At 42.1% G+C, this 72,089-nt stretch overlaps 1 protein-coding gene across 1 annotated transcript; it reads right to left on the bottom strand.

Moving 5' to 3' along the window:
- Positions 1–57,730: 57,730 nt before the first annotated feature.
- Positions 57,731–63,633, bottom strand: LOC139756937 (uncharacterized). Its single transcript, XM_071676882.1, has 2 exons — positions 62,706–63,633; positions 57,731–60,606 (listed from the first exon to the last, which is right to left on the bottom strand). The coding sequence occupies exons 1-2, from the start codon at positions 63,476–63,478 to the stop codon at positions 58,365–58,367; spliced, it is 3,015 nt and encodes a 1,004-aa protein (XP_071532983.1). The 5' UTR covers positions 63,479–63,633; the 3' UTR covers positions 57,731–58,364.
- Between the last annotated feature and the right edge of the window lie 8,456 nt (positions 63,634–72,089).

The following is a 72,089-nucleotide window of genomic DNA, read 5'->3' as shown; positions in this document are numbered from 1 at the left end:
AGTGTATGTGTGTGTGTGTGTGTGTTTTTACGCACGCACATGCACACACAGAAACATGCACAGATACTTACACAAGGCCATAAGTTGGGGGATGTACGAATGTGTATATAAAATGTTAAGACATGGTATACGTACAAGGTTAAGAGACGGGCTAATACTGGTGTAAAGCTAGCTTCCCATAACACACACACACACACACACACACACACACACACATATTATCTGTTGTCAATGATAACTACAGCCTTACTCATGCTGTTGTTCCCGACGTATGGTTGTGGCATGCATAGCTTCATAGCTGACCGACTGACGTAAACGTTGAGTAAACTGCCATGTTGACCAGGTATCGCTATTCATGAATTATTCAGTCGTGCAGGACTCAGGACACACTCCCTCACTAGTCAAGGGCACACCAACTCCCTAGGGAAGAACTGTATATATTTTGCGTATGACTTCAAATTCTCCGAAGACGAGGAAAAACAAATTTGAAATAAATGATTTTCTTTAACGCATCATATAACCCGGGACACCTTGGACGAACTCAGGAAACTCCAGTATGCGCTCTGACCAGCGCAGGAAATTGTTGAACTCCTCTAACCTTCTATCAAGCTAGCTAAGACGGCACGGCCAACGTAGGCCCTATCATATACATATATTTTCCAAAAGAAGGAATAGAGAACGAGGCCAGGTGAGGATATGCCCTCAGAGGCCCAGTCCTCTGTTCTTAACGCTACCTTGCTAACGCGGGAAATGGCAAATAGTTTGAAAGATGAAAGAAATATATATATATATATATATATATATATATATATATATATATATATATATATATATATATATATATATATATATATCCCTGGGGATAGGGAAGAAAGAATACTTCCCACGTATGCCCTGCGTGTCGTAGAAGGCGACTAAAGGGGAGGGAGCGGGGGGCTGGAAATCCTCCCCTCTTGTTTTTTTTTTTTTATTTTCCAAAAGAAGGAACAGAGAAGGGGGCCAGGCGAGGATATTCCCTCAAAGGCCCAGTCCTCTGTTCTTAACGCTACCTCGCTAACGCGGGAAATGGCGAATGGTTTGAAAGAAAAGAAAGACATATATATATATATATATATATATATATATATATATATATATATATATATATATATATATATATATATATATATATATATGAGAGAGAGAGAGAGAGAGAGAGAGAGAGAGAGAGAGAGAGAGAGAGAGAGAGAGAGAGAGAGAGAGAAAGAGAGAGAGAGAGATCAAACCTCGTTTTTTGCCCCATGACTCCTACATGGCCAAGTTCCCCAGGCAGGATTGCACGTCATGATATGTGTTGTAATGTGTCTGTCATTGTTACAAGACCATATATGCAGTGAGTAACGTATTGTGGTATGTTGAATATAGAGTAGAAATATAGAGTAGGAACAAGAAAGTGTGACTCCCACATGTCTTAGGGAGTGTAGTTTCAGACGAGTGTATGTCTGGCAAATCGGAGTTTAAGATTGGATCGGAGGTGGGTGGGGGACGGTTGTACCGTGCTTGTCAATTAGTGACAGTGAGGATATGTTTTGTCATTGTTATAGTGGTTGAGGGAAGGAGGGTGTCCGGGTTTAGGGTCCTGAAGTGTGAAGCAGGGGTGGACGAACATCTCGTTTGTACTTTTGGTTTGGTGATTGCTGGTGAAGTTATTTGGATGGTTGGATCTAGAGCTGTTTTACAGAAATAGACGTCGGCCGTGTTGAGGCGAGCCTCTACTGAACTGGCTTCTTGTATTTTGTGCAGGTGATGAATGTTTATGTTTGGGAGGTAACCAGTTGTGAGGGGTTGGTTTTGTGTAGCTTGACTCCTGCTCCTGCACTTATTACTCGCTCTTACGACACGCAGGACATACGTGGCAAGAATTCCCCTTCATATTCTCAGATATATATATATATATATATATATATATATATATATATATATATATATATATATATATATATATATATGTATGTTAGGGAGGTGAATGCAAGAGTTTTGGAAAGAGGGGCAAGTATGAAGTCTGTTGGGGATGAGAGAGCTTGGGAAGTGAGTCAGTTGTTGTTCGCTGATGATACAGCGCTGGTGGCTGATTCATGTGAGAAACTGCAGAAGCTGGTGACTGAGTTTGGTAAAGTGTGTGAAAGAAGAAAGTTAAGAGTAAATGTGAATAAGAGCAAGGTTATTAGGTACAGTAGGGTTGAGGGTCAAGTCAATTGGGAGGTGAGTTTGAATGGAGAAAAACTGGAGGAAGTGAAGTGTTTTAGATATCTGGGAGTGGATCTGGCAGCGGATGGAACCATGGAAGCGGAAGTGGATCATAGGGTGGGGGAGGGGGCGAAAATTCTGGGAGCCTTGAAGAATGTGTGGAAGTCGAGAACATTATCTCGGAAAGCAAAAATGGGTATGTTTGAAGGAATAGTGGTTCCAACAATGTTGTATGGTTGCGAGGCGTGGGCTATGGATAGAGTTGTGCGCAGGAGGATGGATGTGCTGGAAATGAGATGTTTGAGGACAATGTGTGGTGTGAGGTGGTTTGATCGAGTAAGTAACGTAAGGGTAGGAGAGATGTGTGGAAAGAAAAAGAGCGTGGTTGAGAGAGCAGAAGAGGGTGTTTTGAAATGGTTTGGGCACATGGAGAGAATGAGTGAGGAAAGATTGACCAAGAGGATATATGTGTCGGAGGTGGAGGGAACGAGGAGAAGAGGGAGACCAAATTGGAGGTGGAAAGATGGAGTGAAAAAGATTTTGTGTGATCGGGGCCTGAACATGCAGGAGGGTGAAAGGAGGGCAAGGAATAGAGTGAATTGGAGCGATGTGGTATACCGGGGTTGACGTGCTGTCAGTGGATTGAATCGGGGCATGTGAAGCGTCTGGGGTAAACCATAGAAAGCTGTGTAGGTATGTATATTTTGCGTGTGTGGACGTATGTATATACATGTGTATGGGGGTGGGTTGGGCCATTTCTTTCGTCTGTTTCCTTGCGCTACCTCGCAAACGCGGGAGACAGCGACAAAGCAAAAAAAAAAGAAAAAAAAAATATATATATATATATAAAGAAATTCACCCAACACTGCTGTACATACAATTGACGATTTGTTTGATTACACTGCCGCACTGGCACAATTTTGTCCAGATGAGGTTTCAATGTAATATGAATTCTATTTCACACAATTCTGTTGATGGACGTGAAATTAACATGAATATTACATGACCATATTGTCCGTAGATGAGATTTCAGTAACACATGCATAAATTTTCTATCTAGTAAATGTTGTGTATGATATAGCCTCACATGCTGCAGTGGTGAACTATGTGTTCTAGCCAACATACTGAAGAAATATATTTCTAGGGAATATGATGTTACGTTACGTTTCCCAACATACTAAGAATAATGAAACACAAACGAAACAAATCTAAAACAACTCCCAGACTGACTCAGCGTGGCAAACGGAAATTGAAATTCCAGTTCATCAGCAGTCATGTAAGATGACGCAACGATGATGAAAAGAATTCATATCAAGTCCCCATGTCCGCTCTAAATATTACATATAAATCAACATCGCAAAGTATTGCTCAAAAACCTGAAACCATGATTGTACTAATTGTTGCAGACATGAGATGAGGTCTGGTGTGGGTGCGCGCCAGACGGTCGGTCATATGTAATCCTCTTTGCCCAAGTTGTGGCACTCAACTATATCGTCTTACGGTAAGAAATCTGGGAAGTTCCCAGGACCTTAATGACCCTCACCACAAGTCACACACGGCAAAACCTCTTATAATGTCGCACCACATGATGTGGAGCACCACATGATGTGGAGCACCACATGATGTGAAGCACCGCATGATGTGGAGCACCACATGATGTGGAGCACCACATGATGTGGAGCACCACATGATGTGAAGCACCACATGATGTGAAGCACCGCATGATGTGGAGCACCACATGATGTGAAGCACCGCATGATGTGGTGCATCAACCATTCATCGCAACCAATACCATCAACCAGCCATGCCCCAGCAACACCATCAACCAGCGACGCCCCAACAACACTGTCAGCCAACCATGCCCCAGCAACACACTGTTCACCACTTCCAGAGTAGAAATAGTTCTTCTTCATACAATACCGTTCCCAGGAAGAAATAACCTTCCCATTGTTCCACTAACAGATTAGAAAATGGGTGAACTGGTGTACGGGAGATGGTGGGCAAAGCTTAGATTACTATCATGGATTACAGAGGTCTGATCCCAGTTACACAAACCCTGTTGAACCTCGGGTGTGTTGTAATGTTGTAATGGTTTGGGTTGTAGGAGATGTTGGAAGTGATGGGGGAAGAAGATTGTTGACTGTGCTTCAAATTACGAGAGGGAGAGAGAGAGAGAGAGCGAGAGAGAGAGAGAGAGAGAGAGAGAGAGAGAGAGAGAGAGAGAGAGAGAGAGAGAGAGAGAGAAACTAGATATCAAATCAATATAAATTTTCATTACAAAATTAAAATAATTTGTGTTAAAAGAAAATACTGCTCATTAATAACATTATTCTAATTAAGACCACTGGAAGCCATGAGAGAATCTCATCAAAATTCTGCCCTTGACCACCGGGTCATAACTACCAGCGCAATGAAACCTCTGAATATAAAGTCTAAATTAGACGTGTCATCAAAGACTGCACACACTGTAAGGGAACAGACGTGTTTCATTATAATATTAGCAAGAGCTCTGTTTGTACCTCTTTCCTAACAATCCTTAGGAAAATCTGTATTGGGAAAATAGCGCTACAAGCAAAATCATTACGACAAATGTTAAGAGAATTCATCAAAAAAAAAAAAAAATATTTTACCTTCGGGTAATCCACATGCAACCATCTCACGAACACGATTTTATACATTTTGTTGTATTTACACATCTGTGAACCTTATTGGCGTACCTCCGACCTGTGTACCTATGTTACCTGCATCCTTCTCTTGTAAAACTATCTTATGTGTACCTCTCTTGTTCGTCTTTTGACAATATTTTTCGTCTCACCTTCAGTTGTAAGAATATCTTTCTTCTAATTTTCCACCATCCATTTCAGTATTTCGATTTTCTTTTCTTCATTTAAACTTCGCTCTTTTTTCAATTGTATTGCTAGATACACTTGAAAAAGTTGACGTGCTTTTACTACACAAAGATGAAATCAATGGAGGCACAGAGTTTCTGTTGTAATTTCGAGCACTTGAAGCCAATACCTCCCGTCAATAAACCGTTTTTGTGGGGCGGTCTATTAATGACCAACACCATCCCAGTCTAACAGACGCTTCAACTGTTTATCTAGTAACATTATCGCCGGCATCTGGTCTATTGCAGCCGCAGCCCTTACCAGGAACAGCAATACTTGCAGGCAGCAACAGTAGCCCAAACACCCCTGTGGTATCAACAACTCAAAAAAATAGAGTTGCTGCAACAGCAAATGCAGCAAGACATATGGTCATAACGAGCTGAGTTGATATCTCTTCATCCGTCAACAGCAGTAGCAGCAAACTGTCACTGACAACAATGGCAAAGGCAGCGATGTACAAACTGACTACAGCAATATGGCACATCTTTCATCGGACACCAGTAGCAGTATCTATCATCTAAGCGTGCCATCTGACAACAGTACCAGTGTTCATCGTGTTAGGACAGTGTCTGACAATGATTGCAGAATCAATTCATAATGTACTATATCAAATAATTCGTTAGTGATTAGTCTTTTTACACCGTTAACTTACCATGTCCTCCACCGCTCAAAGGTTGGGATGCAGTTATACAATAAACTCGACGCTCTCTCGTCAAATATCAACATCATTCCCCATCACCACAACAGCTGCTATCATCACCACCACCACCAACCACAACTACTACTACTTATATCAACCATCATCACTTGGTATCATCAATCAAGCCAATACGAACACTGATACTAACAAGGGTAAACATCAACACTTTCTTTTTCGCCAGAACCATTGTTAACTACATGAAATCCTCCTCACCAGGCCTCCACGACTTGATGACATCACACCACCACTAACAAAAACAACAACACCAACAACAACAGCTACCACAACACCTGAGGCGAGGATGATACAGAGCAGGGAGGATGTGAGGGAGTCGTCAGCCGGCGATGCCGACGTATTGTTTACATTTTGATACTCGTGACCTTTATACCGCACCGAGACACCACTCTGCCGAAATTCTTTAAAAAAAAAAAAAAAAAAACAATTTTACCGTGATACATATATTTTGTGAAAAACTCGCCATAAGGTAATTTCTGTACCATGCATTACAAGAGACTCGACATTGAGTGCTTATGTTTTAAGATACCTTAAGCGATATGTGGGTACTTTGATGTCAAGACGAAGAGTACCTTCTTGGGACGTGTTTGTGGCTGAAAGACGAGAGGTACCTAAACGCATGAGTTGTTATTTGTATTTAATATCTATACTTCATTTTGAAATGATTTCCACCTTCATAGTTATACCTTGTATGGAAAAACTTGTAAACACACGAATGAAATATTGACATACCAAGTGCAATCATTAGCCACACACACACACACACGAACACCAAGCTGCAGACGAATGGGATAAACTTAATGATGATATAGTTGCTTCCCGGTTTACTTCCTGAGTTCGTGTCGTTGGCAAATTTTGAAATTCTCCTAATGAGTCCTGTGTCTGGATCACTGACATAGCGAGCTCAAGTATGGGTCCAAGGACTGAGCCTTGTGGAACTCCGATAGTCACGCTGAGCCAGCCGAATGCTTCCACCTCATAATACCATTCTTTGTTTTCTGTCTGTAAGCCAGTCCTCCACCACGCGGACGGGAGTGGCCCTCTGAGTGGGAGAGAGAGAGGCTCAAGGTGGAGGGTGGGGGGGTAATCTTAGCGACTCGGCAAACACTTAGGCGTGACCTGTATTGTTTACTTAAAGGGAGAGAGATTGTGTGTGTATGTGTGTGTGTGTGTGTGTGTGTGTGTGTGTGTGTGTGTGTGTGTGTAAGAGAGAGAGAGAGAGAGAGAGAGAGAGAGAGAGAGAGAGAGAGAGAGAGAGAGAGAGAGAGAGAATACCTCCCTCACTCACTCTTTCATCGACCTTCTCATCATTCATTTCATTCATCCACCCACCATCCACAACTCATCCAGAGGCAGTGTCCTCATCCACCTACCCACCATTCACCCACTCATCCACCTGCAGTACTCCACCCCTTGACTTCTCGCCATCCACACCCTGTGCCATCCGCCAGATGAAGTTAACGTAGCGACCACAGAAATGAGACTAGCTGTGTGTCGTCTATAAATGTGTGAACAACGAAGATAAGAACATTCAGAGAACATTTCTTAATCAGAGAAATAAAGGAAAAAAATGAACGCTCAAAATCAGAATAAAAAGAAAATTGAGAAATGCACATGTACAAACCCATGAAGGTATACAGAAGAAAAGAATGACAGATATGAGAGGACATGAAAGCAATGGAAATAGAAAACACAGTAATAAAAATAGGAGAGGAAAACGAGATGGGGGAAACCAAAATGAAGAAAAGTAAGATTATACATTGCAGAGGGAGATGAAAGACTGGAAAGAGTGTGTTAGAAGGGAGCGTTGAGGACATCAAAGGCGAAAATAAAGTGCGTGGGTGGGTAATACTGAACTGATCAGAGGGGAGTATAGAGTGTGAAGGTTGGGAAACGAAAAGTGCGTCGGAGGGGAATATGGGGTGAGTTAAAGGTAAATACAGAGTGTGTCGAAAGAGAATATAGTGTGCGTCAGGAGGGAACATAGGGTGCGTCAGAGAGGATTACAAATACACTGAAGGGAAATTATAAGGTGAAGTGGAGGAAAATATAGATTGCGTCGAAGAAATGTGATAAGGAGTTCCCTTATATATATATATATATATATATATCTTTTTCTTTCTTTCATACTATTCGCCATTTCCCGCATTAGCGAGGTAGCGTTAAGAACAGAGGACTGGGCCTTTTAGGGAATATCCTCACCAGGCCCCCTTCTCTGTTCCTTCTTTTGGAAAATAAAAAAGAAAAAAAAATTGAGAGGGGAGGATTTCCAGCCCCCCGCTCCCTTCCCTTTTAGTCGCCTTCTACGACACGCAGGGAATACGTGGGAAGTATTCTTTCTCCCCTATCCCCAGGGATATATATATATATATATATATATATATATATATATATATATATATATATATATATATATATATGAGTGTATGTGTGTGCGTATTCATACATATTCGCCACTTCCCGCGTTAGCGAGGGAGCATTAAGAACAAAGGACTAAGCTTCAGAGGGAATATCCTCACTTGGCCCCCTTCTCTATTGTTTAGAGGAGAGCCTTATAGCAAGAATTGTGAAGTGATGACCTTTGACCCCTGGAGGTTCGAACGATGGTCTGAATCAATAAAATCAAAGAGTTATTCAAGAGGGCGGCTGGTGGCAAGTGTCACATCGACCAGTTCAAGAACAAAAGGAATGACTCATGTGTAACAGTTGGAAGATATATAACAAGAAAAAGATGGGAAAAAATAAGCGAGTCTACTTTTTGTTGGGAGGAAGACATGATATAGAGCAGATGTTGCGGTAAGGTAAGAGAAGAGATCCTGGAGACAGAGAAGACATGTGTTCCATGTCTGGATATAGAAGAATGTTATGACATGAAAGACAAATGGGAGAGGTTGGGGGAAAGGAAGAAAGGAAAACACTGAAGACCAAAATATGGCCAGAAGGGCAGAAGGGAAGGCGAGAAAGAGAAGGAACCAGAAGCTATGGGAGGGAACGGAAGAGAGGGGACGGCGGAATAGGAAGAAGGAAAGGATAGTGGTGTGCAGGTTGGCGCTCCTAACCGTGACCCATCCATGGACCGCCCAAGGTCGAGCATATAAGTTCGAATTTTGGTTGCAACAGACGGTCCACAGTCAACCCAGGTGTTCATCCACCCTTAGTGGTTGGTCGATTGAATGGGTACCAGGGTCACGCTAGTGTATATATATATATATATATATATATATATATATATATATATATATATATATATATATATATATATAGATATCTTTTTTATTATCATTATTATTTTGCTTTGTCGCTGTCTCCCGCGTTAGCGAGGTAGCGCAAGGAAACAGACGAAAGAATGGCCCAACCCACCCACATACACATGTATATACATACACGTCCACACACGCAATATACAAACTTATACATCTCAATGTACACATATATATATACACACATAGACATATACATATATACACATGTACATAATTCATACTGTCTGCCTTTATTTATTCCCATCGCCACCCCGCCAGACATGGAATAACAACCCCCTCCCCCCTCATGTGTGCGAGGTAGAGCTAGGAAAAGACAACAAAGGCTCCATTCGTTCACACTCAGTCTCTAGCTGTCATGTAATAACGCATCGAAACCACAGCTCCCTTTCCACATCCAGGCCCCACAGAACTTTCCATGGTTTACCCCAGATGCTTCACATGCCCTGGTTCAATCCATTGACAGCACGTCAATTGATTGGAAAGGATCACAATCTTACGCGTGATCAAGATATTTCTATGATAATTTTTCCCGTGGACTCATAGGAATATTGTATTGTTGACTGGTTGGTAAGGTTATTTAATGTACGTATGATTCATGGTGAGGTGCCCGAGGATTGGCGGAATGTGTGCATAGTGCCATTGTACAAAGGCAAAGGGGATAAGAGTGAGTGCTCAAATTACAGAGGTATAAGTTTGTTGAGTATTCCTGGTAAATTTTTTGGGAGGGTATTGATTGAGAGGGTGAAGGCATGTACAGAGCATCAGATTGGGGAAGAGCAGTGTGGTTTCAAAAGTGGTAGAGGATGTGTGGATCAGGTGTTTGCTTTGAAGAATGTATGTGAGAAATACCTAGAAAAGCAAATGGATTTGTATGTAGCATTTATGGATCTGGAGAAGGCATATGATAGAGTTGATAGAGATGCTCTGTGGAAGGTACTAAGAATATATGGTGTGGGAGACAAGTTGTTAGAAGCAGTGAAAAGTTTTTATCGAGGATGTAAGGCATGTGTACGTGTAGGAAGAGAAGAAAGTGATTAGTTCTCAGTGAATGTAGGTTTGCGGAGGGGGTGTGTGATGTCTCCATGGTTGTTTAATTTGTTTCTGGATGGGATTGTTAGGGAGGTGAATGCAAGAGTTTTGGAAAGAGGGGCAAGTATGAAGTCTGTTGGGGATGAGAGAGCTTGGGAAGTGAGTCAGCTGTTGTTCGCTGATGATACAGCGCTGGTGACTGGTTCATGTAAGAAACTGCAGAAGCTGGTGACTGAGTTTGGTAAAGTGTGTGAAAGAAGAAAGTTAAGAGTAAATGTGAATAAGAGCAAGGTTATTAGGTACAGTAGGGTTGAGGGTCAAGTCAATTGGGAGGTAAGTTTGAATGGAGAAAAACTGGAGGAAGTAAAGTGTTTTAGATATCTGGGAGTGGATCTGGCAGCGGATGGAACCATGGAAGCGGAAGTGAATCATAGGGTGGGGGAGGAGGCGAAAATCCTGGGAGCCTTGAAGAATGTGTGGAAGTCGAGAACATTATCTCGGAAAGCAAAAATGGGTATGTTTGAAGGAATAGTGGTTCCAACAATGTTGTATGGTTGCGAGGCGTGGGCTATGGATAGAGTTGTGCGCAGGAGGGTGGATGTGCTGGAAATGAGATGTTTGAGGAAAATATGTGGTGTGAGGTGGTTTGATCGAGTAAGTAATGTAAGGGTAAGAGAGATGTGTGGAAATAAAAAGAGCGTGGTTGAGAGAGCAGAAGAGGGTGTTTTGAAATGGTTTGGGCACATGGAGAGAATGAGTGAGGAAAGATTGACCAAGAGGATATATGTGTCGGAGGTGGAGGGAACGAGGAGAATTGGGAGACCAAATTGGAGGTGGAAAGATGGAGTGAAAAAGATTTTGTGTGATCGGGGCCTGAACATGCAGGAGGGTGAAAGGCGGGCAAGGAATAGAGTGAATTGGATCGATGTGGTATACCGGGGTCGACGTGCTGTCAGTGGATTGAATCAGGGCATGTGAAGCGTCTGGGGTAAACCATGGAAAGTTGTGTGGGACCTGGATGTGGAAAGGGAGCTGTGGTTTCAGGCATTATTGCATGACAGCTAGAGACTGAGTGTGAACGAATGGGGCCTTTGTTGTCTTTTCCTAGCGCTACCTCGCACACATGAGGGGGGAGGGGGATGGTATTCCATGTGTGGCGAGGTGGCGATGGGAATGAATAAAGGCAGACAGTGTGAATTGTGAGCATGTGTATATATGTATGTGTCTGTGTGTGTATATATATGTGTATATTGAGATGTATGGGTATGTATATTTGCGTGTGTGGACGTGTATGCATATACATGTGTATGGGAGTTGGTTGGGCCATTTCTTTCGTCTGTTTCCTTGCGCTACCTCGCAAACTCGGGAGACAGCGGCAAAGCAAATAAATAAATATATATATATATATATATATATATATATATATATATATATATATATATATTTTTTTTTTTTTCGCTGTCTCCCGCGTTTGCGAGGTAGTGCAAGGAAACAGACGAAAGAAATGGCCCAACCCACCCCCATACACATGTATATACATACGTCCACACACGCAAATATACATACCTACACAGCTTTCCATGGTTTACCCCAGACGCTTCACACGCCTTGATTCAATCCACTGACAGCACGTCAACCCCGGTATACCACATCGCTCCAATTTACTCTATTCCTTGCCCTCCTTTCACCCTCCTGCATGTTCAGGCCCCGATCACACAAAAACTTTTTCACTCCATCTTTCCACCTCCAATTTGGTCTCCCTCTTCTCCTCGTTCCCTCCACCTCCGACACATATATTCTCTTGGTCAATCTTTCCTCACTCATTCTCTCCATGTGCCCGAACCATTTCAAGACACCCTCTTCTGCTCTCTCAACCACGCTCTTTTTCTTTCCACACATCTCTCTTACCCTTACGTTACTTACTCGATCAAACCACCTCACACCACATATTGTCCTCAAACATCTCATATATATATATATATATATATATATATATATATATATATATATATATATATATATATATATTATCCCTGGGGATAGGGGAGAAAGAATACTTCCCACGTATTCCCTGCGTGTCGTAGAAGGCGACTAAAAGGGGAGGGAGCGGGGGGCTGGAAATCCTCCCCTCTCATTATTTTTTTTTAATTTTCCAAAAGAAGGAACAGAGAATGGGGCCAGGTGAGGATATTGCCTCAAAGGCCCAGTTCTCTGTTCTTAACGCTACCTCGCTAACGCGGGAAATGGCGAGTAGTTTGAAAAAAGAAAAAAAAAAAAAAAAAATATATATATATATATATATATATATATATATATATATATATATATATATATATATATATATATATATATATAGCGTTAATTGGATTACCTTGATAAGGGCCTCAGGTGTCAGTGCCGTCTCAGCCAAAATGTCAGACGACAGTTAAGCTGACGGAAAGGGAGAAATTCATGAAAATAATGAAGGCAGAGCTTAGATAGGGGGTTGACAGGAGACTACCCGTCCCATCCCGGCTGCTGGTGGGCTGACGAGCGGGACAGGAGACTACCCGTCCCATCCCGGCTGCTGGAGGGCTGACATGAGTGGGACAGGAGTCTGCCCGTCCCATCCCGGCTGTTGACCATGATAATAAAGCAGGGGAGCCGCCGTCCCGCTGCCACATAATTACCGCTGGGTAAACACTGACTGGAGCTTCCCAACCTCTCTCCCTTCCCTTCGCCCCTCCCACCCCCCTTCCCTCATTCTCTCACTCCTCCCTTTCCCTTCCCTTCCCCCATTCGTCTCACACCTCCCTCTCCCCCATCTCCATTCCCCTCATCCTTCCCCCTTGGCCAAAACAACATATCCCCCACCACCACCATCTCATCTCTTTAGAGCTTAGAATATCCTCACGTCTTCACTCTCCCCACCACAGCCACATCCCTCCCTCCCTCTCCAACGCCTCCTCCATCTCTCCAACAGACAATAAAAAGATGGGAAACAGTTTGTGTTGGGCAGTAGTGCGGCTGGCAGCGCCCGCTGCTGCTGCTGCTGCTTGTCCTGAACATGATGGAAAACCAATACAGTTTTTACCATATTATGAAATACCCAACAGATGGGCGAGCCTGGCCACAGGCAGGCAGACGCACGGACGGATAGGCTAGAACGCTGAAAGACGGACATACGGACGGACTGACGGACGGACGCATGTATGGTCTGGACTCTCTAACTCTCCAGCTTTTCTTATGGGAACACAAAACACTGGACCCTCGTTACAGACCAAGTGAAAAAGTCATGAAAGAAAATACATTTCTAATGATACTTATACAGAGGAAAATTACGTATTTCCTTTATACACACACACACACACACACACACACACACACACACACACACACGCACGCACACACACACACACACACACACACACACGCACACACACACACACGCACACACACACACACACGCACACACACACACACACACACGCACACACACACACACACGCACACACACACACACACACACACGCACACACACACACACACACACGCACACACACACGCACACACACACACACACACACACACACACACGCACACACACACACACACGCACACACACACACACACACACACACACACACACACACACACACGCACACACACACACACACACACACACACACACGCACACACACACACACACACGCACACACACACACACACACACGCACACAAACATATATATATATATATATATATATATATATATATATATATATATATATATATATATATATATATATATATATATACATATATGCACACACATAAAGTTATCATTAGCTTTCACCTAAGCATCTCCTGATTTTCCTTCGTAAGCAGCAACTGTCTTATTTCTCTTATAGTCGAAGCTACCTTCTCTTCTGGTTCCCATCCTCCTCCCCATGTGCTCCTCCCTCCCTTACTACCTATTCCCCTCTCCTCTCTTTTTGTTTGATATGGTGGTCAGAGGAGAGGAAGGGGATGTGGGGACGGAGAAGGGATACTTTGAGGCGGAAAAGAAGATTCTTTCCCCGTACCAGAAAGTCCCCACCCTCTCCTTCCCCCAAATCCAGTCTGCCCTGAGTTCCCTCTGGCCAGTCTGCCCTGAGTTCCCTCGGCCAGTCTGCCCCTGAGTTCCCTCTGGCCAGTCTGCCCCTGAGTTCCCCCGGCCAGTCTGCCCCTGAAGACGCTTGTGATCGGCCTGCAGTAACTCTTGGCTTGAGATCCATCCTCTATCATCCTTGGCTGTCGTAATGACCTGCTGACCACATAAAGTGAATACACGTTCTGATTGGTTGATTCACGAATGTGTGTGTGTCCTGACTGGCTAATATCTATGCTTGCCTAAATTTTCATTATCACACGTAAGTCATTCAGTTAACCAAATAAGGAGGTCTCATGCTAATTCAGTCTACTAGTCAAATATACGAAATTCAAAAGGAGACAAAAGTAAGCAACACTGTGCTCGGATCCCAGAGTGAAGCAAACGAAGCAGTATCATGGGGCTGCTCGGAGCTCCGAAACACGCTAATGACTAAACTTCATCAATGCTGAGCCAGTTACCGAACCCCAGGTATTCTAGAGTTGCGCCTGGTAATCAAAGTGATCCCGACAGATGATGAAGGTCATTCTGTCTTGCTTAACTTCGCATGATCAGAGAGAACCCGAGAACCCGACAGCAGTTCGTAGGAGTCCTGTAAATATATGTTGATATATAATCATTTTTTCATCCTAGGATCCCTTGTCTGAGACTCCTTTGAGACTACGCATTAATCAGGAGGAAAATAATTTTCTCATTTTGAACAAGGTCCTCGACCCAACTGTACTTCTAACTGTATATTGACGATGATGCAACCTTGGCAAACATGAATTACAAAGGAATACAAATTGCAACAAGCCACTGGCTCTAAACGAGTTTACTTGTGATACTGGGAGGGAACAGAGTCTCATGGACTGAGTGAAGTAAGAGCAGAAAGACATGAACATTTTTCAGAGAGGAAATCCTGTAAATCTTCCATGCATCTAAGAAGGCGTAAAGCATGACAGTCGTGGATTTGATGCGGAGTAATGATCATGTCCGTGTGTCAACGTATCTACGATGGTATCAACGACTCTGATTGATAGATCATTCACAACGTTGACAATTCTGCTGAAGAAAAAATACTTCACCTCAACTGAAATAAACGTTTGCCCACGAGTGTGTATGATTACCTATTCCTGCTGTACGAGCCCCATCGCTTGTCCAATCTCTGCTACCGTACAGCCTTATGAACTTCTCTAAGCTGTCTCATTTACCGCATCTTCGTTCAGTATATTCCATCATCCACTGCTCTCATAGCGCCGCTGTTTGCCTCCTCTCGGCGCCACAAAGGTTCATCATCTGCAAGTGTTGATGATGATGATGGCATCACACTCCCACCACCAGCACAGCTCACGACCCTCACATTACTTGACCTCTCCTTAATCCCTCAGGGAACCAGCCACAATATACCTGGCTGCCTCAAAAGTAACAACCCGTGACGTGAAATAAACTTTTTTTTTTTTGCTATAAATCGTCAGACTCGCTCGCTCTACAGCAGTCACACAGTGAAGGAGTCAGGCACTCAAGCAATCCACTGGCTGTGAGACACCGAGGCGCCCTCAGTGACTAGAGGCAACTACCACGTGACTCCTGCCTGGCTCTTGACCTTTCGGGCAGGGGTCATGTGGCGCCATCACACACTATAGCCATCATTCCGTTCCTCTCCAAAGACCTACAGCTGTGCTCCAGGGTCGTTCCCTCATAGTCCAGAGACTACCATATAAGCAACCTCGTCACTTTCTTGATAAATAACGACTCGTAAACAGTTATGGGGAGAGGAGAGGCGATCGAACACACACACACACACACACACACACACACACACACACACACACACACACACACACACACACACAGCGGTTCGCGGCCTTTGTTAGTCCAGCGGCTGTTTCAAGGAAGTATGATGGTTGATGCCCACCTCAGAGAAGCTCAGGTGGAATCTACACCAAGAATGTCTTTTGGCAAAAGTCCTTATATAGCTAACCTAGAACTCTGTCACCGTGCACCACACCCACCTTCCAACAACCCTCCTCCCAAAAACAGTAAATTGAAATAACATGAAGTGTATTAACAACAGAGGAATAGATAGATGAATAAGTAGATACATCAATGAATAAACAGACAAGTGTACCACCACTTCAGGACAATAAACCAGAGGAAACCATTGTTCATTATCATGATGTATGATGTTCTGATATATTTCTAATACATGGAAAACTATAATGATTTAACATGAAGAAAATCTCTTGTTCAACAGCATTACTATCATGATTACGCAAATTTAGTCAACACTTGGGAAATGATTATGACTTCATTTAACAGGTAGATATTATACATCACCATAATTATCATCATACATCACCATAATTATCATCATACATCACCATAATTATCATCATACATCACCATAATCACATCATACATCACCATAATTATCATCATACATCACCATAATTATTATCATACATCACCATAATTATCATCATACATCACCAGTCCCATCCCAGGCACATGAAGCCACTGGGGTGTTGTTTCGCCAGGTAGGCAACCATTTGTCTGATCCAAAGTTGTAATCTTTCATTCATTACAACGTAACTTGACCAGTATCACGCTGGCACGAGGGACTGCTACTTAGCCTGGCCAACGTCGACCTCTTCAGAATATATTTGATCAATGATTGGTATGAAGCCTCAGTGATGTCATACCATTACTGGTGTGTTCGTAGCGTTGGCTGAACCTCTTCTTCTTCTTCTATAGATTCAATTTATCTGCTCATCACCTCACATGATTTCCAATTTTATTCCTCTACAATGATTGTCAATATCATCACAATCATTATCATCATCATCATCATATTCACAATCATCTTAACGCCATTATAACATCATTATGAGCCTCATGGTCACATCATAACCTCCTCATGATCACATCATCCCCACATCCTTATGATCACATCATCCCCACATCCTCATGATCACATCATCCTCACATCCTCATGATCACATCATCCCCACATCCTCATGATCACATCATCCTCACATCCTTATGATCACATCATCCTCACATCCTCATGATCACATCATCCTCACATCCTCATGATCACATCATCCCCACATCCTCATGATCACATCATCCCCACATCCTCATGATCACATCATCCTCACATCCTCATGATCACATCATCCCCACATCCTCATGATCACATCATCCTCACATCCTCATGATCACATCATCCTCACATCCTTATGATCACATCATCCTCACATCCTCATGATCACATCATCCTCACATCCTCATGATCACATCATCCCCACATCCTCATGATCACATCATCCTCACATCCTCATGATCACATCATCCTCACATCCTCATGATCACATCATCCTCACATCCTCATGATCACATCATCCTCACATCCTCATGATCACATCATCCTCACATCCTCATGATCACATCATCCTCACATCCTCATGATCACATCATCCTCACATCCTCATGATCACATCATCCTCACATCCTCATGATCACATCATCCTCACATCCTCATGATCACATCATCCTCACATCCTCATGATCACATCATCCCACATCCTCATGATCACATCATCCCCACATCCTCATGATCACATCATCCCCACATCCTCATGATCACATCATCCTCACATCCTCATGATCACATCATCCTCACATCCTCATGATCACATCATCCTCACATCCTCATGATCACATCATCCTCACATCCTCATGATCACATCATCCTCACATCCTCATGATCACATCATCCTCACATCCTCATGATCACATCATCCTCACATCCTCATGATCACATCATCCTCACATCCTCATGATCACATCATGACCATCCCGCCACCAGGAGCCTGGAACACCATCATGGCACAAGACGCATGACAACCATTATATAATATTCTTGACACTACAAAGTCCTTCTTCCTTCCAATTACCTGAAGAACGTCACTTGATGATTCTAAAGTGGAAAATTACCGGCTTTGGTGAGAGTTTACACTGAGACAATTGTGCTTTTTGTGGAGATGAAAATTACTATTGTATGAACCGGACAGATTACAGCCCACTAGAACATGGCTCGTCAAGTAAACGAGCACAGGTGACATGGAGAGGCTGACAGACAGACAGACAGACAGACAGACAGACAGACAGACAGAAAAACAAAGATAAAGAGAAACTTCCATACTTACAAGAAGACAAACTGTCATCTTGTAAGTATGGGAAAAACCTTCAAGCATATAAACATGGTAATGATCACAAACTTGTTTACATCGTACATAAGGCCAGAAGTAGGGGCAACTTCTCTGGTTTGGTCACCACACCTAAAGAAGTACAAACAGGTAACATGGAAAGTTCAGAACATAAAAAAAACAGTAACAGAATTAAGAGAATTGAGTTAGAGAAAAGGATAAGAGCCCCAGATTTGTCCAACATAGCAGAAAGAGGAGTAAGGGGTGACCTGATCACATCCCTTAAGCTTTTAAAGCACCTGGATGACGAAGACAGTGACCTGTTCTTCGAAATATGGAGGGATAAAAACTTGAGGAAATACCATGAAATATGACAAGAAACTTGTTAGAAAAAATGTAAAAGTTTCTTATAGTGTTAGGGTAGGAAATTGATTAAATGATTTGAGTTATGATATAGTGAAAATGAACAACATACAGAAGCTGTAGAAACATATCAAGAGATGGGGCACCATGGATGTACAACTCTCTCTCCGGTCAGTACAAATAGATGATCACACACACAGACATACACACACACACACACACACACACACACACACACACACACACACGTATGAATTGCCATCACCGGGTCGTTTGTATGGTTAAACAAGTTTGTATCATACTGAAGACATCAATTATCATCCTCTACGTCTAGTAAAATCAATCTAATCGTCTCGTTTATCATTCTTTCCCTCTTCCCACAGCTCTTCTGATTACAACTCTGTACATTCATCCATATCTCTCCTGATCACAGTTCTCCACACTCTTTGTTCAGCCAAAAAACAAATAATATTTTTCATTTCATTAACATTTGTTACCCAAATGTATTTAGTTTTCTGATAGTCATATGGGTGTTTTTCGGTAGTCTCTCATTACCAATATTCAGTCATTAATGTCTTGAACAATATACATCAATGTCTTGAACAATATAAATCAGTGTCTTGAACAATATTCATCAATCATTAAACCGACAAACACAAATTGATTGTTTACTTGAAAAACAGCCATTTTTATCCTATTACCAAAAGTAATTACTTTCTAGATCAGTAATTGTGATAGTCTAGTCTGGGTTCATGTTTATCTACCTCGACAAGTGTTGTAAGAAGGTCCTCAGCAGAACCATGTCTGTACCCAGCAACAACACAGTATAATCAAACACAGAATCAGCCGGATCTTACCTGACTTACCGTCTCAACAAAAACGATGAATAATCCATTTCTAGGATTTGTTTTTCATGTTTCGAACTGCATTATAAGTACTCGTCATGATCTATGTCTTCCGTTCACTGTTAACCTAAGTAACTTTTTCAACAAAAATAGGATTAGTTAACTAACTTCTTCAACAACAAGACTTAATTGCATTAAGGAGAGAGAAAAAACCTCTGTCTTTCGGTAAAGCCATCGTCACAGAAGAAAGATTTGCTGTATCCTTTACCTCTGTAAAACCTTCCCTAACATTCACCTTATGAAGAGAAAATATTTTGTTTTGACACCGCCGGTATGAACTAAGTTTCCGCTCCAACCACAGCATGGTAGGCCTACACTACCATCCAACCACAGCATGGTAGGCCTGCACTACCATCCAACCACAGCATGGAAGGCTTACACTACCATCCAACCACAGCATGGTAGGCCTACACTACCATCCAACCATATAGCATGGAAGGCTTACGGTACCACCAAGAGCAACACAACACATCCCTTGCTCCTGTTTTTATAAATTTTGTATCAACAAAAGGTATTTTCACTAGCTACGACTTTCGAGGAAAAGTATTTGTGTGTGTGTGTGTGTGTGTGTGTGTGTGTGTAAGAGAGAACATACGTATATTAAGTGTACATTCCTAAATCTAATGAAGAAGAAAATGAGTCGAAGACTTGTTCATGTAGAGAACACAGTAAAGTCCATTCCAGGTTACTGATCAACAAGATATCTGAACATTTAATTCCACTGTATTTTGTTGTATTATCAGGTAGAACGGAATTTTTGTAAACAGATCTGGACGCCTGATCTGGAATTTAAATGAAGTAATTAATATTCATATTCAACAAATGGTGTTGTTAGGCGAATGTCAACAGTTAGATATATCTGCTGTCATCGAGGTCAGTCCGTGAGATTGCCAGTTTGGTAGTCATATATATATATATATATATATATATATATATATATATATATATATATATATATATATATATATATATATATATATATATATATAAAACAGACTAATCTTAACATTGTTTACAGTACATTATCAGAATTTACCTTAAGACAAAACTAAAATCAGTCTCCAGCTTATAAGTTCCACCATGATCATTAACACTAAATTCCCTTCTATTTCTTAATAGAAATGATACACCTCAGTGAAACTATTTCCCAAATAACATAATATCCTGAAGCTCTCATTTCGTCATCATCATCACACACACCCACAAGGTTTCTGCCTAATTTGAAAACTTATTTTTGACACTTTGGTTCTCGTCTGAGGCGCACCGTATGCACGGCACACTGCGCATTGTTTACATCGTTTTGTATCTAAACGCCTGCAAGATCATCCTGAGAGGTAGTGATAAGACTGCTCCCACGTCTGTAGTCTTGATATGAAAGTTGTTAGCAGATGTCTAAACTCCGATACAGTGTAGGTGGGTAAGAAATGATCACATGAATGAAGAATAAGACGTTGAAAACGGGGCAAGCTTACCTAGACTGACTTACATCAACATATCCACAACCGCTCACAGATGGTGTATCAGCTCTAAGTCATGAGAACACACAAAAGATGGACAAAAATATCCACTATCCCGGGCCTCTCCCCTCCCGTCTCCTGGGCCTCTCCCCTCCCTTCCTTCCACTCTCCCGGGCCTCTCCCCTCCCTTTATTTCCTTGATATACCATTCTCTTTATCTTATCATTCCTTTTCTCACGTCACTCACAATTACTTTACGTCTATCTTCATTCACTTACTTTACGTCTGTCTTCATTCACTTAAGTCTTTCGTTTTTATTGTTATCTTTTCGTCATATTTTCTTGGCTGGTCTGTGACGTGACGCTGGGAAGTCGCAATCTCTGATTGTCAGTTGTTTCCCAGGTTCCTCTCTCTCTCTCTCTCTCTCTCTCTCTCTCTCTCTCTCTCTCTCTCTCTCTCTCTCTCTCTCTCTCTCTCTCTCTCCGTCGATAGAGGAGAGAAAATGTCTGGGGTCTAGGTTAGGCTGGATGTGGATAGAATCATCAAGGGCAGAGTAAACAATATATTCTTGTATGTACTTGGGAGGAGGGAACCAGGGCAATCCTTTCATCCCTCCCTCAAAATATTTAGTCTCCCTATCTGACGTCATTCAAGGCCTATGACGTAGTGTATTTGGCTAAGAATATCATATTTTGCAAGGTCATAGCTGCACCACCCTGTGCGTGTGTGTATGTGTGTGTGTGAAAGAGAGAGAGAGAGAGAGAGAGAGAGAGAGAGAGAGAGAGAGAGAGAGAGAGAGTATATAAAACATTCACAACGCACTGTTCTGCGCCCCACGCCCAACAGGACAAATGTCGTATACTTAATATTTCAAGGTGTAATTTTTCGTGCTCGGGAGTGGCTTGCTCTCTGCCCTCACACTGTCTGTATGGATGTACGTAAGTGTTGTATGTATGTATGTATGTATGTATGTAAACTCATATTCCATGTACGTAAAATGAATTAAACTTTCCTTTGTAACTTTAGGTTTAACAGTACTTCAGTTTAATGTAATAATAGTATTTGTAGAAAATTGGTCCTAACTCGAATACTTTTTACAAAAAAATAGACGACATTCAGTGAACTTCGACGCCGTGATCTATCATGAGTTATGACACTGAAAAGTACATATAGATTACCTCAGTTGAACATTAGTACATACAGATTTCCTCAGCTGAACATTAGTACATACAGATTCCCTCAGCTGAACATTAGAACACTTTGTTATTTTCAGTAACATTATCAACATTCATGTCGATTATATATAGTGATTTTTTGGTGACTTCACAATGGTCATGACTCAGCGGTCTTTTCATCTGATCTGATTCATATTTTCGTGGCTCACAACAGAAACATCAGAACAGGAGCGGCTGGTGGCTCACAACAGAAACATCAAAACAGGAACGTCTGGTGGTTCACAACAGAAATATTTCAGAAATCACAGCAAAAACAGTTGTAGAACGACAACAGAAACAGCTGGAGACCTACAACAGAGATCGTTGAAAAACCACAAGAGAAACAGTTAAAGACTCACAACAGAAGAGGTTAAGATTCACAACAGAGAAAGTTAAAGATCCACAACAGAAGAAGTTAAAGACTCACAACGAACACAACATTTCATGGTGGATGTGTTGGTGGTGGTTGATGCTGGGTGCTCTCACCGACCCTGGGAATTGGCTAAGGTCACCACGCCAGATCACATTTATAATCCAGTTCCTTTTAATCTTTTCTCTGCTTATCAGACTCCAATAACGTAGCCTCAACAGTCTTTATTTGGTCTTAAAAACAAATCCCTCTGTTGTCTCTATGATATCTTTGATCTCTTTTTTAACGCTTTATTGGTGAGGGTTTTTGGTTATGAATGTGTATTGTTCATGCTCTCTCTCTCTCTCTCTCTCTCTCTCTCTCTCTCTCTCTCTCTCTCTCTCTCTCTCTCTCTCTCTCTCTCTCTAAGCCTATAAACACATCTAGGCTTCTACAACAACATCAAATCTGCATTTTTCATATTCTTAAGAACCAGGCAACTGTCTTGCAAACCCATCAAACAAACTCTGCAAGAAATATCACAACACCTTAGTGTTAACAACAGGGACCTCCACCTCCCCCAACTCTCCATCTCCCCCATCGACCCTCCAGCTCTACAACAACACCAACACCTCCAAAACAACACCAAGAACCGTCCAGCAAAGTAGCCACTTTCTCCAAACCGCGTTCATATCTCCACCAACCTCTTCGCTATATTTCTCCAAAAACCTCCTGGGCTACATGTCTCCGTGAACCTCCTGATCACAACATGTCTCCATCAACCTCAACCACAAAATCTCTCCAACAAGCTCGACTACATCTCTCTAACAACCTCCTCGACTACATGTCTCTAAAAACCTCCTCGACTACAACATATCTCAAACAACCTCTTGACTACAGCGGCTTTCTAACAACCCCAAGATCTATCTGGGGTAGAGCTGGAGTTCTCAGCCCCGACCCTTGCCACCACATGAGCCGGGCAACAGAGCCACGCTACAGTAATTGTGTCTAATGCCCCACAAGTGGCACTCTCTCTCTCTTTGAAGTCCGCCTGCTTAATCCTCTCTCCCTGCCCCACCACCCCTCCACCACCACCGCGGCAGAGTGCCAGCAGCACTCGTGAATTCCTCGGAACTCCCTGGAGCTCTCCTAAGCCCTCTGTCGTTGTCTTGAGCGCTCAAAAGCTCTTCTGAACTCTCTTGAACTCTCATGGGCTTCCAGTTTCCTACTTTGCTACTCCTGAACTATTTTAGCCACTCTAGAACTCACGTCAAGACACTTTCACCTGCACTCTAATGCTCTTGTGCTCACTCTACACTTCTGTTACGGACTCTGAACCTTCCTGAATATCTTCTAATTCTTTTGAGACAATCTTGAGTACGACTCTGCCACTCTTTTGAGACACTGGCGCTCTATATGAGTACTTTGATATTCACTTGAGTCCCTGGTACTCGCTCTCCTTCTTTGTTAAATTCTTCAAAAGAAAAATTGTCTTCCATTTTAGAACTCTGACAACTTCAGCAGTGAGGCTCAGTGTTGAGACACTGCCACTGTCTCGGACACTCAGCCAATATCTTGGGAGCTGACGCTGTCTTAAAACAAATTTGCAGTGTCTTCAGACACTAACCCTGTCTTAACCATGAAACATTACCCTCAATATGGAACGACTGTCCTACCCTCGAGGTCAACATACCTAGCTGGGGGAAAACAAGTTTTAATTGATATTTGCATCAAATAACAAATTATATACGTGAGCTTAAGTTTTACTTTACCTTATCAAGATATGATGATAAAACATAAATGAAAGTGGTTATTGTGAATAAAGCAAAAAATGTTTGAAAATTGATATGAAAAAAAATGTTTTATCAACATAATACAATAACTGTTCACCATCAGGATCTGATATAAGAGGTATCGACTTTGCAGACAACCGACTTCCTGCTGACAGATGGAGAGTTTCCCTGTATCATTATGATCTGTAAGACATCTATTTCTTATACGTTGGTTATTCCTCTCTCTATCACCATCAGTGGGTGTACAGCACATAGTGACACACCCACCCTCGGCCATATCTGAACAAGAACTGAAGGTAGAGGGACACGTGGTTGTGCACATATAAGAACCCAGTAAAACAAATGAACTTGGAGAAGTAGCAGGTCTACTAGACCCATGGGCAGTGTTCCACATATTAACATCAACGTACACTCTGACATTATCTTAAACCCTGTGGCACTACCATGACACACTGGAACTATCATGATACACTGTCTTCATACACATACAGAGCTTGAACAGTGTGATTCTTGAGAACTCCAGTACTCTCATGTTTGATCTCACTCCCTTGGTTACTTAAGAACTCTCCACTTAAAACTCTTACCTTCATGACTGTTAAGGCACTTCGTAAGCACTTTAGAACCTCCTAATCACTTAATAACCTCTTGCGTCTTTTTGTACACATTTAAGCGTTACGATGCTCTCTAGACATCAGTAATCGTTTGTATATGAGTTCAAGAATATATTCAACTAATAAGGTCCTCATTACTTCAAGCCCTTACATCACGAGGCTATAGTTAGTGACTAAACTCCTGCATGTTGTTGCTCTGTAGTGAATGATACACACACACGAGGGAGCGCGCGCACCCACAAACAACACACAAAGATTCACTCGCGGGCCAGCCGGAGTTCGAATCCTACCACAGCAGTCGGTTCACAGTCACCTCAGCTCTTCATCCTCTCCCATGAGCCTGGCATGAAAACTAAACAACCGAGTTGCATTATGAGGATAGAGGACAAAGTTTTGCCCACCATCGATGAAAGAAGAGTAATGGGTGACTTGATCACAACCTTTAAGTTCTGAACACTTTTTGGAAAGATGTGAAAATAGAAGACGTAGAAGCCGCTCCATGAAAATAAGAAAGTAACTTGCAAAAAAAAAACGTAAAGAAGTACTGCTACAAGAATAGTGAATGCGTGGCATGAACTGGTGAGGAAATTATGAATGCTCACGGCATACGAAAGATTAAATGATGTATGACAACAGAGAAAATCCAAGAGCTAGAACTCCTTCCCTGTATTGTATGAAGAGGTGATTACAGAAAGATAAATCATGAGAGAACTGAGCTACGTTGAGAGTCTGAGGGTTACAAAAGTTGCCCACCTTAAAGGAGAAAAGAGATAGGGGTGACCTGATTATAGCCTTCAGGTGCCTAGAACAAGTGGACGACGGCGTCAGTAAATATGTTCATCATGTGATGTTAAAAGAGAACAGAGGAAGTTCTGATGCAGGAGGTGAAGCAGTACTGATCCAGGCGGAAGTTAGTGGATCAGACTGAGTAATGAGACAGCAAACATCGATAATGTTCCAGTGTTTGAATAGCTACCTTATGGTTCACAGAGGTCGAAAGACGAGGCATTACCAGCCCACACCTTTCCCCCTCCCTCCCTCCCTCCCTCCACTGTACAAAGAGGGAATCATCCCACATACACACTATACTTTCCCTCCTATTGTCCCTTATTACTTTCCCCCCCATCAGTCCCCTGCCACCCTGCCACCCACCAATCTACTCCCACCATCAGCCTCTGCCACCTTAACCACCCACCTTCCTTGCCACCCTGCCACCCACCATCCCTTGCCACCATGCACCCACCATTTTCTGCCACTCACCAGCACTCTGCCACCCTGCCAGCCCTCTGCCACCCTGACATACGGTGATTCTTCCAATTATAAGCGATAAAAGTCTAGTGGGCGACAAACGCTTTGGCGCCGACCGTATTTATACCCTAGTTGTTTGTTTGTTTGTGTGTGTGTGTGTGTGGGTGTGTGGGTGTGTCTGTGTCTGTGTGTCTATGTGTCTGTGTCTATGTATTAGAACGTATGCGAATGTGTTAAAGAGAAAGAAAAGTCATAGATAATGTACATGTATAGTTATATGACTGCGCATTTCCGCATGCATGGCCTTACATCAAGGTGTGTGCGTGTGTGTGTGTGTGTGTGTGTGTGTGTGTGTGTGTGTGTGTGTGTGTGTGCACAGATGTATACCAAAGTATATCAATATATGAATCAATGTCAATGATACACAATGATCTGCATGATCATACAAGAACGTACATGCCAGTATTCTAAACACTGTATACGCTGTGTACACTTCATATACTGTACTCTATATACTACATATGCTGTATCATATATATACTACATATACTGTATTATATATATATATATACTACATATACTGTACTATATATATTTCATATGCTTTATACACTGCTTGTTCAATGGTATATATACTACATGTACTGTAAACACTGCAATTGTACTGTATTTACGACATGGACTATATATACTGCATATATTGTATTATATATGCTACATCTACTGCATACACTGCATCTGCTGTACTGTATATATATTACACGTACTGTATACTCTGAATACAGTGTACCGTAAATACTAAACATACTGTATACACTGCACATACTGTACTGTACATACCAAATGTATTGTATTGTCACAGCACAAGGCAATTAAGTGGAACAAACTGTTTGAGTGGAAAGTATCAGACTTTTCCATAATATTTCCAATACTCTCACACAAATTTGTATCCTTATCAAGCAAAAATTGAGGCAATTGTTCAGTTAATTTTATTGTCATCATTGTTATTATTATGATAACAATGATATTATTATGATAATATATATATATATATATATATATATATATATATATATATATATATATATATATATATATATATATATATATATATGCTATTTACTGGATGTTTGATGAGAATCGTGATGTGGTAATAATATCTATGATAACGATAAGTGTAAAGTAAATGGAGTGTATTGGTAGGGAGGCTGTAAGCAGAGAGGATAATGTGCAACCATAAGAGGGAGAGATTCATAGAAGAGTGATGGAACATTTGAACTTGAAGGAGAAATGGTAGAAAGGTTGAAGCAGTCCTAGTAGCTGAGGATGTAAGGGCTACTGCTGAATATAGTGACGAGGGAATGATTAACTACATGTTAGTGTCGGGAAGCTGAGTGGATGAAGGTAGTCGTAGAACGTAAAGATAACTGAACGTAACAGAAGCTGATCAGATGATGAAGTCGATGTAAGAAATATATGAGTTGGAAACGAGGGTGATGGAGACGTTTGTGTCATCTTGAATGATGAGGATAGAAGCTATAGAGCAAAACAAGATGCACAAGTTACTTCACACGAAAGAAAAGTAATTAGTTTATTGGACAAATGTAAATATGGTACAGAAGGATGACGGGTAGACAGATGGTGACCTTCTAGTAACAAGAGAGTGTGTTATGATGACGGATGTAGATGATAGAGAGAAAAATAAGGGAGCAAATATCTGAAAATAAGAATACTTGTTTTTTCTTTCACTCTTCCTCCTCTCTCTAACTGCTCTCTCTCTCTCTCTCTCTCTCTCTCTCTCTCTCTCTCTCTCTCTCTCTCTCTCTCTCTCTCTCTCTCTCTCTCTCTCTCTCTCACCTGAATAACTCCAGTGAGTGAGAAAAGTTCACCTAGTCATCCACTCTCGTGATGGAATAAGTCTCGTCTGAAACCTATTTTCTCATTGACTTACTTTATTCGCGACGACGCCAGAGCATGGAGGACCTAGAACAAGATACCACACCCGCCCGTCACTCACGCCCTTAAACCTGTCTTACTGCAGGAGTCGCTGAAGGAGGAGGGATGCGTAATGCAGGGATGAGGGGTTGTTTGTCACGGCCGTTCTACCGCTTCTGTTGCCAAGGGTTGAGGTGTGTTGAGTCATTGTTTGTGATGCACTCATCCGTTTTTCTGTCAGAGCGAGACTTGCGCCGTTAGTAAGAGTCCTTTGTGGCAGCATGACGGTCTCATGCTGTTGATCCCTCAGCCATTGTGGCCGTTGTAACATACCGGCCAGTCACACTGGATCATTGGCGTCTCTCCAGACACGCTAACGTACTGGCCCTCCGATGCGCTACTGCTGTGTAATGTTTCTTAAAGCATCGCACGTCTGTCACTCACTCTGAAGTCATTCGTCAAACTGATCCATCTTCTGAGAACTCTTTGATGAATAAGTAATCCACCAAGAGTGGATGATCCACATCGTACTCTGTGTTACTGTAAATGTTACGAGTCACTCCACATATATGGATGGGGTGAGTGAAGTGGTACCCTAGTGGATCTGACCCTTCTAGTGGTATATGCAGTGGAGTGGAGTCACATAGAACCGAGCGCTTCTGGTGTTACATATAAGACTGTCCACAAGTGTAACCATTACATCATCTGGTACCGGCCTTGATATACAGCCTGACGTTACTTGATAATACCATCATCAACATTATGCATCTCGAAGCCACTTTTCAAAGGACTCCTGCAGCTGTGATGCTGCGCTCCCTGCAGGAACCAGTAAGGTGGAATCCTTTGGCTTGAGAACATTTACCACGAATTTGTACTCCTTGTATCAGATCATTAAAGATGGTTTAACGATGGTTTAACGATGGTTTAACGATGGTTTAACGTAGTCGAAGACAAATTCTCACCCGTGATATGACAACTTGCAAACTAACACCAGTGATGGGTGGATAGCTAGCTACCTAGATAGATAGATAGATAGATGAATGTATAGACAGATAAATAGATAGAAAAGTACATAGAAATAGAAATAAAGAACTCTTTAGTTTGCCCTACCCTCACATAAACCAATGGAGGAATTGCCTAAAAAAGATATAGTTATCTAGAGGCGTGATTTATGAGCAGCAATAACCCATAAGGAGTGATGTATTCCTCTCTATATATCTCTTGCGGCCGGCCTGGTGGACCAGGAACTTCTTGCCACAATAGAATCAAGCTATGGCGTCTGTCTGCTGGCAACACAGTGTGAGTGATTTCCAGACGCTGCTGGGCGAGAATATTCCTCAACACTGGGATAATTTCTGGTTTGATGATCATTTCCATTTTTGGAGATTCATTAGTTATCAGTGTCACCTGGAGTGGTATATTAGTTATCAGTGTCACCTGGAGTGGTATATCAGTTATCAGTGTCACCTGGAGTGGTATATCAGTTATCAGTGTCACCTGGAGTGGTATATCAGTGATGTAACTGAAGTATTTCTCATGAATATTGCCGAGAGTATCAGGTGAGTTGCCCCATTCTGCCCCAGGACTTTGAGACTGGTTTCAGGAGACTATTCTACAACATAGCTTCCTGAGCACGATGGTACGACCCTTGAGCACGATGGCACGACCCTTGAGCACGATAGTACGACACTTAAGCACGACGGTAAGACCCTTGAGCACAACGTTACGACCCTTGAGCACGACGATACGACCCTTGAGCACGATGGTACGACCCTTTAGTGTCCTACGTTGGAATTGTAAATGATAAACTTTAGGTCAAATTAAATGAAATACGTGAAAATCTGATAATGATTTGTGACTTCTATATTGTCACATATGTTGAAGTGGTCACCCGCGAACCATGGGTCGTGGGTTCGAATCTCAGGCTAGTAAGGAGTCAGTGTGAGGTCGGCACTTGTCTTACTACTATGGTGACCTTCGCTGAGTCCTTTTCTGATATTTTGAATGTTAGTTTTAACCATTTTGAAGGAAGTCGAAAATGAATTTTAATGGTGAACCTTTCAGGAATGTTTGTGTTTGATGAGAGGTCAATAAAGTCAGTGATCTCTAGAAGTAGTTGGATGGTCTTAATTCTGAACGATGGCGAGGCATGTGTCTTTCTGAGTGGTAAGTAATGCCATATATCAATCTTAAACTGTAGTGAACGCTGCAAGTGGATCAGATTTCCACTCATGGCTCCGCAGGGAAGGAGGCGCAGCCGAAAGTGGAAAGCAGCCAATTAGGAGGAAGGAAAACCCTGTGACCAGCAACGCTGGAGCTCTCTAGTTTCTGCCCATCATCTCTGTGTTCTCATCCAACACCATTATTCTCATATATACATATGTATATATATATATATATATATATATATATATAGAGAGAGAGAGAGAGAGAGAGAGAGAGAGAGAGAGAGAGAGAGAGAGAGAGAGAGAGAGAGAGAGAGATTGTATAACATGTCATAATCTGGTAGTTTGGAACAAAAAACAAAGTAGAACAACATGAAACACTACTCCTCGTGTTGGTGTTGACCAGAGCGACCCGTATAGGTTGTCAGACGCCGCGTCCCATCACCAGGGATGGGACCAACCTAAAATATGGAGGCCTTTGTTGCCTGCCTATGATGAAGTGTGAGTTATAATGAGGAATGATGAGGGTGAATATACTCGAGTACGATGGTGTATGATCCATGGGGAGGTGAAGTGCCAGAGGCAGCCATAATTCTCTTTGGTTCTGGAGTAAGGAATAGTGAGGAGGTTCATGATATAAAGATGATAAGCTCAGGTGGTCTGTTAACATCACAGTGGCCACAGACATGACCTTCTTCCTCACGCCACACCAACATAACCAGCGTCTCACTAACAACATGGCACAACGCCAGGTAACTTGGGTCTCTTCTATAATTTCTCTGTGTAATTAAAGTTTTATAATCTAGGAAGAATTGCTACAAAGGATTTACAACATAGTGGGTCAAAAGGAGATATTTTTTATTTTCATCTTTATATGTTAAGATGAACGATAAAGGAAATAGTTTAGACAATAATTGTTGGAATACACTACTGCTAGTAAATAAGCATATGGACATGTATATGTAGACATGATATATATATATATATATATATATATATATATATATATATATATATATATATATATATATATATATATATATATATATATGATTATAAACTTTAAGATTATTAAGTAAATCGATGAAGTGGACAATGAACATTTCTTCGAGAGATGTAGATGTGGAGCAAACAGAGAAGACAACAGGAATGTGAACAAGAAACTGAACAAAGATGTAATGAAGTATTTGTGTGGCGTATGAGTAGTGTATGAATGGAACAACCTGATTGAGGACATGATTAATGCAGACATCAAACATAACTTTATGAAGTTGTATGTTTGTTGAGAATGTACAAGAGATGCCCCCACAAGTACAACTCTCCCTCCCCGTACAGTACAAATAGATACATATACAGTACATATTGATCATTACAAAAACATAGTAATCGTTCGCATCAACAGGTTTTTGTCTTAAATATTTTCTTGCTGAATGATTTGATGATCGTACCAGTTGTTGAGCCTCTCCACCTCATCATTACAAACGGATAATTGGCAATTAGCACTCACTCCATTGTTGGGTGGATAATCCCTTTTTATGGTAACAACCTCATTTGAAACCTCTTCTTTGTTTGCACTGATCCTCTCTCTCTCTCTCTCTCTCTCTCTCTCTCTCTCTCTCTCTCTCTCTCTCTCTCTCTCTCTGACTCATCCATTATGGGCGAGCAGCAAAAAATGTACATGAATACATAACTCAAGTCTGTCTATCTAGAACGACTTATGGAACTATTTCATGAAAATGAACAAATATGTTTTTACCAAACGCTGACAGCCAACTGCTCTATGAGGATCATTGATGATAGATTTTACAAAGATGTACACACACACACACACACACACACACACACACGCGCGCGCGCGCGCGCATCTAAGATCTCAGTGATTTAACTACACAATAGTGTATAACACATGACGTATTCATATATATATATATATGAATATATATATATATATATATATATATATATATATATATATATATATATATATATATATAAATTATTAATTATTAGTAATTATCATATTACCAAACCTGAGTTTCATCTTACCTATAAACACTTTCATTCAGTTAGCAGACCTTTGTGTTTCCTATAATGTTTTCCAAGATGCTGTAGGTAATTTTCGTAGATAGAAATTTGGTCTGGCACTGGGAAATCCCCTTAGTGCCATTCTCAGTAAATTATTCATGGAATATTTTGAAGCCGAGATTCCAACTTGCATCAGCAACAATCTGGCATAGATACGTTCATGATGTGTTGTCCTGACGGCCATCTTCCCAAGATTGTGATGTTTTCTTTAATGAATTCTACCACATTCATCCCACCAACAAGTTCAAGATTAAAAGGAGAAAGTAAGGCAAATTGGCGTCTCTTGATGTGATGATAACTAGGGAATCTGATCACTTATCTTTCAAGATCTACAGGAAGTTTACCAACACTGATATCTATAATCAGTGCTCTTCACTATGTGATTCACCCTGAAAAAAATGTGTGTAGTTATGTCCATGGTTTAAAGGGCATTACGGATATGTCATCCCACAAGTCTACAAGATGAATGTGACCACATAAGACGTACCTTAAGGCAACCATGTCACCCTAAGTGGTTTGTGAACAAGGCTTACTGGAAAACCAGGAAGACATTTTATACATCTAGTAATAGAACTATGCTCCTACCCTGCTAGCTTAACCTTATATAAGACTGATATCAAAACACAATGCTTAAATGTTGCCTTCCTGTATCACTATCACTAAAACCTTAGATAAAAGTAGACCAAATTATCAGAACATTGGGAGTGTTTACGTCGTTAAATGTAAGGCATATAAAGATGTCTAAACCGACCACATGGGCAAAATAGAAACTGAGAGATGCCATTGGTACCATCGTTCACTACGCACACATAACGACTGTAACACTATTGCTGAACATTGGCCGTTAAGAGATCACCATGTAGACCTTAACAACCCAATGACATCGTACCCTTCATCGGATTATGCTATCCTTAATGTCACTGAATCTGTTTTAATTGCTAATGTTGAAAATTTTAAACAATCCCAAGCAACTTTGAAATACATCCTATTATCAACGGTATTATTATGAAAAAATATCAATACAAGATGAAATATGAGTAAACAAGCATTTCGTTACCTATGCCAACCACCCCCATAACCACAAGACACCCCACTTTCCCTATAACGGTCAGGTCAGTGTATACTCCGGCATGGCGGTGACAGGATGCACAAGGCTTTGTGTTGGTGTTGGGATTTGAAACTGTGATCTGTTTGCACCTGATCAGGCGGATTGTCTTAGCGAAACATTGGTATGCGTATGTGGGCGTGTATGTATATACATGTGTATGTGGGTGGGTTGGGCCATTCTTTCGTCTGTTTCCTTACGCTACCTCGCCAACGCGGGAGACAGCGTTAGCGAGGTAGCGCAAGGAAACAGACGAAATAATGGCCCAACCCACCCACATACACATGTATAAACATACACGCCCTCATACGCACATATACATACCTATACATCTCAACGTATACATATAGATACACACATAGACATATAAATATATACACATGTACACAATTCATACTGACTGAACTTATTCATTCCCGTCGCCACCACGCCACACATGAAATGACGACCCCCTCCCCCCGCAAATGCGCGAGGTAGCGCCAGGAAAAGACAACAAAGGCCACATTCGTTCACGCTCAATCTCTAGCTGTCATTTATAATGCACCGAAACCACAGCTCCCTTTCCACATCCAGGCTCCACAAAACTTTCCATGGTTTACCCCAGACGCTTCACATGCCCTGGTTCAATCCATTGACAGTACGTCGACCCCGGTATACCACATCGTTCCAATTCACTCTATTCCTTGTACGCCTTTCACTCTCCTGCATGTTCAGGCCCCGATCACTCAAAATCTTTTTCACTCAATCTTTCCACCTCCAATTTGGTCTCCCACTTCTCGTTCCCCCCACCTCTGACACATATATCTTCTTGGTCAATCTTTCCTCACTCATTCTCTCCATGTGACCAAACCACTTCAAAACACCCTCTTCTGCTCTCAACCACACCCTTTTTATCACGACACATCTCTCTTACCCTTACATTACTTACTCGATCAAACCACCTCACACCACATATTGTCCTCAAACATCTCATTTCCAGCACATTCACCTTCCTGCGCACAACTCTATCTATTGAAAGAGAGAGATTGTGATTTGCTATCTATTTTACAATGTCACACACCAAATGCTTAGCTATGACAACTTGAGGTAATTATTATCATTATCATTATTATCATTATCATTATTAGTCATTAGCGTTTCATGAACATGACCCTAATGGTGGCACTGTGTACACCGTCCGCGATACACCAACATACCCACACAAATTGAACTTATACCTTTAAAACCTGTCTTGCCAACACGCAACTCTCCCACGGGTTGCTTTTTCTGTCTCGTATGTAAATTCAGCAATTGTTTGAAAGCCAGCTGAGTGAGCAACACTCTCACTTTGCATAGCACCCGCTGTGGGAATAAAAACCCTGCAAGGCACCTCACGGGAGAATGTAATTGGACCTGTCCGCTGTGACGTCACTTACTGACGCATAAAAAGCTACACATGGTACCTCAAGGAGAAACACGATAGGCTGTGACCGCCATGACGTCACTGAGCCTATCTATTTACACCCGCCCCCTGCAGCTGACGTCACAGATGAAGTTGAGGTGCTCAAGGACATTGCAGTCGCTTGTTGACAACCGCCTGGCTTTTTGATATTCAGTGAGGTTGGTCGACGGATACGATATTTGGTCTCAGTCAAGAAGGGAATATGTACTGAGGTCAGCTGCAGTCAGACGCTATTGTTTCACTGATTATATATATATATATATATATATATATATATATATATATATATATATATATATATATATATATATATATATATATATATATATATATATATTCCTGGGGATAGTGGAGAAAGAAAACTGACCATCTATTGACGAGTCTCTACACTGGCAGTATAACCAAGAGCTGGAAGACCCCCTCCCAGCCTGCTTGAGACCTAACCGCCTCCACCTGAAGATCATGAGTCCAGTCCACCTGCTCAAGGTCTGGTCCACCTGCCCACCAGCTCCTTTGGTTTCCAACCGTCGATTGATGGAGACAAGTACAGTTGGCCTGCCAACACTGGTGGCAATATCAGACCAGCCAACTGGGTCGATAGTAACCCATGAGGGTCGGTGGGAGGGGAGAGGGTGGGGAGTGGGGAGCACGGGTCACACCATTATACGTTTTCTGACGGCCATGATAATGGTCGGAGAATTGACGCTAATGGCACGACCTATAGTTTTCTGAGGCGGTTGTGCCTGTCAACCTCTTTAATATGACAGTACGACCCTTGAGGACGATGGTAAGACCCTTAAGGACGACGATACGACCCTCGAGTACGACGATACGACTCTTGAGAGCAGCGTTGCAGGCCTCATGCCTGACGGTACATTCCAACAGAAAGATAGGAAGGTCACCGAGTATCGCCGCCCGACCTTTGATTTTACCTTACAATCGGGTTAAAGGCCAGCCCATGATACCCAAAGGTCGTACCGGCGTGCTCAATGGTCTTACCACCGTGCTCAAGGTGTTTGAGTGATGATAAATGTGAAAGAATTGGCAGCATTGAGGCTAACAACTGTCGACCCGTAATTTCAGTTGGTGCTAATGATGTTAACCTCGCTACCTGCAATAATGATGTTAACCTCGCTACCTGCAATAATCAACAACATTAACGATCTTATTAATGATAATGTTAACATTTGTTAGACCAAAATCAAGACTGGCACCAACATGTGTCTCTGGAACAATTACAACCTTTAACAATCACCTTAGCCAATTACACAACAGTTACTATGTACTCCTAATGAGCTAATTATCCACAACCAACCATGAACCCCTAATAGGCCAATTACAGACAAGTAGCTTGCGTTCTGACTGCCTTGTAATAATCAGCGTTCACGCACACCACAAGGAAATACCGGGAGCAATTGTAGGGTGAACATAGATGATGATTAGGTGATGATTAGAGTGATGATTAGAGGAGGTGAGAGACAAGGTGTTAACTGACGTGTGGAGACAAGGTGATGATTAGAGGAGGTGGGAGACAAGGTGATGATTAGAGGAGGTGGGAGACAAGGTGATGATTAGAGGAGGTGGGAGACAAGGTGATGATTAGAGGAGGTGGGAGACAAGGTGATGATTAGAGGAGGTGGGAAACAAGGTGATGATTAGAGGAGGTGGGAAACAAGGTGATGATTAGAGGAGGTGGGAGACAAGGTGTTAACTGACGTGTGGAGACAAGGTGATGATTAGAGGAGGTGGGAGACAAGGTGATGATTAGAGGAGGTGGGAGACAAGGTGATGATTAGAGGAGGTGGGAGACAAGGTGATGATTAGAGGAGGTGGGAAACAAGGTGATGATTAGAGGAGGTGGGAGACAAGGTGTTAACTGACGTGTGGAGACAAGGTGATGATTAGAGGAGGTGGGAGACAAGGTGATGATTAGAGGAGGTGGGAAACAAGGTGATGATTAGAGGAGGTGGGAGACAAGGTGTTAACTGACGTGTGGAGACAAGGTGATGATTAGAGGAGGTGGGAGACAAGGTGACGATTAGAGGAGGTGGGAAACAAGGTGATGATTAGAGGAGGTGGGAGACAAGGTGATGATTAGGGGAGGTGGGAGACAAGGTGATGATTAGGGGAGGTGGGAGACAAGGTGGCAAGTCTTGGACGTAGCCTGGGGAGAGAGACAATGATTTAGCAGATGTATAAGATGAAGGAGATCAGCAGCTGAGGCTACTACCTGTCGTATAAAGTTAGCATCAGCAGATTAGCAGCAGAAGATTAGCAGCAGAAGATTAGCAGCAGAAGATTAGCAGCAGAAGATTAGCAGCAGAAGATTAGCAGCAGAAGATTAGCAGCAGAAGATTAGCATCAGCAGATTAGCAGCAGAAGATTAGCAGCAGAAGATTAGCAGCAGAAGATTAGCAGCAGAAGATTAGCAGCAGAAGATTAGCATCAGCAGATTAGCAGCAGAAGATTAGCAGCAGAAGATTAGCAGCAGAAGATTAGCAGCAGAAGATTAGCAGCAGAAGGTTAGCAGCAGAAGATTAGCAGCAGCAGATTAGCAGCAGAAGGTTAGCAGCAGAAGATTAGCAGCAGAAGATTAGCAGCAGAAGATTAGCAGCAGAAATTAGCAGCAGAGGATTAGCAGCAGAAGATTAGCAGCAGAAATTAGCAGCAGAGGATTAGCAGCAGAAGATTAGCAGCAGAAATTAGCAGCAGAGGATTAGCAGCAGAAGATTAGCAGCAGAAATTAGCAGCAGAGGATTAGCAGCAGAAGATTAGCAGCAGAAATTAGCAGCAGAAGATTAGCAGCAGAAGATTAGCAGCAGAAATTAGCAGCAGAGGATTAGCAGCAGAAGATTAGCAGCAGAAATTAGCAGCAGAGGATTAGCAGCAGAAGGAGTATACGATGTGGGGAATTTGGCACAAGGGAAATGATTAGGAAGCTAGAGGTACTTAGAGATGAGCAGCTGGATAACACAGAAGGAGTTGTAAGAGGTGAAGGGGTTGTATGAGAGGGTTTTAAGAGGGAAGGGAGTGAGGAAAGGGGAACTGCTTCTAAGTGAAGTTCTCCAGTCATCACTAGACAGATAACAGGAGCTACTCCTCCTGACACCAGACGTGCACTCAAGAGATAGTCTGGCACCAAAATCATGTTTATATCCATAACTAAAATGTAATCATGTTTATATCCATAACTAAAATGTAATCATGTTTATATCCATAACTAAAATGTAATCATGTTTATATCCATAACTAAAATGTAATCATGTTTATATCCATAACTAAAATATAATTCATTTCTTCAAGTGGTAAGACTCAGTATACCAGGGTCGTGACACATCATTATGTGCTCTTGTCTTAACTCAGGTGAATGTACGAGACAGAACGTCTTCCTTGCAGTAATAATAACTTCAGAAATAATATCCAGCCTCGTTAGACTTTCGTTGGCCTCTTGTTCATGAGTCAATTGATGCTCGTCACTCCCTCGTTATTCATTTAAAAGAATATTATTTTCTGGGTCCTAAAACTTAGTCTCCTGTTAACTCCTCGTTAGCGTCTTGTTAACCGCGTCACTTCATCGTTATTCACAATGTTGAATATCGATAGATTCTCGTTAACTATTCATAATTTCTTCATTAGTCCCTTGTAAGGTCTGTCATTACTTTTCATATCCAGCCTCTTTAAATCATCACCTTCAGAGGCTGATGGTGTGACGCGGGTGGAGGGGACTCGATCGAGCGATGGTTAGCCAGATTGAAATGACCTAACCTAACCTAACCTGACCTCGCCCAATCATCACCAGTTAGCTCAAGTAACTGTCTTTCCTAACTATGACCCGTGACTGGTGAGGACCACAACTGGCAAATACTTTTTTTTCTGTTTCAGTAACAACAAATTAATGTAATAATTGACCACGTAGAGAGAAACTGTTGTAAGTGTTAAAGTTATTTCATGATAAAAAAGAAAATGTCAGGCGTAGTTTGTTGGACTCGTCATCAGCTATGGCCAACTGATAGATGGGGGGGGGGGGGGGGGGGGGGGGGGGGGGCAAGTTCACATCGACCTGGGACCTCTCCCTCTATCTCAACATACCACATCTCTCTCTCTCTCTCTCTCTCTCTCTCTCTCTCTCTCTCTCTCTCTCTCTCTCTCTCTCTCTCTCTCTCTCTCTCTCTCTCTCTCTCTCTCTCTCTCTCTCTCTCTTCCTTTGTCACTCTCGACGCAGCGATGAACATTCCTTTTGTGATCAGCAAGACAGAAGACAACGTCAGGTGTGCAGACCTGACACTGGGTCAGCAGGTGTTCACACTCACAACAGCTGGGCCATCCTGACCCTCGGAGACACGGAGAAAAATCTAAAACAATTTAATAAATGATAAAGGATGATATAGATATATACATATGAAAAGATAAGTGAAGGAATATATGAAACATCACTGTAAAAGAGGGATTCACCTCCTCGCCTGACGAATAACCAGCTTCGTGGGTGTGGAGAAGACAGGCAACGGACGATGATGACACGCTGAAAGATCAACAGGTTGGCATCTTACGTTGTCTGACCCGCTTAGCTGGGCGACCTGTGATAGTCGCTGGCTATGTTCGTGCATTAGCTTTTCCAAGCCGTTCTTTATCACCTCCAGCGATGGTCGCTCTACGGGGTCGTGAACTTCCACAGCTCTTTGCGGTTTCCTAAGGCGCCAGTCTACATCTTTTGTCTCAATGAAACGTCGAATATCATTGAAGAAATAGCCGAGTGAGAAGACGTCACTGGCAGGTGAGAGCGGCTCACGGTTCTTCGATTCCGGGGACATCTAAGGATTCCCTCCCTCACCCACCAGTGGTAGCTGTCCTCCCTCCATGCTGCTCAGACCGAAGTCAATGAAATGGAAGGACGCACCAACGGCGTCACGGGTCACAGTGATGTTGTTAGTTTTAATATTGTTATGTAGGAGGCCTTTATCGTGGATCTCTTCCAGTAAGCCTACGATGGAAATGAGAGTCGACGATAACTTTTTTTAGTCGGGTCTTTAGATACTTTATCATCAAAACCGTCGGTGTAGGACATGATCATCCTGGGAGGTAGATGGATCAGGCCATACAAGAGAGGGGCGCCTCCACCTCCCTCCAGGAGATTTAAGTTTTCGGCCTCATCCAGTATACTGCAGAAGTTGTCTTCATTATGAGGGGTTTTCATGGCCCTCTGCCGTTAAAGTAATACTTCTCTACTCTCGCATTATCTCCCTGACACAACTCCTTGATAACCTCAGCTTGATCTATGTCATCCTTGATCAGAGGATTAACACCTGGCTGGGAGTGCTAGAGGGGGACACAGCCACTTCCTGGTCTCGTCCAGCGGCACACTTCTGTCTCGCTCTCAGCTCCTGACCCTGGGTCTCTACTTCATTATCATCCTTATATCAGTTTCATATTGCTCATTGTCCTGCAAATTGCAGATTCTGAGCCATTGCCTCATACTGAATACTCTGCTCATGCTCTACGCGACCTTGTACATTGTCCTCGGGCTGCGCGTCATCTTGTGTCCTCAACCTGTACACCATCTTCGACCCTGTCCGCAAGCTTGACGAACTGTGACTTTCAGTCGTTTCTGGAATTAGGATCTTAAGTGTCAGGAATTTGGCCTTTGTTTCATCTGGAATAATTAACTCACCATCATCTGCTTCAGGTAAAGTTTCCTAGCATCTACAACACATGGTTTTATCTATTGGAATCTTTCATAAAGGCTTGGATACATTGGTTCAATTAAATCTTCGTCTTTATAACTAATCAGGGAAACTCTTACATCCTCTTGGTTGCCGATTATCTTGTTATGATGGATTTCGTAACGTTAAAGAAATGGTTGTTTGTATAAATCGTTTCTTGTGATTTTTGACATTTTGTGTTTTGTCTCTTGCCATATCTTAAAGGTTTTTAAAGCTACTTAGTAGAGCTCAGCTTCCCTCAGCCTCACCTATACAAATCTCAGTTATTGCTGAATTGATTAGATTGTAAACCAACTTGAGCACGACGGCCTGACCCATCAGCACGACCCTTGACCTCAACGGTACGATCCTTGAGCATAGCGGTGCAACCTCTGGATATAATAGCCTGGCCTTTGACCTTATTTTTTCTTTTAACTTAACGTACTTCAGTAACGAGGAAGTTATCAGGTAAACTCTGTATCAGAGGGAGGAGTTGATAAAACTTCCCATGGTTGACTGACCAAACCATAGATGATGGTTGATCTTCAACAAGTTGATGTTCCAACATAAATCCATCTGGAGTATGTTGGTTGTTAAGATTGCCATACATATTCACATTCATCCACTCATCAAGGATTTTACTACTGACATAACAAACTCTTGTAAGAGAATAAGGTCACTCATACACCTACGCCTCCAGCCAGCCCCCTCACAGCTCACTCATACCTGCCCAACACACGCACATTTCCCCTTCCTCTCTCCCGCTCCCCCAGCCTCAGGTCGTGCCACATCCTTCAGCAACATTCAGCCAGTGAAGTATTGAGGATACGCGGGCATGATATGACCTAGGTGTCAATCTTTATGACGTCTGGCCTATCACTCGCTCACATCAGCAGCAGCAGAAGCCGTCCTGACCCGGGCAACCTGCCGTTGTCATCATTTCCGTCGTAATGCAGGGCGGTGTCATTCCCCGCAGGTCTTGCTTTACGATTTCGTCGTTTATGACAGTTGTCGTCGGCCAGGGCTCTCTCATTCAGACCAAACTTTCCTCCTCATGGACTGGTCGTTCAACTTATTTGTCGCACCCGAGAATAGTGTCGTAAATAATGATTTCTGCGAAATAGTTGCTTAAAGAACATTGTGTGTTCTGCAGACACTTCAGAACATACAATCTGATTGATGCTGGGAGTCGTGTTCAGGTGCTACGTTATGTGGAATTTGGTGGACAATGTTGTTACTAATTTCCAATTAAAAACTTGAAACTTTCAGTATTAGTTCGTATAAACGGTCGTTGGGAACATGTGTAGTTTGAATCGAACAGAGAATTCATATCTAACTTTGATGTCAGAATGCGTCATTTATTCGGTTATTTTGAAGTGTATGAATTACAGGAGATAGAAATTAAGAGAAAGTGTTCAAATAATCAAACATGATAACAAGAGAAATTACTGCGTTAATAAAGATAAATAAAGCAATGACTCAGAACACTACCTACCCGACTCACGAACGACTGCGCTCAGTGCGGATACTCGACCCAGAAGCAGTTGTTGTCAACATAAATACTCGACCTAGAAGTTAAGGATAAGGTTCTGAATCATCAGACAAAACTACAGCAACACAACATTACAAGGCTTAACGTACAAACAAGATGTATGGTAAACAACAGAAATGTCAGATCTGTACTGAAGTCGCCCCTTCACAGCGACCCGATTCCCTCTCCCATGTCCTCAGCCACACGACTCAGTGGGGTCATAACCACATCAAATGTGACCCGTTCACCTTGACCTTTGTCTATCATACGGACTTCAAAAAGATAATTCAGTAAAGTAAGGTCTTTCAACAGGCTTCAGTTTATTGACATCAACTGTGTCTGAAGAGGGACAAATACAAAGACTGAGACAGTCAGAGAAGTTGTCCGGCGGACAGAAAACAGAAGTGCTATTCAGAACGTTGCGTGGCTGGTAGACACAACTCACCATCATCAGGTAAATCAGAAAAGGTTATCAAGTCCGCTGGGGTCGCTACCAACCTCGTCATATGTAGCAGTGTCAAGGAGTGCCAGACAAAGGACAATTGTCGAGTTCCAACACGAGGAGAACGTCTCGCAGAGGGGAACTGCAAGTGGGAAATAGCACTGTGTGTGGAGTATGGCACTGTGTGTGGAGGGTGGCACTGTGTGTGGAGTATGTCACTGTGTGTGGAGGGTGGCACTGTGTGTGGAGGGTGGCACTGTGTGTGGAGGGTGGCACTGTGTGTGGAGGGTGGCACTGTGTGTGGAATATGGCACTGTGTGTGGAGGGTATACATACAGCGAGGTACTCTGACTGCATCCCACTATCCTGGATATTTATGGTGTGGTGCGTATGAAGGAGTCATGGAAGACACCTTACAAATGTAATGGTGGGTTGTAATATGGATGGATATGTTAGTATGTGTGGGGTGTTACTATGTTGGTGTGTTGATGTGTGGGGTGTTACTATGTTGGTGTGTTGATGTGTGGGGTGTTACTATGTTGGTGTGTTGATGTGTGGGGTGTTACTATGTTGGTGTGTTGATGTGTGGGGTGCTACTATGTTGGTGTGTTGATGAGTTGGGTGTTACTATGTTAGTGTGTTGATGTGTGGGGTGCTACTATGTTGGTAGTAGCGTCAATTACGTTTCCTAAATTTATGCCAGAATATCACCTTGCCTTACCTGGCTATGTGCCACATGCTCCTTTACGCAGGTATACACACAGTTTTCAACCACACAATTATAGTAATGATACTATGATTACGTAATTACTATAATGATAATTTCTCATGCCCTAATAACTAGGGAGACCTCATTCGAACACACTTTGTTCTCTAAGGTGTGTAATGTTGACTCCCTACCTGCCCTTACCCACCCTGTGTCGATAACAACGCTGTTCCTTCCTAAGTAAGATGGACGAAAAAATGTCACTCAGACTAAACTAATCGGGTCTTTCGACTTGCATTTTATACGAGTGATAATTGGAGACCATATGGCACATTAATGGTGAATATTCTGATGTGAATAATTCAAGTTACACACACACACACACACACACACACACACACACACACACACACACACACACACACACAATCTCCGAATTCTAATACTCAGCTCAATAAAGTCGTCACTCTCCCACCATTACTCTGTAATACTAATCTTTAAAGCCAATCTACATCTCGCTCTTCTGCCCCTTGAACTGCAGCCAAAGCTTTACAATAGATGTCTTAAGGTGGCGACCTACGTTGAGACATCGTCAGTATCACCAAACAATGCCAAAACTTTGGCCAATTGGTATTTTCGGTGTGCGAGAAGCACAACCGTAGGTGTGTGAGAGGAGTAACTGAAGACATATATTGTCAGTATGGAGAAGGTATAGTACTATCATTTTTATCATCATTATCATTATCATCATTATCGTGATTATCATTATTACTATTATCATCATTTTATCATTATCATCATCATTTCCAATATCAATATTGCTATTATCATCATTATTATCATTATTATCAAATCATTATTATTTCCAATACTAATACCACTATTATCATCATCATTATCATTATAATCATTATCATTATCATTCTTCGTCGCCCACTTTATAGATACATACAGTTCATCACATACCAACTGCCCTACCATTATGCATGATGACTGCACGACTGACCTTATGTTCGATCGCCGGTAACCAATATATATATATATATATATATATATATATATATATATATATATATATATATATATGTATATATATATATATATATATATATATATATATATATATATATATATATATATATATATATATATATATATTTATATATATATATATATATATATATATATATATATATATATATATATATATATATATATATATATATATATACATATATATATATATATATATATATATATATATATATATATAGAAAGAGAGAGAGTGAGTGAGCTGTGGTTTCGGTGCATTACACATGACAACTAGAGACTGTAAGCGGGTATGGCCTTCGTCTGTTTCTGGCGCTATATATATATATATATATATATATATATATATATATATATATATATATAAAGATAGATAGATATATACATAGATAGATAGATAGGTAGATAGAGAGAGAGAGAGAGAGAGAGAGAGAGATAGATAGATAGATATAGATATGATAGAGTTGATAGAGATGCTCTGTGGAAGGTATTAAGAATATATGGTGTGGGAGTCAAGTTACTAGAATCATTGAAAAGTTTTTATCGAGGATGTAAGGCATGTGTACGTGTAGGAAGAGAGGAAAGTGATTGGTTCTCAGTGAATGTAGGTTTGCGGCAGGGGTGTGTGATGTCTCCATGGTTGTTTAATTTGTTTATGGATGGGGTTGTTAGGGAGATGAATGCAAGAGTTTTGGAGAGAGGGGCAAGTATGTAGTCTGTTGTGGATGAGAGGTCTTGGGAAGTTGTTCAGTTGTTCGCTGATGATACAGCGCTGGTGGCTGATTCGGGTGAGAAACTGCAGATGCTGGTGACTGAGTTTGGTAAAGTGTGTGAAAGAAAGCTGAGAATAAATGTGAATAAGAGAAAGGTTATTAGGCACAGTAGGGTGAAGGGACAAGGCAATTGGGAGGTAAGTTTGAATGGAGAAAAACTGGAGGAAGGGAAGTGTTTTAGATATCTGGGAGTGGATTTGGCAGCGGAAGGAACAATGGGAGCGGCAGTGAGTCACAGGGTGAAGGAGGGGACGAAGGTTCTGGGAGCGTTGAAGAATGTGTGGAAGGCGAGAACACTATCTCAGAAAGCAAAAACGGGTATGTTTGAAGGAATAGTGGTTCTAACAATGTTATATGGCTGCGAGGCGTGGGCTATAGAATGAGTTGTGCGGAGGAGGGTGGATGTGTTGCAAATGAAATGTTTGAGGAGAATATGTGGTGTGAGATGGTTTTATCGAGTAATGAATGGGTAAGAGAGATGTGTGGTAATAAAAAGAATGTGGTTGAGAGAGCAGAAGAGGGTGTATTGAAATGGTTTGGTCACATGGAGAGGATGAGTGAGGAAAGATTGACCAAGAGGATATATGTGTCAGAGGTGGAGGGAACGAGGAGAAGTGGAAAACCAAATTGGAGGTGGAAGGATGGAGTGAAAAAGGTTTTGAGCGATCGGGGCCTAAACATGCAGGAGGGTGAAAGGCGTACAAGGAATAGAGTGAATTGGAACAATGTGGTATACCGGGGTCGACGTGCTGTCAATGGATTGAATGAGGGCATGTTAAGCGTCTGGGGTAAACCATGGAAAGTTTTGTGGGGCCTGGATGTGGAAAGGGAGCTGTGATTTCGTTGCATTATTACATGACAGCTAGAGACTGAATGTGAACGAATGTGGCCTTTGTTATCTTTTCCTAGCGCTACCTCGCGCGCTTGCGGGGGAAGAGAGGCGTCATTTCATGTGTGGCGGGGTGGCGACGGGAATGAATTAAGGCAGCAAGTATGAATTATGTACGTGTGTATATATGTATATGTTTGTGTATGTATATATATGTATACGTTGAAATGAATAGGTATGTATATGTATGTGTGTGGACATGTATGTATATACATGTGTATGTGGGTGGGTTGGGCCATCCTTTCTTCTGTTTCCTTGCGCTACCTAGTAAACGCGGGAGACAGCGACAAAGTATAATAAACAGATAAATGTAAATATATATATATATATATATATATATATATATATATATATATATATATATATATATATATATATATATATATATATATATATATGTGTGTGTGTGTGTGTCTTTTCTTACTGTTCTTTCATACCCAAGAACCCTTCCTATGAGGATCCAGCAGAACTCAGGAAGTTAGCCACGTCTGCAGATGGGAACCTTAGGCCGGGACCATAGATCAAGACAAAACTTTGCGTTTCTCTCTGTTGGTCAGGTTAGGTTAGGTTTGTGTTTCTCTCTGTTGGTTAGGTTAGGTTAGGTTTGTGTTTCTCTGTTGGTTAGGTTAGGTTAGGTTTGTGTTTCACTCTGTTGGTTGGGTTAGGTTAGGTTAGGTTTGTGTTCCTCTCTGTTGGTTAGGTTAGGTTAGGTTAGGTTAGGTTTGTGTTCCTCTCTGTTGGTTAGGTTAGGTTAGGTTAGGTTAGGTTTGTGTTCCTCTCTGTTGGTTAGGTTAGGTTAGGTTAGGTTTGTGTTCTTCTCTGTTGGTTAGGTTAGGTTAGGTTAGGTTAGGTTTGTGTTCCTCTCTGTTGGTTAGGTTAGGTTAGGTTAGGTTTGTGTTCCTCTCTGTTGGTTAGGTTAGGTTAGGTTAGGTTTGTGTTCTTCTCTGTTGGTTAGGTTAGGTTAGGTTAGGTTTGTGTTTCTATCTGTTGGTTCTATGCGACAAAACCAAGGTCACGAGGAATAATTGTTCAGCGTCTTCAGGGTGAACTTTGCTTCCTGGTCATAAAGATTCTTGTCATATGCTGAATCGACATTTGTAATGTATGATAGATAGATTGTGTCAGCGACATAGACGGAAGAACGCAATTCGTTTATGACTGGAAAGTGTAGTTTTCACATGAACTGGACTTCAAGGTGAATCTAAGAAAGGAGGCTGTTGATTAGTGTCTCTCGAGTCATTAAAATGAACTTGTTTCGTCAATGTTGTTTGATGGATAAAAGTAGATTTGCCAATATATGCTGCTAAACTCTGGGACATGGACGACTTTTTTTTGTTTGCTTGGAGATTGTGGTTGCTTGTGCAAAGGTGGATAGGGATCATTGTTGCTGTAAAGAATTGGATGCCGAACATATTAAGTTCGGGCCGTACAGGAAGAATTCTTTGTTTCTCTGTGTCTGTGAAGATATCAAATGTTTGTGGCTGTTAAGCTACTTTATACACGACCCACAGTCTCTCCAAGACTCCTTACACTCTTGACTCTTCTCCTATGTTCTTGCTATTGAGAATCACTTGATAGACAACACCCAGACTCGTCCCACCTACATGACAGCAGCCAGACTTGTCCCACCTACATGACAACACCCAGACTTGTCCCACCTACATGACAACACCCAGACTTGTCTCACCTACATGACAACACCCAAACTTGTCCCACCTACATGACAACACCCAGACTCGTCCCACCTACATGACAACACCCAGACTTGTCCCACCTACATGACAACAGCCAGACTCGATCTAGTCCATGTTTGGAGCCTCACTAATATGCAAACCGAGTTATCAAGCACAGGGCACACGTATGTTGGAGTCTGGACCTAAAAATGATAAACCATATTTGTTTGATCACGTTATTTAACTAAGCATTTCACGAAAATAAACTTGGTATCCAGATAGAAGCATATATATATATATATATATATATATATATATATATATATATATATATATATATATATATGATGATGATTTGAAGAAGAGGAAGACCAGCAACCTAGGTGTAAGTGAGGCAGAGAGAAAAGTCGCCTACCTGGATCTAGGAGGGGAACTTGAGAGCCACTGTAGAGCTGGCTCACTGCGCTGCTGTCATACACCATACCGATACCCAGGCGTCAGTGCTTCCCTGGGAGATAAAGAGAGAGAAGTTGAGAGAGAGAGATGATCATCTGCAAAACCATGATATCTAAAAGTAAGATAAACTTATGAGATAAGACAGTTCAGATATACAAACAAGTTTACAGACATACTCAAAGGCAGACAAATATACAGAAAGCCGAATGTACGGAAGGCAACACCGACAGAATAAACCACCTGCAAAATCCAGACTTTACGAACAATACAGACACAAACATTTTTTGAATTTCTCACGTAAAAATCTAGAATATGTATTCCACCAGACTTATTTCGTATTGCTCCACTAATCCTGAGGTAAGCTTGAGGGCCCTTGCTTCATTCACGAGCGCTAATGTAAGCTTGAGGACCCTTGTTTCCTTCATAAGCCCTGATGTATGCTTTAGAATCCCTACCTAATCCACTGACTCTAAGATATGTTTGCTGGCATTCCATTCCTTCACCAGGCCTGGGGGTACCTTGAAGGCCTCTTGATTCCTCCAGTTCCTCTGAGGTTGGCTTGGTTTCCCTAGGTTCCTTCACCAGCCTCTAAGTAAACTTAAGGGTCCATTATTGCACTATTAACCCTGAGGCAAGCTTGAGGGGTCCCTAATTTTCACCAACCTTGAGTTATGCTTGAGGGATTCTAATTCCTTCACCAGCCCTGATGCAGTCTTGAGGGCCCATGATTCCTCTTTAAGCCTGAGGTAAGCTTGAGGGGCCCCGAGGTAAGCTTGAGGGGCCCCGTTTGCTTTACCAATCCTGACATGATCTGGAGGACCCCTGGTTCCTCACCAACCCTGAGGAAAGCTTGAAGGTCCTCATCAGTGTTAAGGTGGGCTTGAGCATCCCTGGCTTCTCATTGACCCTTAGGTAAGCTTGAGGGTTCCTGGTTCGTCACCAGCTCTAAGATAAGCTTAACAGTCCCTCTATCAAGACAGCTGCACAAAATAAAAGAAATATCTACAGAATCAGGGCAAGGCAAATTCGAGTCCGTTAACGCCATAGTAATATGATTTACCATAACTTGAGAAAAATTCCACAGTGCAAGAGGAAGGAAGTTTGTATCATGGGAAAGTGTTATTTATACCCATAATAGAAAGGAATTATTACCTTTTACAACTAGGGAAGGCTATGTTTCTTTTCTGTTGTATCTTCTATTTACTAAAGGAGACCTTATTACCAGGAAAGTGATAAAGAACCAAACGTGATCTACGAAAGTAGTGTTTGTGCTCATTAACTGTACAGAGAACCATAAAATCTTACGGAAAATATGATAGAAGAGAGAAACTACCAATTGAATATCGTGGCTCAAACTTTATCACATCTACAGAGAAAAGATGATGGACTTGCTTCCAGATTTACTCTAGGTCGATCACACTGACCCACACTGGTGTCTGAAGCGGAGATATCTCAGAGTACCAGCCTCTTGTGGTGTCAGTAATCTCATTCAGGCGAACTTGCCACCCCCATAATGGAAACTGCGACCGACTGGAATAGTGGGAATGTGGCTGGAATGTCGCCTGGAGGCATTGTGGCCTCCTTCATACTGGCACTGAGAGATGCAGAGTGCCAGATGCCTGGGGGAAGGGGGACCACTGAAGGATGGCACTGATAGAGAACAAGCGGAGGAGTGGCACTGGGCAGCAGGAGGGAGTAGTCCTGAAGGGTGGACGTTTTAGAGAACAAGCAGAGATACAGCAGTGGGTGGCAGGGGCAAAGGTCTGACGGATGCCACTGGGAAGAATGGCTGGTAGTACTTGTAGCAGTGGGTGGAAGTAAGGGGCAGGCCTGAAGAGCAGGGCGGACAGATGGAGCTGTAGGCAGGAGGAAGAAGGTTTGAAGGATTGTGTTGGTGGAGGACATTAGAGAAGTGGTATTTATAGCATTGGTTGGTATTGATGACACTGGATACCACTGGTTGGTACTGTTTGGCATTGTGTAGTAGGAAGTTATAAGAGTGAAGGTGCTCTTGGCGGCATAGGGAGGTGTAGGGGAAGGGAGGGCACCCTTGGATGGAAGAGAAGGACGTGTATTGAGAGAGAGAGAGAGAGAGAGAGAGAGAGAGAGAGAGAGAGAGAGAGAGAGAGAGAGAGAGAGAGAGAGGAGGAGGAGGAGGAGGAAGGAAGAAAGTTAAACTACCTTCTTTCCCTTGAATATTTCCTCCCTCTACCAATCTTCATCAACATCTCCTCACCACAATCCTTCAGCAACAGCCTCTTGCAACAATCCCTGTACACAACCGTCACCAAACAACTAACAATCCCTCTTGTAAGCAGCACCGAACAGCCTGGTGTATCAGACAAGCAATCATCTCCATCACTTGGATGCACCTCAAAGCGTTGGCTGGCCTGAAGATCCCCAACCATAATACTATCATTTGCAGTCAATACAAGGCTCAAAATCTCCATGAATTATGCAACGGCAGACGTTTCTGACGTCGAAGGTCTTATGGGCTACTTTCTTGCCCCTTCACCTTAGGAATATGAATCATATTGGTCGACTGTGTGAGTAAATGGCCCATGATAATGGCCAGCGGTCTTGAGAAGGTAGTGTTGCAGGATCATGTTGATGAGGTGGTGGGAATACAAAGAAATACAAAGGAATTCAGACAGCAACAGACCGCTGGGTCCCTTCTGGGCTATTGGTGACAGTAGAAGATATCAAGAACTCACGAATTAGTCTGGTGAAAGTTAGAAGGCATACAAATAATTCAAAGAAAACAACCTGCAAACTGTTAATGTGACATAGTGTCTCAAAATCCGGGACTCATCATCAGCAATACTAAATATCTAACATTATCTCAATCCATATTCAGCTTCCATGTCATGTGCAGACGTATGCTAATTCACTACGTACACAGAAGCAATTTGGACATCGAACATTCATTAAACTAAAGGTGAAAGTGTGTCATGCTGATGATTCCAGACTATTGTAACACCCTGTGTGTTATGCTGATAATCCTAGACTATTGTAACACCCTGTGTGTTATGCTGATAATCCTAGACTATTGTAACACCCTGTGTGTTATGCTGATAATCCTAGACTATTGTAACACCCTGTGTGTTATGCTGATAATCCTAGACTATTGTAACACCCTGTGTGTTATGCTGATAATCCTAGACTATTGTAACACCCTGTGTGTTATGCTGATAATCCTAGACTATTGTAACACCCTGTGTGTTATGCTGATAATCCTAGACTATTGTAACACCCTGTGTGTTATGCTGATAATCCTAGACTATTGTAACACCCTGTGTGTTATGCTGATAATCCTAGACTATTGTAACACCCTGTGTGTTATGCTGATAATCCTAGACTATTGTAACACCCTGTGTGTTATGCTGATAATCCTAGACTATTGTAACACCCTGTGTGTTATGCTGATAATCCTAGACTATTGTAACACCCTGTGTGTTATGCTGATAATCCTAGACTATTGTAACACCCTGTGTGTTATGCTGATAATCCTAGACTATTGTAACACCCTGGGCATTCGACTTCACAAGATAGTTATAAACACTAGTAAGATAATGCAACTCCTCCTTCGTATGCGGCAAAAAGTAAGTTGCTTCACGTTCAACGTTTTGCTTGTAGACTGTAAGTTGGAATGGTAGTTGTTGTTCCGACTAGTTTGCGATGGTGATGGGGTAATGTGAGAAAAACAGGGTAGGGGAATGAAAAGAGAAATGAGGAAGAAGTGGGTTAATTGAAATGGGAAGGGAGATAGAAAATGGGGAGATGATAAGAAAGTGGAATGGTCAGAGAAACCTGTGTTATTGAAACGATGAGGGAAGAAGTGAGGGAGATATGTTGGGAGAGAATATGGGGAGGGGAGAGGACAAAAAATGGAAGAAGGGGGTCGAGATGTAATTGGAAAAGGGTACAATAGGGAAAGGCAAAGGATGAAGAGATGATTGTATGGAAAGTAAAAAGAGATAGACAGGAGAGGTTAGGAGTTAGGATAAACATCATTATTCATGTGTTTACAACCTACCTGTCATCATATAACCCCAGGAAGTAACTATTGGTAGGTTGAGGACCTCACTGCTCCACACCCACTGGTAAGCTCATGTCATTAAATCCCAACACCACAACAGAAGGGCAGTCTGGCATCTATGATGGTAGACGGCACTTGTGTTGTGGTGTTGGATTTAGATAACTTCATTAATCATTGGCACCTGATGATGAGGTGGATTGTCTCCATGAAACATGCTGTGCCATATGTATAGAAAATTTATGTATTAAATGAAATCATCTAACTTCCTACTGCAGTGCGATTTCACCTTCATAACTATCATCACGGACTAGTGTGAACAATATATATATATATATATATATATATATATATATATATATAATCTTTTTCTTTCAAACTATTCGCCATTTCCCGCGTTAGCGAGGTAGCGTTGAGAACAGAGGACTGGACCTTTAAGGGAATATCCTCACCTGGCCCCCTTCTCTGTTCCTTCTGTTGGAAAATTAAAAAAAATGAGAGGGGAGGATTCCCAGCCACCCGCTCCCTCCCGTTTTAGTCGCCTTCTACGACATGCAAGGAATACATGGGAAGTATTCTTTCTCCCCTATCCCCAGGGATATATATATATATATATATATATATATATATATATATATATATATATATATATATATATATATATATATATATATATATTTTCTTTTTTTTTTTTAACTGTTCGCCATTTCCCGCATTAGCGAGGTAGCGTTAAGAACAGAGGACTGGGCCTTTGGGGGAATATCCTCACCTGGCCCCCTTCTCTGTTCCTTCTTTTGGAAAATTAAAAAAAAAAAACGAGAGGGGAGGATTTCCAGCCCCCCGCTCCCTCCCCTTTTAGTCGCCTTCTACGACACGCAGGGAATACGTGGGAAGTATTCTTAATCCCCTATCCCCAGGGATAATATATATATATATATATATATATATATATATATATATATATATATATATATATTGAAGGTGTGCGAGTTTTATACCTGGGTTTAGTGGAGACAGTGGAAGAGAGTGTGGGCGGGCGAGTCCCAGACGTTGGAAGATATAGTAACTGCCACAGAAAAAACAGTAAATGTCTAGCTTCCAATGAGCTCGTGGTTCAAGAAGCGGAGGCATTCGTTTTACGGTCATGGCGTCAGTGGTGGGACGTCTGGTAGCAAGGCATATCTTTCAAATGGTCACATTTCTAGTGAGGAGATTCCTTTTTCGTTAGAATTCCAAGTTCCAGGCTATGTTGTCCACTGGGATCACAAACTTCATTCTAAAGTTCTTTAAAATTTTGTAGGCTAGCGTGCATAATACGTAAGGCTTCGTTATCATTTGTAGATCTTACTTGGGCCGATAATGTTAGCACTTTCTCTTACCAACTAAAATCACTAATACAAGGAAATAAGAAGACTTCAAGTGAATGTTATTCTCAGTTTTTCCTGTTAGACAAGACTTGTGATGATGACCTGTTAATCTCGACCTCTCTGTGCGAGTAATGTTTGATGAACACTGTGAGTAGTGTCTCTCTCCCACCGCTCGTTCCTGCCAACCACAACGATGTCAAGGTTCCTGACCACGACTCCGTCGACAGGGTTTATTGTCTCATTTCTATAGAAATGACCAATCGGACCGTAGAAATCGAGAAGACGGCAACAGTGAACAGTGTTAGTACCTTCCCAGGGATGGGAAATAAGGCATGAAAACACGACGGGTCCAATGTCTTCGAGCACTTTTTGACCATGAGATATCATGGTTAAGGAAGGATATTATTTTTCTGTATTTGTCTCCCTGTTACTGTGTTTTCAAACTATATCATACATGACTTGATTCTTTTCCTGCAGTGTATGCAAGCCTTCCTACAGTGTCGACAATGTATGGATGACGAGGCTGTCAGCAAAGTCTTTAGGTAGATAGTGAGAAAATATTATGTTAACAAAGGGAGAAATAGCTGGGTCGCTGACAGATGAGCTAAACTGTTCGTAGATGAGGATAACAGCTGACGTGGATGGGAACGCTACCTTGTCTACAGTGAAGGGAAGCTGAGTTTTTTAGTAGTTGAAAAGCTAATGTGTTGACAATGAAGGGAGAGCTTTCTTGAGAGAGAATGGAATCTGTTAATGGTAAGGGGTAAAGCTAGACTTTTAACGGTAAGGGGGAACTTAACGTATGAAGGTGAGGGAAAGACTGGCCTGCATAGAGTGAAGGTAACAGCTAAACTGAAAACGATGGAGGAAAGCTAACGAACAACCGGTGAAGGGAAAAATAAGGCTGTCAAGAGTGATGGAATAGATAGATTGTTTGGGTTTGTTGATTAAAGGGTCTGGCACTGACCTTAGTATCGAGATTGTCTATTCCGTCCCAGCCTTAACTACCAATTAACATTATATAACTATCGCAAACACTCTCCTCCTATCCATAACTCTTCTAATACAATTTTCACCATCCCTCCCCAAGCTCATCTCTTATCCCCCTTACGCTTCCTAACCTCACAAACCCTTACCCGTCAAACCTAACTTTGCTTTCACACTACCGCCCTTATCTTCATCTAACGCTCCTGGGTAAAGACCCAGCCTGTCTATTTCTAATGTTATAACTCAGTATACAAGAACCAAAGTCTGTCACCTTACGTACAAAAATGAATGGAATCAAAATCAACACGAAAAAGTTGGTTCATATATGTTTACTACAACCCGTATTCTCTCTCTCTCTCTCTCTCTCTCTCTCTCTCTCTCTCTCTCTATATATATATATATATATATATATATATATATATATATATATATACATACAAATATATATATATATATATATATATATATATATATATATATATATATATATATATATATATATATATATATATATACATATATATATATATATATATATATATATATATATACATATATATATATATATATATATATACATACAAATATATATTGAAAGTATACCCGTCCCATCGTCCTTTGGCCCTTAAAACTCAACAGAATAGCATCCAACTTACCTCAAAAGAGTGAGAACGAGCTGATTTGAGCTTGCGTGTGATGATAATGTCTGTTTGGCAACGGAGGCGCGCGAAGTAATAGTTTACTACCAAGACGGCCAACTGCCAGGCCACACCACCTCACGCACGCAGGGGATTACGCTTATTCCCAGCACCTGCCTCTCTTGGTTGAAATCTGTGAACCGCTTTCTTAAACCATTCTTACAACTTTTACCAATGTTCCTCGACCGTTATCGCGAGAAAGTGTTTCTAGTGATCATTTTTTGACCTGTTTCCCTCAGAAGTTTACGATTAGCAGGTTAGGTTGTAAATCTACTATTAGCAGGTTAGGTTGTAAGACTGATGTGTGGTTCATTTCTTGGTCATTGTTTGTAAGTTTATTATATGCCGTATGATTTTTGGGCAGAGGAATGGTTCTTCCGTATTTTTGGTAAGCGCTGATAGTATATCTGTATTCTAGGTAAAAAAACTGACAGCATATCCGCATTTTAGATTAGAAGTTGTAGTATATCCGCACTGTGCATAAGAGCTGACAGCATATCCGCATTTTAGATTAGAAGTTGTAGTATATCCGTATTGTGCATAAGAGCTGACAGTATATCCATATTCCAGATTATATATAAATGTTTAGAAAATCATGAATAGACAGGTCGTGTGATGATAGATCTAAGTCGCCGTAGCTGAAGGTAAGAATGGTGACATATAGGAAGGTATGGTGAGACATAAGGTAAGGGTGTTCCTCTCGCCATGTCCTCTGCCTATTCTCCTCCCATTCCCTCTTCCCCATTATCCCATCCAGCACTATAAGTTGATCGGATCAACAACTACCACTCCAGCTTCCAGTCTGCAGGCACAACGCGAAATCTCAAATCATTTTTTTTTATATAGATTTGTTCGTCTTCCATTTATATATAATAAATTATTTCCGTATCTTGTTACCTTGTTTCCCTGCGTGAAATCCTCATCATAATTTCTTATTTCCTTGTTTCCCTGCGTCAATACCTCATCATGATTTCTTATTCTAATTCGTGCATATTCTTTCTCTAGTTTAGCTGCTATCTCTATGTTTTCTCTCAGTTCTAATAGGACCGTACAAATGGAGAAGTCAACAATAATGAACATTTTCGCACCTCATGGAGGTGTAGTCAGGGAGGAAAAACCCGACGGGTCCAGTGTGTTTGTGGCCAAGGTCACTGGCCCCAGCAGAGCCCTTCTGGCTGGTCAGGGTTAACGACGCAGGGGTGTGGGGCCTCAGGCCCTGTTAGTGATTGCTACTGTAGGTTGATCCATATTGTACGGCTGGGCACCGAGAGCAGGTCTGGATCCCGGGAGCCACACACAGACCACACATCTCTGGGTTACGAACCAGGAATGAAATTTGACAGGGAGAATCCTCCTCCAGGACTGCTTTTATCCTAGACAACAGTTGAATTAAGATAATCTATAATATGGCGTCTTTCTGTGCCCCAGTCTATCTTGTGAAGCCGAGAAATACCTGTTTAAGTTAAGCAGTAACTGACTACCAAGGACAAGATGCTATGTAGACCGTCATTTGATGAACGACTACTGAGTCCAGAAGACCACTTAAGAAAAGTGCAGCAAGAAACCATCACAATAATGAAACACAACATGAAATACAACTACACTGAGGGAATACAGTATGAAATACAGTAACACTGACGGAATACAAATTCATATGCAATAATGGATACGAAGGAAGGTGTAAGGTGTGATATACACGAAGTGTTATGTGTACCCAAGTACACACACACACACACACACACACACACACACACACACACACACATGTGGTATACATAGCTACATCTCCATGACCCACACAGCTCATGTAGTGAATATGTGAGTGTGGGTGGTAGAGCACTGCTGGTCATGGAAAGTGGATGGCGAGCCATGAGATTAAATATGATCCAGATCATATTGGATGCTAATTCTTTTGGCTGGTTGTATGTACAGGAGAGATAGAGATGAACGAATCAACAACACGACCGTAGTCCTGCCTCTTCTCCACTTGACCTGTTTGGTCATGTGTGAACGGACTTCTTACATCATGTCTCCGGATCTTTATCATTCTCTCGTCTCTCATGTCATCTGTCTCTCATCTTTCTTATTCTCATTCAGGAGGGTCATATCACCGGCCATGTCAAGTTAGGTCATGTTACCAAGTATGAAAGTCATGTCAAAAAAGACCTTTTGTAAACAAGAAGACTTTCACTCAGGACTCGGAGATCAACTATTAAGATGTTGAGAAATATTCTAAACTACATGAAATGTAGAGGAGAAAAAACGAATGCATTGAAATCATGTTAGTTACGATATCAGGTCACAAATGAAAATTTTAACGTACAACTCATCTTATTTTTCTTATATACATCTACATTTTGTATTGAAAAGACAGGAAAATATTTGTATGATCATATTACAATATCATCTGCATGATACACACGGTAGTGTACTAAGCGGTGTTACATACAATGGTGAACTGTACAGTCATACGTGCAGTAGTAAAGTAGACAGTGATACATATAGTGATACATACTTTATGATCTACTACACCAAACACTATGGTTTCTACATCAATTGCTATGAATGATCTACTGCACCAAATGCAATGATCTTCTACACTAAACAATATGATCTTCTACAACAAACACTATGATCTACAACAAACACTATGATCTACAACAAACAATATGATCTACCACAACAAACACTATGATCTACAACACCATATGAACCGCCACACATACAGAGCTGCAGATTAGATTCGTTTTTGTATCTTCTCGACAGATCAGGAGAGGGTGTTTATTTTCCAGGGGAATGTGTCGTTGGTGGATACTTTTATATCGTAATGAAGGCTCACGTAAGAGTGCCACCACGGCTTTGGTGTCTTGTTGTTTGTGTTCGATGTTATCTTGAAGTTCAACAAGATCCAGTAATGCATGAAAGAGAAGGCCTGAGAAGAGCTTCCTAAATGTTGATTTTAGATATGTCATGCCACTGTCCTACAAATTCTTTGACTGGAATTTCGAGAGGCAGTGAACCAAGGCGCACGGGGATATATCTGGCGATCTTCTTGATGTAGATGGGTTTAAGAAGATTAGCCACACGCACAGCATTCTGCTCCAGACCATGGATAAGTTTCTTCCCTCCACTATGGCTAAGTTTACCAATACACAATATCAAATAGCATTTACTAAGGCTGGATATGAAGTTCACAGCTGCGGGAGCTGAAGCATCACTCAAATGTGGAAGGTACAAGGAAACATTCAGAGGTTTATAACCCCTCAACATAAGGACAGAAATCGGTCTATCAATAAACTTTCGAAAACCAAATGAACCATCCAAGGGTGAGGCGAGAGTCACGAATTTGGTACAATCATATATTAAATCCAGCGACCTTAATCGGCTCAGTTTAAGGGTAACTGAACCCAGCAAGTTAATGGCAGAGACATTTGTGACCCTAAGAGAGAGACTCTCCAGACAAGAGGAATTTATCAGTCTCTCGATGCTGGAGTTGCTTAAATACCCTACGAATGATACCAATTGGCACTTGGCATTTTCGTCACAAAGCAAACTCAAGTAAGTGTCAGACAACAAATCTTTAGAACGTATATAGCCATAGTGACACTGAAGATGAAGGTGGACTCTCACTTGCTTCCTGGCTAGCATGAAAAGAATGATTTCAAGATCCGACAGAATCACAGAACTACTAATGGTGATGATTATCTCCCCCGGGATGATATATGATAGGAGTTCCCATGCAGACTTCAGATCAATGTCTGCAACTTTCCAAAGGTCTATTTTCATTCTACGAGCCACCTCTCTTACTAGGTCCTCCTGGTAATTGAAACTTCGGACTACCTCGAAGCATCTCTGTGGACTTACTTCATTATGCAACATAAATATTATGTTTGCCAAAGTCTCCGCTGAGATCTTAGTTGTAAAGTACCCAAAATCTTTCATTTCCAACACATGCAAAAGAACGGGATAATATCTATTCATATTGCACGACCCGTAGCCTGTGGGATTTGTACCTTTAGCTAGACTAATCATTTTTCTTCCAAATCGCTGAAGTCTCTGACAAAACCCTATGCGCTTCATCTGAGGACAGAACCATCCAAAACTCACTCTGGACACCACTATCATGGATATGTCAAAAATTTCAGTGAACATATCATATATGCCGAGATATGGATCGATTGTGAAGTTTCCTGAAAGATCCTCAAAAATTTTTTTCATTTTGCCATCAGGATCAGGACAGTGGGAGCAGGTGAAGTTCAGATATAGTGCAGCATAGAAACATTGTTGTGAATAGTGAGAGAATACATAGCAACCTTTACCAGAAGTATCGTCTGGACTAGGACGAAATTCAAGAAACGTTGAAAGGCACAGAGATGCTATCCATGCATCAACCTTTTTCCTTAAAAGCTGTTCCCTTCTAGTGTCAAGCTTCAGTATAGAATTTTCTTTCACTGACTCAAATGCAGCTTTACAAAAGTACCTGAACCATTTATCTATCATCTGTTGGGCATCCTCATAAGTTGCAGTTCTTTCTTTGGCTCTCTGAACCAACTGCTTTGTAGAAGAATCTTTCATAGCCATATATAGCTTTGTTAAGGACTTTAAGGAACTTTCTGGGTAAGATTTGATTGGCTCTTCACACCATAGTTTGGCTGTCAGCATCAACCAGAGTGGATTCCTCAAATAATTTTGCAGGTCTGGGTTAGAACCTCTCATGGAGACTATAAACTTCTCAATAGACTTCTCGGTGTTATTAGTAGCCCTATCTCGCATTTTGTTCCTCAGGAACATTTCTCTTTCTTCATCATTAAGTCCTACAAGTGAGACTTTAAGATAATTTTTCTTGGGAAATGCACTGCTTGTCAGAAGTGCACTTTGTTCACGTCTGGAGGCTACGAGGATGGTGTGAGAAGATGGCTGTGTCTGGAGAAGCTCTCTTAGAAAAACTTGTCCTTCTCGAGCGGCCTCCTCCAAACCATCCATCAGCCATAAAACCTTCAACCTTTCCAGAATCTTTCTAAGGTCACCTCCACTACAACTGGACGTGGCCGTTGGTAGTATCTTTGTGCAAAGGAGGTCGTGCACATCACAAGTGTTGATCCTTCCACAGTCGTACATCACCACTAGCTGATACTTCCTCAGATGCTGCACTGTGCTGGGGTCAGTAAGCCACGAGTTCATCAAGTACCTGTGAAAAATGAGAGTAACTAATCAACCTTACGTATGTAAATACGTACAGAAAAAATTGTATACTAAACAGTAGAATTATGTAATAAGTGAAGTGTCTATCTTATTACTCTGTAGTGACAAAGGAAATCTTAAAATTTCGACATAGAATCCTGAATTCTGAGAAGTTTACGGTACATTTCTCATATCATATTACAAGGCAAGGTAGACTTTGACATGAAGAGTAATACTACAATCCTCTCTCAGACTTTTGCTCACGATTGCAAAGTGAACGTTTAGTGAGGTGGTTTGCTAACTCAGTAATGCACCTATTTTCAAAAGTAGAGAAAGCAGAAAGGTTTTACTTGGAAAGTTAAACCTTTGACAGTCTTCATTATCATAAACATAAACTTAAGCCTGGTAACAACCTAACTTGGTCAAGTTCCTGTTCAATACATACGGTCAGCACACTTAACTGTAGTGCAACCTGACCCACCATAGCCTGACTCTACCATAGCCTAACTCTACCATAGCCTGACTCTACCATAGCCTGACTCTACCATAGCCTGACTCTACCATAGCCTGACTCTACTATAGCCTGACTCTACCACAGCCCTGACTCTACCATAGCCTAACTCTACCATAGCCTGACTCTATCATAGCCTGACTCTATCATAGCCTGACTCTACCATAGCCTGACTTTACCATAACATGACCTTACGATAACTTGACCTTACCATAGTCTGACTCTAACATAACCTGACTCTCCCTTAAAATGAGTACGATAACCTGGCCCTACCATAGCCTGACTCTACCATAACCTGACCTCTACCATAACCCGACTCTACGATAACCTGACCCTACCATAACCTGACCAGACCATAACCTGACCAGACCATAAACTAATCTTACAGTAACTTAACTTTACTGAATATATAGATTTACGGATAATTCAATTCCACTAAAGGAAGCACCCATTCAAAACTTGTTATATAACTAAAAAAAACATGGTAATGAAGCTCTTCATTTTAAGATTATTTCCAAGTAAACAAACGTAATAAAATCGTCGAGATTCATTAGATTAAAATGGATTGAGCAGGCTAGAACATATGTGGCAGGACTGAGCAGGCAGGCTAGAACATATGTGGCAGGACTGAGCAGGCAGGCTAGAACATATGTGGCAGGACTGAGCAGGCAGGCTAGAACATATGTGGCAGGACTGAGCAGGCAGGCTAGAACATATGTGGCAGGACTGAGCAGGCAGGCTAGAACATATGTGGCAGGACTGAGCAGGCAGGCTAGAACATATGTGGCAGGACTGAGCAGGCAGGCTAGAACAGTATTGAAGCATAACAACGTTGTACGTAAGAAGCATCTCAGATGTCTACAGAACTTGCTCGTCCTAATGCCTTCCTGAGGAGGATGTAAGAAGGTACCTAGGTGGCTCATGAGGGCAGCATGACTAGCATTTGTCAGGATCGACCTGGAATAATGTCTGGCCCACCTTACACCAGTGTCTGGCCCACCTTACACCAGTGTCTGGCCCAACTTACACCAGTGTCTGGCCCACCTTATACCAGTGTCTGGCCCAGCTTACACCAGTGTCTGGCCCACCTTACACCAGTGTCTGGCCCAACTTACACCAGTGTCTGGCCCAGCTTACACCAGTGTCTGGCCCAACTTACACCAGTGTCTGGCCCAGCTTACACCAGTGTCTGGCCCAACATACACCAGTGTCTGGCCTAGTTTGTAAGGCAGGAATATATGAATATGTGTGTGTTGCCAATGTTATCTGCTCCTGATACATTTAGTATGAAAGTGATAAGTTTCAACTGCGTTTCATATTAACCTTATCTCCTTATCTTTGCAACATATACTACCCAGTCATTACTTAGATAAGGTTACGTCATCCATCTATTGTTTTGTACATATATTCGACCTTAACTCTCTACCCATATACATAATGCAAGTTAATTACATTCAGTAGCTGGAAGTAATATATGCACATAACAACAATATTTCCCTGGAACAGTTATGTGACTTTCATGTTACTAACGCTCGTAATTATTTTCATTTTCCTTTTGTTTTTCTTCCACTCAACACAGATAAGATTTCACTTACCGGCAAAGTGACGTCTTACCACTTCCTGTCTCCCCCTCCACGACAATCAGCTGCGGCAGCGACCCATCTTTACACGTCTGGCAGAATAATTCTGTCAATGGGATGTTTGTTGGCTTATTAACTTGCTCTACAACGAGCTGGGGTGGCAAGTAGTAGGACTTGGGAGACACAAGCCACCTCTGAAGGTCATGGCGACTCATCTTCAGGAACTCTTCTTCAGTGAGAGCAGATTCCGCGTAGCGTTCTTGATTAAAGTCTTCATGCATCTTAGAAACTGCTGCGTCTACTTCATCCTGTGCCACAGTAGCCCTCTCCCCTGCCAGCCGCAAGACTTCCGTACAGAGAGCTCTTAACTCTTCCATAAGTTCATCTAACTGAATGTCAGAGACTTTGATATAACTCTCGGCTCTTGGGTGTGCAGTACTAAAGCGTGAGTTCTTCAGATGAACGAGAGCCTGTTCCAGTGTTGTCTTTTTGCCCGAGGAAGGCTTGCTGGCCCAGGCACTGTCGTCAGGGGCCAAATTACACTTTCGTCGTAACAGTTGATAGAGCGATGTTATATCCATCTCTGAAGGAGGTACTCCGTCTTTTATTTGCTTACGAGTAAAAGCATACATGTATTTCAAATTTCCAGGATGAGAAGTGAAAGGACCTCCTTTATAAAGCCAATTGAAGGCCTGGAGCATCGTACGTTGGCCTAAAGTATAAACGAACCTGCTACTTCGGGCGTAGTTCAGTCTGTTGTCTGGTTCTGTCGCACTGAGTCCAGCCATCTTGCTTCGCTTCACATTCTTTAACAAACTGTACAACTGCTTCTGTCACTCAACATCCATTTTTTCATAACAATGGACGAAGAAGTAATGAGGCAAATATTTCCCCTCGAGATGCATTCTGTTCAACTACACCTTCCTGTGAGCAAATGAACACTACGGTTCCCATGTTTGCTCATGGAGAGATTATCTTATCTTCGCTCGGTGATAACCAGATACGACACTTCATTTTCATATTTCCACCCTCCTCGCAACACACTTACACACACCACACGTTTCCCACGCACATGCCAGCACTGCTTCGTTAATGACTTTAAAAACCTCCCAGTCCTCACCTCCTTCGCCTACCTCCCATTCCTCACCTCCTCCCTCTACCTCCCATTTCTCACCTCCGCCTACCTCCCATTCTTTACCTCTTCCGCCAATGCCATTCCTCACCTCCGCCTATGCCATTCTGCACTGAATCTCTCCTGTTCTTCCTTCAGACAAGTCTCTTTTCCAAACTCACTTGCTTTCACCGCCTTCTTCTCACGCATATCGTCTCATCCGAAGACCTCTACATATCTTCACCTTCGCCTCCTCCAGATAATGATGATCACGCATCCCATCAACTGCCCCTCTCAGTATATTCATATGTTCCTGTCCATCAGTTATCACAGTGTTGTGCCACTTCTCTGTTACGCATTTCTCCGAAAAAAGAGTCAATGTATTCGTGATGTAAATATCAAGACTCATTACCAAGGAAAACGTGAACACCGGCTTAAAGAAAGTTTTTCTTCATTAGAATGAAATGTGAAAGAATAAAGTTAATTAAGATATGAGAAAGAAACGACCTACCCTACACGTGAATAAGTAAATCAATATCTTTCTGAAAGTGTTCACTGGATGTTACACAACAGCGTGGCAATTTTGACCTCGAAGTAACTATCAATTTGATTGTAAATAACAAAAGCCAAACTATTGAAACACTGTAGAAGAGTTCAAAAAGTTATCTTTAAAATGATGATGATATAAGATTTTATCTTCAGAGTGTGAACGCTAATAGCATGACCCTCACCAGGTGACCACTATCTCCACGGTACCTGGTGCTCCACGGTACCTGGTGCTCCACGGTACCTGGTGCTCCACGGTACCTGGTGCTCCACCGTACCTGGTGCTCCACCGCACCCAGACTGAATGATCTTGCAAATGTCTTCAGCACCTGAGGAAGGCGTTCAAGATTGGTCCATTGTTGGTTATAACTTGATGTTGAGTTCTTAGCGTCCACGGCAGTTGCTAGACCTTGAGTTCAACCGACCAGCCAACCACCCACGTGTCCCAACATTCCCTGCAAAAACTGAATTCCTCAGAAACACCTGAAATGACTTCAAATTTTTCGGGAATTTATCTTGCATGCACCACAGATTAGATTTTCCAGGATAATCATGAGTTTATGGGAATGGAAATGAGAATGAGAGTGGGACTAGCAACTGGAATGGGCAATCCTGAGGCAGAGCACAGGCCGTAAATACCCACTTCCATTACCCCGGCAGCGCCGCGTTCCCACCTCCTGACGTCGCTATCGCTGACCTGATTTCCATTTTTAGTCCGTTATTAAGATCATACGGAACCTAGGATGCTCAGCGCTCCCCCAGGATGCTATGTGAAGCGTAGGATGCTCAGCGCTCCCCCAGATGCTGTGTGGAAGCCAGGATGCTCAGGTACGAGAGATAAGCTCAGCCTTCAACCCTTTACGGGTAACCGCCCTGGGTTCATGTAGAGACCCACGCACGCACAGCATCACCCACGACCACACCAGCCAGCGTCCCCCACTGCGACCGACCACGGAGAACACTCTGACGGAGAAACTGTAGACTGCGTTGCTATGTAGTGGACCAGGGAGGTCTGTAGGTCGAGCGAGGTGCTAAGTGATGGGGGAAATGTACGAGAGCTTCTGATTAAAAGCACAAGGTTAAGTGTGTCTGTTATTTCAGAGAGAGAGAGAGAGAGAGATCATCAGACACAACCAGAGAGAGTTAAATATCAGCGATGAGTGAGAAAGAAAAAGCAAGCAAGGGAGTCAGATACACGGCTAGTCAAACAAGGTATCAGGAATAAACGCTGACAAAGAAAGATATGACGAAAACAGGAATTTTTTTATGCCAGGGTTGGTTCCAGAAGATGTGTCTGATGCTAAGGCAAAATACATTACCAGCTCATACTCTTTTCAGTAGCAAACCTAAACTTATTTAAACATTCGGTGTCATATACAAAGCTTGCCTTCCACTTTTCATTATATGGAAGAGAACATATCTAAGATTCAACATATAAAAAGGAATATACACAACCTTTAAACTCATGAAAATGTATAAGTCCCACCTTGCCTCACAAACACAAGCCTACACCTTATGTTTCACCATACACACAATGCAAAGCCATACTCAGTGTGTTTCATGCAGCCAACTACTGAACAATACTTACGATTCATCTCGTGCAGAAGTTTGCTCCCATGGCTCCCATGATTCAAAACCAAACCAAACAAATGAAATCGAGAGATAAGAAGGACTACGGAATGCATATTGGATCATGGACTGCATACAATGTTCATCAAACTGGACGTGGAAGACGATTGCGTGGATGATGTTGAACGTCTCCTAGATTTTTTCTGAGGGATTTACAACAACAACAACAACAAAATCTTATATCGATTGGTTACGTCCAATCTTTCCTTCTTGTGTAGAGCACTTGGGTCCAGGGAGATGGTAGATTATCTCTTGGGAAGATCTAGAGCACAAGGATCTCCCCATCTCTCCATTTGGAAGATTGGCAAAACCTGCATTACACAGATTGGAGTTTACTAGTGCATGGCAGAAGTAGGCAATATTTTCTGGTCCTGTCCGAGCTGCTGTAGGGGGTTGGTTGAGGTGGGGGTTGGGCTATGGTTGCTCGCTTGGTTAATGAACATTTTCTGATTCTTGTCTGATTAGCTTATTTACCGTTAATAGTGCTCTCTCTCTCTCTCTCTCTCTCTCTCTCTCTCTCTCTCTCTCTCTCTCTCTCTCTCTCTCTCTCTCTCTCTCTCTCTCTCTCTCTCTCTCTCTCTCTCTCTCTCTCTCTCTCTCTCTCTCTCTCTCTCTCTCTCCTATCCGTTACCAATAAGACACAATATCTGGCCTTAAAGTAAGTCACTTCAACCGTGGAGTCATCTTCCTGCATTCTATGATAAGCCTTGGCTATGACTGGTATTTGCCCTCAGCTTGTGTAGGGCACGTGTCTGTCTCCCTGGCTGGGCCTCCCTCAGAAGAGTGTAACATTATCTGTGGACTGACGTAACTGCCTGTAGGAAACGTGCCAATCGCTAGATTTCTAGCTGCTACGCCGAAAGCCGTGTTAGAAAGTCCTGTTCACCAGAGTTTCTGCTGCACAAATAAGTCACTCTAATGTGTCTGCCGAACCAGTAGACGATTTGCATATATCTCCCAGTACTGTTGGGTAACTGTGTGTATCACTGGTTCTTGAACAACTGCTCTGAACTTTTGAGCCTCGTAACCAAGGGTAAGATGCCACCTTGGGCGAGGCCGGATCATCGTTAACGGAAGCACAGTGGTACAGTCTCTTCATCTTCCTCCAGAGGAGTCCATCATTTCCTTGTTCCTATGTGGATTGCATTCTGAGAGCTACAGGAACCCCGTGAAAGGCGTCCTTGGGTTTTATATCTAAGATACAGCAGGCGGGCACGTCTTTGTACGGTGGTGATATGTAACGAAGTAACACACACATCTGTGACAGCCTTGGAAACTGCTCACCGTCACAGAGGCAGTGACAGCCTAGGAACCTTTCACCATCACTGAAAAACTCATTAAAACTTGAAATTGGGGAACATTTCCTGTTATACTGATAGGATGGGGAAACAGAAGAAGAAGAGGAAGGACGAGAGGTTAGATAGAGTGGTGACCTGGGAGTACGAGAAACCTGGACTTATATAAGTTATTTACAATCATGAATTCCCTTTTGCATGAAGGAGTCCCATGTCCAACGTATCCTCTCCACACTGGAATATAAATCCTCTTAAGAGTTCAGTAGGTCCCGGACGCCCATATATCCAGAACCACTCGTCCCCACGTTTTCCTAAATCGAGAGAAAACGTCGCTAAATCATAGAAACAGGATTAGGGACACTATTTGACGACTGAGTTATTGTCTATTTTACCGGAGGCATTAGGTCGCATTGCAGCTTATTTGGCGAGAAGGTACGTTATTAGAGCTACGTGGGGGAAGGCTAAGGAGAGGGAGTAGTGAGAGGGTAAGGGAGTGGAAGGCTGGGGGTAAAGAGATTGAGGTCTTTTGGGAACATGGGAGCACATGTGCAGGACAGATAACAGGAAGTCAGATGGTATGTAATGGGGTTATCTGCTGGAGGTCAGCAACATTATCCTAAATTCCAACCTTCTCACACATGTGACTACAGAATAGTGAAGCATGTGGCCCACGTGTCCCCACATGAGTACAGGACAGTAGACAACTGTCCTTCATCTCACCAAAAACTTGTGATACATTACACTCCTCAGGCAGGGCCATCTTCACAACATGGCCTTCAGATACCATGAATTACTTTTGTAACACCCAGTAAACACAACCCAAACTCCGCAACACCCGGTAAACACGATCCAAACACCGTAATTCCCAGTAAACACAATCCAAACACTGTAACAATCTCTCACAAACTAATATAATGGCTCTCTATTCGAACCACCAGTTGACAGTTGTTAACATTTGTCGAGATTGTTATCAAGCTGGTGTGGCAGTTTGATAGTTCATAGGTAATTATGGCAGCAACACAGAGCTCCGCCTGGCACTGCCTAATGATGCCAGTTTCACTGATGACCAACAGTCCAGGAAATGGTTCTTGACCTTCTAGGATCAGCAGCACTGGAGGAAGTCTTCTGTCTCAACCAAACACAAGTAAAGCACTGTGTAACATGTGCACAGTACGAGCAACTGTGTAACATGTGCACAGTACGAGGAACTGTGTAACATGTGCACAGTACGAGCAACTGTGTAACATGTGCACAGTACGAGGAACTGTGTAACATGTGCACAGTACGAGCAACTGTGTAACATGTGCACAGTACGAGCAACTGTGTAACATGTGCACAGTACGAGGAACTGTGTAACATGTGCACAGTACGCGCAACTGTGTAACATGTGCACAGTACGAGCAACTGTGTGACATGTGCACAGTACGAGCAACTGTGTAACATGTGCACAGTTCGAGCAACTGTGTAACATGTGCACAGTACGAGCAACTGTGTAACATGTGCACAGTACGAGCAACTGTGTAACATGTGCACAGTACGAGCAACTGTGTAACATGTGCACAGTACGAGCAACTGTGTAACATGTGCACAGTACGAGCAACTGAACTGAATGTACACACGCTGGCAAGCAATGAAATACAAAAAAATTATACACATAAACCCTCACTGTTGTAGAAGACTGGAACTTCCAACACACACACACACACACACACACACACACACACACACACACACACACACATTACACATGTTTGTCTGTCACTTTGCTATCTGTCAGTCAGTCTGTCTGTCTGTCTGTTTGTCTGTCTTAGTGTCTGTTTAATTAACCAGAGTTCTTTACTTAAGGTCCTATAGAGAAGACTTTCTACACCGACCAACATATTTACGACCATTAAAACTTTTGTGGTATGAGGGGGTTGAGAGAGCATCACATAGATGAGGTTTTCAAAGATATATGGAAATAAGTGACCGGAAAAATTGAGTCGGCTGTTAGAGAGATAATTTGATTTTACATTTTTCGTGTAACGTCCCATTTTATTGCTGGAATCTTTGCTCCCCGGTAAGAGTAATATGAATATTCATATTGATGGATGTTAAACACCTTCTCGTAGGCTGTAAACAGATTAAAGGCAACATTTTTGGTGTTATTAAGCTTTTCTGATGTTTTATCTTTCATTTTCTTACATAAATCATTTGAATAACTATTCAGGTGTTCTCGTGTATATACTTGATGCTGTATACCATTTATAAATCAAAAAATATTAAGCATCGCCTCTCACCCTTCTGTAGGATCTGAACGCAATAGATAATTTCTTACAGCTTCTAACATCCTCGTATGAAAGATGGGATTCCTACATACAGTCCTCCATCATCGTTACAAACGTCAGGAGGTATTCATGTTCTCCTGCACCGGGACCATCATGTCACGTCTTTTCTTCTATACGTGATGGAATATTTTACACTAACTTCACTTGTAGTGGACGACTGGGTAACACATTCTAACCAATCCTTTCTCTAAGAAGCTGCTCATCATCATGTACACTGGAACCCACCCGTGGGCGCTGTATAAAGAGCATTCTGCAAAATCATCTCAGCGCGGTGAGGTATATACCATACACGGTTTGTTATGAAGCGTCTTAACCAAATTCCTATCCAATAAATGGTATTCAATTCTCTTGTTCAAGTTCAGAAGGCCAGATCCTGTTCCGCATCGTCCTTGAAGATCCCAGATATAGTCATGTAACAAAGGTAAGCGTCAGGTTTCCACGGCAACGGTGTTCCAGCCTCAGGAAATGAGGAATGACACATCTGAGGAGCACTCGTGTGTCAGAGTCGCTCTGGAGGTGCAGACGAAGGCGATAATGAACGTAATATTAATGTAAGGAGGGCAGTCCCTCTCCTGCAGGACGTCAACACATTACATGATACTTAAGGTCAGCTCCAGCAGCAGCAGCAGTCCAGGGCTTCACTAAGATGATCAACGGAGGTTCGAGTCAAGAAAGCTCGTGGTTGTGGTTGCCACAGTTCTTGTTTGGAGCGAGGGAGGAACCCAGTCGTCCAGTAATTAATTGGTCGTTCAGAGGAGCTTGTGGTTGTCCAGTAGAATTCGATAGTTACAATAGTCGTTCAAATTTCTTTTTACAGTGGTCGTTCAGAGGTTGTGATGCAGTGGTCATTTAGAGGTCGTGGTCGTGATGGGTCTGAATGGGGTTCCCGTACTGTCATAATTTAGTAATAAATCAAAACGATGACCTCGACTTTTGACCTAGATTAGAAAATCTCTGAGACAGTCACTGCTCCAGGTCACAAATCTCTGAGACAGTCACTGCTCCAGGTCACAAATCTCTGAGACAGTCACCGTTCCAGGTCACAAATCTCTGAGACAGTTATTGCTCCAGGTCACAAATCTCTGAGACAGTCACCGTTCCAGGTCACAAATCTCTGCGACAGTCACTGCTCCAGGTCACAAATCTCTGAGACAGTCACCGTTCCAGGTCACAAATCTCTGAGACAGTTATTGCTCCAGGTCACAAATCTCTGGGACAGCCACTGCTCCAGGTCAGGAGTATATCCTGGAACAATTGCAACGTACCAGAAACATTTCCTAAGAATCTAAGAATGTGTTGAAACCCCTGGAAGGATGAGGAGGAAGGCCACTTCCTGTGTATTAGTGAGGTTCTCCTATAGCCTTGAGTTACTGAAATTCAGCTGCGCCCCTTTCTTTTCGTTAACCACCTACATCCACCTATACCCTCTTGCCACCCACCAAAACAAATCACAGTCACCAACATCACCACCTACATTATCTCAGTCAATATCATAACCACCTACATCGCCCTCACCACCGCCCAGTATCACTACACATTACTGCCACCAATAGCTCTACCACCTATATCATCACTAGTATCACCATCAACATCTACACCAACATTACCACCAGCATCTCTACCACCAACATCTCCCCCGCCAACAACTCCACTACCAACATCACTTCCACCTACATCTCCGCCACTGAGACCGTTTAAGCCTCCTAATTTCCTGTGCAATATTCGTCCCAATTAACTTATGTGTGAGTGATGTTACCGTCGCTGGCTGCCAGGTAAAGAGGCGCTAGAGACACCCAGAACCAGGGTTAGGTTAGGCCCCACTCTGTTATGTACTCTAGGGTTTTATTCCTGACTTAATATGTACTCAAGAGACACTCAAAGGGCACTCAACTACACCCTAAAAATACCCAAATGACAGTAAATGAGAATTCCCGACCCAGCGGAAGCTTGGGATGAACTCAAGGGATAAACACATTTGAGGACACACTCGTAAACTCTCACAACAAACTTACCATATCCAGGACACCCTTGAAATATGTGCAACACCATCGCTATGCACTCACACACGACAGAAATGGCCAAGACGCTCCTTAATGTAACCGCTGTAATTTTAGAAGCCCTACTGAAAAGACTTTCATCATGCACTCAAGGACATAAAACATGAGGGAAAAATGCTCAAAACGAACTCAGACACTTCAGACGCCTCACTGTTTATTCATATACTCAGAATAACCGACCTATCAAAAGAAGAAAACATTCAAGATACAATGAACACACACACATACACTCGAAGATTCCACACGCGAGCGAATCAGCAACACCCGAGGGATTTTCCAACATGCTGGAGACCAGCTCAGGAGAAGCATGCAAGACACACAGATTCGACACTGCAGCCACAGCTGAGAGACACATCAACATGCTGTAGACAAATACACAACAGTGAAGGAACAACACGAGTGTAGTATCCTCCTCGCATAACGTAAAAAGTGGT

Source organism: Panulirus ornatus, chromosome 23 (assembly GCF_036320965.1).
Source record: "Panulirus ornatus isolate Po-2019 chromosome 23, ASM3632096v1, whole genome shotgun sequence".
NCBI lineage: Eukaryota > Metazoa > Arthropoda > Malacostraca > Decapoda > Palinuridae > Panulirus > Panulirus ornatus.
This window is presented reverse-complemented; position numbering and strand designations above follow the sequence as displayed.

Coding starts and splice junctions, on each gene's coding strand:
- LOC139756937 (XM_071676882.1), bottom strand. CDS start 63,478: ATGGCTGGACTCAGTGCGACAGAACCAGACAACAGACTGAACTACGCC. Junction 60,607..62,705: donor GGTAAGACGTCACTTTGCCG/GTAAGTGAAATC, acceptor CATTTTTCACAG/GTACTTGATGAACTCGTGGC.